This window comes from Henckelia pumila, chromosome 4 (genome assembly GCF_033568475.1).
Source record: "Henckelia pumila isolate YLH828 chromosome 4, ASM3356847v2, whole genome shotgun sequence".
Taxonomy (NCBI): domain Eukaryota; kingdom Viridiplantae; phylum Streptophyta; class Magnoliopsida; order Lamiales; family Gesneriaceae; genus Henckelia; species Henckelia pumila.
The window spans coordinates 223719712-223791800 of record NC_133123.1 but is presented as its reverse complement, the minus strand read 5'-3'; the positions used below and the strand labels follow the sequence as shown (position 1 = coordinate 223791800).

The window sequence follows — 72089 nt, the reverse complement described above, 5'->3', positions numbered from 1 at the left end:
GCCTTTGTTGTTATCTTTCAAAGCATTCGCTAGCTGCCCAATATTTGTCTCCATAGATTGCAGCACATCGCTCATATTGGCCACATGCGTCTCCAAGCTGTCAAGATGAGACTCAGTCCTTGCCATCCTCTTACTTGATTCCTGCACTAAAGTACTATAAACATTCTCCAAAGAAGGCTTACCTTCACCCTTATTTGTATTGAACCCCGGAGGATTCAACACATTTTTATTGTTAGCATATGAAAAATTTTCATGATTTCACAAACCTGGGTGATAAGTGTTGGGAACAGGATTACCTCTATAGCCTCCATATTCTCGGTAGCGATTAGGATTGATATAACTAAATTCCTCTGGGGGATGAGATCCTTCAATAGCAACTAAAACACTCGTTGAATCTGCGATGTTCACCTTTTTCAATGCAGCTACTTGCGTCGTCAGTACAGATAATTGGGCAGTGATAGATGTAAGAGGATCAACACTATACAGTGCTTTCTTGACTCCCATACTTTCCAATGGCCATTGAAAACTGTTGATGGTCATCTGTTCTAGCATATCGTAGGTCTATATAGGGTCCTTAGCAAAGATGGTACCTCTAGCAGCAGAGTCCACAGACATCCTCGTAGGCGCATTAAATCCATTGTAATACCACTCAATTTGCTCCCAATCTGCAAAATTATGGTTAGGAAAATGTCTAAGTAAATCTTTGTACCTTTCCCATGCCTCGTAGAGCTGTTCAGAGTCCATCTGCCTGAAGGTGCTGATTTCGATCTTCAACTGGGAAGATTTGACAGGTGGAAAATATTTTGCAAGAAATTTCACTGCCATCTCCTCCCATGTATTAATACTTCCCAACGGCAGCAAACTCCTTGCCTGGTCCCTGAGATAGAAAGGAAACAAATATAAGTGAATAATATCCTCAGGAACACCATTCATCTTTACCGTGTCAGTAATCTCCAAGAAGGTCCGCAGGTGTAGATTAGGATCAGCAGTTGCACTCCCATTAAAATGGTTCTGTTGAACCATATTGATCAAAGTGGGCTTCAATTTGAAGTTGTTGGCATTTATAGTTCCTCGAGCGATTCCAGAATAGTGAGCCTAGATCGTCGAAGTGATCTCTGATTGGCACCAAAGGAGGTTGTTGTATGTTCTCTTTAGCCGTTATGTTTCATTCTTCTTCTCTTCTCAGTCGCCTCAGTTCTTTTGCAGTACGTTCGATCTCCGGATCAAAGAGTAGAGAATTAGTGCTTTGAGATCGTCGCATGAACTGGAACTAAGAAGAATTAAAATTAATTAGTAATTAAAAATAAAATAAAGAAAAACTCAAAATTAAAATCTAGACTAATTGGTAACAAGACTAAAATAAAATCAAAATTTACTCCTCGGCAACGACGCCAAAAACGTGTTGCGAAATTTACGCTCGCAAGAGCACGATTGTCAAGTTTTAATATAGTGATAAATAGAGTGTCGAACCCACGAGGAGTAACGTGAAAATATTCATTACTTGTAATTAAAATAGTCCTAATTTTATTTAGAAAATCAATAATATAGAGATTTGCTGAAAAATAAAAATAAGCAATGGATTTTTATAGCACGCACACAATTTTAAAAGAAATATCAATCAGATGAAAAATGGTCTATAGGTTTAGATTTCACCTGGTTTCGACAACAATCACTCCTAATTAATTTATTTTCATGAATTTCTTTCAATTAATAACCAAAAACACTTGGATTATTCTAATTCCCTCTCTCGAGCGCTAAATATAGTGTATCAACTACAGTTCAATTACAATATCCCTATTAAGAATCTAATTGAAGTGATCTATGTAAAACAATGTTCTTCCTAAGGCTCTATTAAAGTTATATATTCTCCCGAGTTATATAAACAATTAATAGTGTTAATTCTATCGGTCCTATTCAAAATCTCCTCTCCCGAGTGCCGGATTCCAAATAAATCTTACAATTAAATTATTGATCAAGTAATTGAAAAGACAATCAAATATAGAAAAACAATTAATCTAAGGGAATTTAATCCAATAAAATTAAGAATTCATAAAAGTTTCAACACCAGGTTCCATCCGACCTCTAGACTCTAAAAAATTAGTTCATAATAAAATTCTGATAAAACCAAAACATATTCAGAAAAATAAACATCAATTCAGAATTTAATAAATATAAAAGAAATAAAACAAAGCCGATTATGCAATGCCGTGTCCGGAAAACGCAATCTTCAAACTCTGTTCTCGAGCACTTGAGTTATACTTGCCCAGATTTCTCACGATCAAATTCTCTCTAATTGTGTCTGATGGATTGCGGCCGCTTCCTTTTCAATTCTGAAGTTTTAGCCTCTTTTATACCTTGCATGAAAAGCCCATTAAGCAGCCCAATAAAATCTAAACTTTCCTTCCGAGAATTTAAAAATTCCATTGTGCGGGCGCTCAATATCTCAGAAGCGGTCGCGCATATGTTTCGGACTCTTAATTTCCAAAGATTGCAAGAACAAACGCTATTGCGCTACAATCTCTTCTTTAGCGCTCCACAATAGCGCTATAGCTTATTTCCTTTTCTTTCTTTCTTTTCTTTTTATTTTCTCCTTTTATTTCTCACCATTTTAAGAATTCCATGCATGCACACAAATAAAAAAACAACGCATAAATCTGCTCGAAACAAAGCAATTAACAATTAAAATCATAAACATATTAAGTGCATAAAATGCACTTATCAACTAGAAACAAGGTGAGACCGTTTAAATTATTTAATATGTGTACTCTTTGTGATGTCTATGTGATATTGGTAAGAGAAGTAGAGATTTACTATAGGTGTACGGCTCAATTTGTATGGAATCAAAAACTTAACGAGCTTAAGATGCATCTCAAGGAAATTAATAGAACGGATTTTGGACACATTTCTTACTGAGCGGCCAAGGCTAAGGAGATGTTGATTCATATACAAAACAAGATGCTTAATAGCTATATGTTGGATGTACCAACCTATTAGTAGGAAAGCTGGGATGCTTTCAGAGGTTGAGAGATTGTTCCTAGTACAAAAATCTAAGTGCGCATATATCAAACAAGGTGGTCGATGCACAAAATATTTTTTTATAATAGGATTAAACACAACAAAAAGCAAAATGCGGTGTATGCAATTCACACTTTGGATGGGCATATTACGCATGACACAAAGAAGATTGTTAATGAGTTTGTTGAGTATTTTAAGAGAATGTTGGGCACGACATCAAATAGAGAGGAGATATATTGAAAGCTATATTTTCAGAGCCAAGGGTGTCGGTGGATAAAAATGGTTGCATTATTGCTCCGGTTACACTTTTGGAAGTTAAGGGTGTGCTTTTTAATATTGACAATGACAAAGCACCAAGATAAGATAAACATGGTTCTTTATTTTTCAAATATTCATAGGATGTGGTTGGTGATGATGTATTTAAAGCCGGGAATGAGTTCTTCTTGGAGGGCAAACTGTTGAAACAATGGAATCATTCTTTGATTGTTTTGGTTCTCAAGTTAGTTATGTAATATCAGTGAGTCATTTCATCCACATTTTGTGATGTACCGTGGAGTATAAAATTATTACCAAGGTCATGGTAAACCGATTGAAAGGGGGTGACCAGAGGCCTATTATATGACGCACAAGCGGGTTTCTTGACGGGCAGATGATAGGATGAATCACCTGAGCTCAAGATAAACTTAAGGAAAAAAACACAAGAAAGGTACGTATATATGGAATTTTATAGATAAATCTCAAAGTTTCCTCTGTAAAAAGTGTTTACACACTCCCCCTAGCACCGCTAGCAAAGACTTCCAAGGTAACAGAATGCCCTACATCACGTTTTCCACATATCCTATAACTAATTCTCCCGCCCTTCTCGTTTCATCCTTCTAGAATATACAAATTGTATGTTGGGCTTCTTAGATTTATTTTGGCCCAATACATCTATACCCGTATCAATACCCCTAATAAAAGTAGCCTTGTCCTCAAGGATAAGCTCGGGAAATTGAGATTTCAGCACCGCGGCGTCTTCCCAAGTCGCCTCTTCCACTATCTACCCTTTCCACTTCATCAACCATTGTTGCACCGGTTCCAGCCCCTGTTCTTGAAGCGGGTGGCCAGCACCACCTCTGGAGTGTACTTGAAGAATAGGCTGACTCCAAGTCCTTTAGAAGATGTGATTTTCTGTCTGGCAGATGTCCCACAGCCTTTTTTAAGCATGATACATGAAAAACAGGGTGAACTCTCGAATCTTTTTGTAAAGCTAACTCATATGCCACTGCCCCAACCCTGCGAACAATTTGAAATGGGCCATAATAGCGAGCTTCCAATTTTTGATACACTCGTTTGCAAATGGATTGTTTTTTATGCGAACGTAATTTGAGAAATACCCAATCATCCACTGCGAATTTCATATCCCGAATGTGTTTATTAGCTATCATTACCATCCGCTGTTGTGCGAGATGTAAATTATATTTCAGTTGGCGCAATAGTTCATCTCTGTCTTCTAAATCCTGGGACACTGCCGCCACCTAAGACTCTCCTGGTACGTATTGTATTAAGGATGGTGGCTTATGACCATACACCGCCTCGAATGGAGTCATGTCGGTTGAAGAATGAAAAGTAGTATTGTACCAATACTCAGCCCAAGAAATCCAGTCGGCCCATGATTTAGGTTGCTCACAAGCAAAGCAACGTAGATAAGTCTCCAAACAGCGGTCAAGCACCTCTGATTGTCCATCCGTTTTTGGATGGTATGAAGAGCTCATCTTTAACTTTGTGCCTTGCCTTTGAAATAGTTCCTTCAAAAAATTACTTAAAAAAATTGGATCCCGATCACTCACCACTGACCTCGAAACCCCATGAAGCCGGATAACCTCTTTAGCAAATGCCTCAGCCACAGATTTGGCAGTAATAGGATGTCGAAGGAGAATAAAGTGGGAACCGATCTATCACCACCATGATTATGTCAAACCCTTTAGACTTAGGTAAACCAGTAATGAAATCAAGAGCTATATCTTCCAAAATAGCTGTAGGCAAGAGTAAAGCTTGCAACAAACCTGCTGGTGAAGTGGCCGAGTATTTCTATCTTTGACAGATGAGATAGACTGCTACAAAGAGATACACATCTTCACGCATCCCGTTCCAATAAAAAAAACTCCGGCAATTTTATTAAGGGTGCGAAAAGCACCTGAGTCCCCTCCCATAGGGGAAGCATGAAATTCGTCTAAGAGTTTGGGAACCCACTGAGATTCTTTTCGAATGACCACTCGACCATCATAGAACAGTCTGTCGTTGATCAGTGCATAATGTGACACCTCAGTAGGGGTATATTTTAATTTGTGAATAACCCCTTGGAGATATGGATCTGCCATCACTACTGACCCCAGTGCCTCCCACTCAATCCATACCGGCATGGAGAGACTCAATAACTCACCACTGTCATTTCTGCGAGATAGTGCATCAGCTGCGCCATTTGAATTGCCAGCCCTATATTGAATTTCAAAATCGTACCCCAACATTTTGACCAAAAAATGTTGTTGGTCAAGGGTATTAATCCGCTGTTGAAGCAAACATTTTAGAGATTTGTGATCAGTAAGAACCACAAATCATCGGCCTTGCAAATAAGGCCTCCAAAATGGTATAGCCATAACCAAAGACATAAGTTCTTTTTCATAAGTCGATTTTGATAGAGCCCTTGTTGATAGCGCCTTACTATAGAAAGCAATTGGTCGCCCCTCTTGAGATAGCACTACTCCAATCCCCCTTCCTGATGCATCACACTCTACCACAAACGGTTTGGCAAAATCTATAAAGCTCAAACCAGGGGCAGTACTGAAAGAGTGGGTGCCCGGATAGCCAACTTGTGGCTAAGGGCTTTTATGACTCTTTGTGTAAACAATCTTTGTTTAATATAATTTACATTTTATTAATGGCAATGACTTTATCTTTCTTCATATTGTTATATTGTGATATACTATTGTTGTTTTGATAAAGACCTTGAATATACTATAGTGTATGTAAGATGTGGTAGTACATGGGGATGACTATCATGAAACACATCTTATAGTCACTGTATATTCTAAACAGTTCCTAGTCGATTGAGCCATCTGAAAATAAGGATAAGGATCGCTCAAGTTTGAGACTAGCATTTGCGATGCAGAGTACCACGTTTCATTGGTAGGGAACATAGAGATGTTCGAAGCATGCAAATGGATATTCATATGATGAATGATCGAACTACCCTATTCGGACTTTCCAAGTGGTTATCACTTATCGAGTGGATAAAGTCTGCGTTTTTGGTTGTACACCATTAGTCCTTATTACTTGAAACATCATTGAGACTCTATATGCTAGTACTGTGCTTTGACTCGTTTACCGACTCTATGGGGGTCATCAGGTGTCGGGATTGGGTACAGTTACGACGCATATAGGAGTCGATGCTTTGTTGTCAAGGATTCACCACATACTTGCGAGTGTGGATATCCTATGCGATCTGAGGAGATATTAGTGTGACGAATCTCTGGCCAGAGTGCATGATGTGTTTTAGGTTAATGGTTATCCTAGTAACACATGCGATGTCACTAATTGATCTTCAAGACGTAATGCATAGTTATTGAATCTCGAACGACTCTTGATGTACCAATGGTTGTTGATTCGATCGGGATATTTGGTTGAAGGGATCGTACTGTACGCTAACCAAAATCTACTGGTTCTTGCAGGCACTATCAGTAATACCTAGGGAATCATGGGGCGATGTTGCTAGACGCTCTTACCATGATTCGTTGGGTAAGTCGGAAATTGTTGTTCCGAGTCACAAGAAGTTGTGAGCCCACGGCTAGCTGTATTCCTGAACCATTGAGGGTTACACAAGTAATGGATTACTAAAACCCCGTAGAGATAGTTAAATTTAAAGAGTTAAATTTAATGAAAGAGAAATTGGATTTCTCAACTAAAGGGAGTGGAATTTCCTAAAATGACATAGTGATGGACATTTTTGAAAATCATTGAATTCGGATTCAAAAAAATAATCTTGACTCTAAAAGATGCAGAAATGGTTTCTGTGCACATTGGTGAAATCAGTTTATCAATCGGAGTCACGATGAATTTTATATTAATTTCTATAACAACGGGCTTGGCTTGTTGGGCTTAAGTTATGGATTGTGGGCTTTAAGGAGTTAGAGTCCTGATACAATTATAACTAGAAATTATCTATAAATAGAGGTGTTGGGTTCGAAAATCAAACTTTGTGTCTTATAATTTTCGAAATTACACTCTAAATATTCTAAGGGTTTTTCGAAATCCTTGTCCCTCCCGGAGAAAATTCAGACTTGTGATTTTTGTGAAAAATTACAATTCTGAATTAACAGATCATATCTGTTTATTCTCTACGCAAAACTTCTGATTGATTTCTAGTGCAGTCAATCAGAGGGTTTCTGTTTTCTGTTCGTGGACCTTATTCCGATGATTGATCGTGATGCCATCGGTTCCCAGGATATACAAGAAGAGCAGATTAAATTCTGTTGGTGTCCATAATCTCGTTTCGAGATTTAAGGTAAAACATTAATTGTGATTATTTGTTTTACTTGTATGAATTTAATCGTAAAAGTTTTGATACCCAGATATGGAATCGTTCCATATTAATAAAAATAAATTTTTAAACTTTCGCTGCACCGGGTATCAATTCTAATTGATCTGAACACCGATTTTCCAACAAGTACACACAGCCGTTTGTAGTTGTTCAAAGGCCCCTTGGGCTACTACATCCCACTTGAAGTTATTCTTCTTCAAGAGCTCCGTTAAAATTTTAGCAATCATGCTATATCCATTAATGAATTTCCAGTAATATCCAATGAGATCAAGAAATCCATGTATGCCCCACATGGATTTAGGAGTAGGCCATGCCCGTACTGCCGCTATTTTTGTGTTATCCATAGCCACCCCTTGCCCTGAGATAATATGGCCCAAATACTCGATAGGTGTGGAGCCAAAATGACATTTATTTTCATTAAGCAGCAGCTTGTGTTGTCTCAACACCCCAAATACAATCTTTAAGTTCCCCAAATGCTCCTCCCATGATCTACTGTATATAAGTATATCATCAAAAAAAACTAACACAAACTTTCGGAGGTATGGACGCATCACATCATTCATTGTAGCTTGAAAAGTGGCTGGGGCGTTTTTTATCCCAAAGGGAATGACCAGGAACTCGTAATGACCCAAATGCGTGCAGAATGCAGTTTTGGGAACATCTTCGGGTGTCATCCTGGTTTGATGATACTCGAACGTAATGTGCCCCATGTAATTCATCCAAGAGTTCATCCACCACTAGAATAGGATATATTTTTGCAATTGTGATCTCATTTAAAGATCTGTAGTCAACACAAAAATGCCAGCTACCGTCCTTCATCTTAATGAGAACCACGGGGCTGGAATACGGGATATAACTTGGTTGAATCACCCTAGCCCCCAACATTTCTTTGACCAGTATTTCCATCTTGTTTTTCTGATAGTGCACATACCTGTAAGGTCGTACAACCACTGGACCGCATCCATCTTGAATACATATTGAATGAGACTGATTACGCATAGGAGGAAGCCCTGTTGGAAGGGTAAACAGATCTGCAAATTGAGACATTAACTCCGCAATCTCCCATTGTGTATGTGGTTCCATTCCGGCGTCTAGTGCTATTGTTGTGGCTTCGGTGACCCACACGGCTCCACAAAAAAAAACATCACCTATTTTGGTCAGAGAACGTAGTGACACTAGTGATCTGTGTAAAGTTGGGTCACCCTTTAAGATCAACTCCTGCCTGTCATTTACAAATTTCATGATCATCTGGATCCAATCTACCTTGACTTCCCCCAATGTTCTAAGCCAATCGACCTCGAAATCAAATCCACCCTTCCTAATTCAAATAAATAGCCATTGATAGTCGTTTGACAGACCCCGAGATCAACCGATATTTTCTTACAAACCCCTTGGAAATCAACGCAACAACCATGTAGTGACCCTTACCGAGATCACCTACTAATCAGAAACTTAGGCATGCAATAAACTTAATCAAACAGTAAACCAAAAAATAAACTGCGGAAGCAATAAACGTTATACAATCCCAAGAAAAGAAATCTGCAAATACCCAAATAGTAATACAACCAAATCGAATACTGTATCAACCAAATACAATAAAAAAACCCTAGGCAAAGCTCTAGCTGGCCAAACACTGCCTAGCCCCTCTTGGATCCACTCGCCTCATCCAATCGCAAACCTGTCCTATGGAATAGGGTGTCCAGAAACACAGAGTACAAGACGTGAGCGTAAAACGCTCAGTACGAGAGTATGAGTATACATGAATGCAAGTGTACTGCCTACTGACTAGAGGTCAAGAATCAGATAGAAAAGACAGACCGGGCCCTGATATGTAGCATGTTGTGCCGTCGCTTCAGGAGGTGGCTCACATACTGAAATACCAGTGGATATGCCGGACCCAAATCGATGAAAGTTCATACACCAACAGAATAGTGTAAAACCCAACTAACAGACATCTTAGAAGAGATAGCTCAAGATGCAAATGTATGCAGCATAAAATCATGTCATATAAATCATGCAATCATATAATACATGCATACTCAGTCAGGATATCTCGAACAGTACTTTCGTACCTCAAATACTAGGAAAGCTCTACCCGCTCTAAGTCCACGCCTATAGTCCACACTACACTGCAAAATGATACTAATATCATTAAATTGATCTAAAAGCCTTAACGAAGCTATTGAATACTCCTAAATATTTTTAGAAAGCAAAGGCTATACCTTCGTTCGTCGTCAGCCCTTTGCTATCACTTTCCTCAAAACTAGGCAGAGCTCCGCTACGACGCCTGGATCGCTATGCCACTTTCGGATTCCCAATGGGACTCCTAGAAAGCCCTAGATCTAAGCTGGAAGACCAAGGAATCGAGAGAAGAGAGGTGAGTGGTGCATCTGAAAATGAGGCTCGGCACCCCTATTTATAGCCGGAGTTCGGGCCGTCCGAACCCCACTTCGGAGCCTACGAACATGTTCGGGCCATCCGAACTGGACTTTGTAGCGTCCGAAGTCCCAACAATACGTCAGCCGTGATGTCATCTTGCTGACGTAAGCAATGACGTAATACTGGACTCCGATCGGACCGTCCGAACCTGCCGACGGAGCGTCCGAACACGTTCGGAGCCTCCGACCCTTGCTTCGGATCGTCCGATCACGTTCGGAGCCTCCGATCTTCCTTTCGGAGCGTTCGAACTCAAGTTTAGTAAATGTGATTAGTTCCTTAATCTCTTTAATTGGTTATGGGCTACTACATTCTCCCCCACTTAAGATATTTCGTTCTTGAAATCAAATCTTAAGTACTGAAAACGAACATGCAGAAACATCTTTTATTCATATGAAAAATTTACATAGTTCATAACTGAATACAACTCGAAAATGAAATCAAAATAACTCAGGATGTTCTGTACGCATCCTGCTTTCGAGCTCCCAAGTGGCTTCTTCAGTGCCTCGACGCTGCCACTGAACTAAAACAAGAAGAATGACTTTATTCCGCAAGACCTTATCCTTATGATCTAGGATACGAATAGGTCTCTCAACATAGGTCAAATCCATATCCACCTGAACTTCATACGGCTGCAGAATATGAGACTAATCTGCCACATACCATCGCAACAGAGATACGTGGAACACGTCGTGAATATTGGACAGATACGGTGGCAAGTCTAACCGATAAGCCAAATCGCCAATGCTCTCCAAGATCTCAAACAGACCGATAAATCTGGGAGACAATTTGCTCTTGAGGCCAAATCTGACAATCCTGCGGAAAGGTGAAACTCTCAGAAATACCTTCTCCCCAACATCAAACTGCAAAGACCTACGCTTGGTATTAGCATAGCTGGTCTGACAATCTTGTGCAGTCTTAATCCGTTTCTTGATCTGATCAACAATATCTACTGCCTGCTGGACTAACTCTGGTCCCTCAGCCTGTCTCTCCCCCACTTATTCCCAGAAAAGTGGAGTACGACAACGTCGTCCGTACAACGCCTCAAAAGGTGCCATCCCAATGCTACGATAATAGTTGTTATTGTACGCGAACTCAATCAATGGCAAATGATCTTGCTAGGCTGAACCAAAATCCATAACACACGCTCGAAGCATATCCTCCAAAGTACGGATAGTGCGTTCTATCTGACCATCTGTCTCCGGATGATAGGAAGTACTCAAACTGAGAGTAGTGCCCATCGCACACTGAACACTCCCCCAGAATCTAGAAGTAAACCTGGGTTTTCGATCGCTGACAATGCTCACAGGTACCTGGCATCAAGTCTATGCCAAACTCGACTTCCCTAACAGGAGGAAAACTTGGAATCTCATCTGGAAATACATCTGGGAATTCATCCACAACCAGAATACTCTCTATCCCAACGCTCTCAGCGTACAAATCAACTGCATAGATGAGGTAACCTTCCCCGTCAGACTCTAGAGCTCGACAGGCTCTCAAAGCTGATACCAATGGCATCGGGGGTCGCGCTCCCTCACCATAGAAAAACCAGCTATCCCTCCCATCTGGATGAAAGCGTACTAATCTCTGATAGCAGTCCACTAAAGCTCGATAGGTAGTCAGCATGTCTATCCCCAGAATACAATCGAAGTCATCCATTGCCAGAACCATGAGATTAGCTATCAGAATGTTCCCTTCGAACTCTAAAGGGCAACCCATCACTAGACGCTTAGCCAAAGCAGATTGGCCCGTTGGAGTAGAAACATAAACTACTACGTCTAGTGCAATGCATGGTAACTTATGCCTCTTAACAAAACGTGCAGAAATGAAGGAATGAGATGCACCAGTGTCAATAAGTACAAGAACTGGTATACCATATAACAGAAATGGGAATTCTTGGATTTTCAGATTTACTGCAAGTAGAACTAGAGATTTGAGATAAGTCTATAGGCGATAGGTAAGAATTGTTTGGTACTTAGAGACCATCTAATCCAATAAGTGGATAATAGCTCGTGGTATTTTGACTTGTAGTGTAATTAGGGATTTCTTAGTCGTTGCGTAAGGGATTGAACATAAGCCCAGGATCATTAAGTGTAGCACTACTAATAAGTGGCGTAGACTTTTAGAATTTCAAATTGGATGTTAGGTTGTTCTTGAAGATGTCACTGTTCCGTGGTATTAACGATTTGGGAATATAAGGGAAAATAACTCGTTTTGTCTATCTGTGCGCGATTGTTGAGGAGATAGGTAATTTATTTTATTTTTTGGGCATGTCGTAGAGTTTAGATGTGGAAGTATGGGTCAGATCTATCTCATATCTTGAGGTTTATCGAGGTAGAATTGTATAGTCCCTTGGCTATCCTATTTAGAAAGGATTGGTGTTAGTTGCTAAGCATTTTCTGAACTGGTGAATTTCTTAAGAGTTCGAGTTCTAGATCATATGTGTTAAGCTTAATCGGTAAATAGACATTAAGCATAGTTTCGTTGTTAGGAAGCTTTCAAGTTAGAAGTAAGGTCGACATAAATTATTTATTGGTTTTGCGGGCATTTATTGAATGTAGTTGCGATCCAGTATTTAAGGTTATCAAGCTAAGTCAGGCATTAGATATTTTAGGAGTTTTTGGTGACGAATTAAAAAACTCTTACAATTACATGAAAACAGTGATTAGAAAATTCTCTTAGACTACAATCATGCGGGGATAAATAGGAGTTTGCAAATTTATTTTGCAGTAGGTGTTAGTCTGGTCCTTGATGATATAGATATCAGTAAGCATCAGAGTGCGCAGCGAAAGTTGATTTGGGCCAACTCAAGTGAGTGCAAAGTTGGAATTTAGTGTTGATCTGGTCTAAGGTATTCGAACCTAGTTCGTAAGTCTTGAATTTCGAGGACGAAATTCCATTTAAGGGGGAAGGTATTGTGACGCCTAAAATCCAATCTACTAAATCGCATGCATTAATTAAATAAATATTATGGTTATTATTTTTAAGTTTAATTGATTTAAATTCTTTATTTGAATTATGTGCTAATAAAATATTTTATTATTTATTCAAATGATTTTATTTTACTGACTATTTAATTAATGTTTTTAATTGTTTAAGTTTATCTGTCTAAATGATTTTATTGTGCAATTTAAATTGTGTTAATATTTTAAAGATGTAGGTTTTTGCTTATTAAAATTATTTTGATTTTTAATTGTTTAGTATATTCTTTTAAATGATTTTAACTATTTAGCTTATTTATTTAAATATTTTCGAGTGTCCAACTTATTTATTTTAATAGGCCTAAGTTTAGCGGTTAGTTATTTTAAAGTATTTTAAGTTATTTTAAATGTCTAGCTTATTTATTTAAATCCTTTTTAATTGTATAAATCATTTTAAATGTTTTAGACTTGTTTATTCAAACCTTTCTTTTTATTTGTCCAAATTATTTTAAAGGTTTTTATTTTCTCTCATGTATTTATTTAAATTGTTTTTAAAGTCTCGGCTATAGAAAATGAAATAAGCCGACTTGGTGAGTCGGTTCACCACAACCCGGATAGCATCACAGTTCCTCGAGGATACCGGCAAATGGGTCATAAAATCCATCGTGATAAACTCCCATTTCCACTCAGGAATAGGCAGACTATGAAGCAAACCTCCAGGTCGTCGGTGCTCTGCCTTGACCTGCCGACAGACCAAGCATTTCGAAACATACTGATACACACTGCATTTCATTACCTTCCACAAAAACCGAGTACGTAGATCTTTGTACATCTTGTTGCTCCCCGGATGAATACTCAACTTAGTGTGATGTGCCTGAGACGAAATCTCCTCTCGCAACTCCTCATCCTCCGGGATCACAAGCCTACCAGGCAAACACAGAAAACCATCTTACTGATAGTGAAATCCAGACGTGCTACCCTCGTTGGCTAGACGAGCCAAATGCTGGGTCTTCGAATCAGACATCTGAGCATCCCGAATCCGCGAATACAAAGCTGGCTCAGATAATACCGCAAACATCTGGATACTCTGCATACCTTTCTTGTGCTTGAAGGTATACCCTGAAGAACAACAATCTCCAATCGCACTAGACATCGAACAAGTCTGAAGTGCGGGTAATCGCACCTTACAACTTAAGGCATCAGCAGTGAGATTAGCAGCTCCCGGATGGTACTTAATCTTGCAATCATAGTCTTTCAGCAAGTCCATCCAATGCCTTTGCCTCATGTTCAACTCCGCCTGAGTGAACAAATACTTGAAACTCTTGTGGTCGGTGAAGATCTCAAATTTCTCGCCATATAGATACTGACGCCAGATCTTCAAAGCGAACACAATGGCTGCCAACTCCAAATCATGAACTGGATAATTGTCTTCATGCAACTTCAACTGTCTAGAAACGTATGCGATCACATGCCCATTCTGAGTCAGGACACAACCTAACCCCTGAAGAGAAGCATCTATGTAAACCACATACCCTCTAGATCCTGATGGTAATGCCAACACCGGTGCAGAAGTCAACCGTCGTTTAAGTTCACAAAAATTCTCCTCACACACTGAGGACCACTCGAAATCAAAACCCTTGCGGGTAAGCTTCGTCAACGGTCGGGCTAGCTGAGAGAAGTTCAAAATGAAGCGACGATAATATCCTGCTAGACCCAGAAAACTACGAATCTCAGCAACCGTCGTCGGACGCGACCAATTAATCATAGTCTCAATCTTGCTTGGATCAACAGAAATCCCCTCCCTGGATATGATATGGCCAAGAAAAACCACTCGATCCATCCAGAACTCACACTTACTCAGTTTGGCATACAACTGCTCATCCCGAAGAGTCTGCAGTACCAACTCAAGTGAGAAACATGCTCGTTTGCATTACGCGAATACACCAGAATATCGTCAATGAAAACCACGACAAACTTGTCCAAATACTCCTTGAAGACACGGTTCATCAGATCCATAAATATAGCCGGTGCATTTGTCAATCCAAATGGCATCACTAGAAACTCGTAATGTCATAGCGAGTACGGAATGCAGTCTTGACTATGTCCTGATCTCGGACTCTCATCTGATGATACCCAGATCTCAAGTCAATCTTGGAATAAACCGAAGTACCCTGAAGGTGATCAAACAAGTGATCAATACGAGGCAAAGGATACTTGTTCTTTACAGTAACTCAGTTCAGCTGCTGATAGTCAATACACAACCGCATAGACCCATCCTTCTTCTTCACAAAATGTGTTAATTGCCTAAATATTACATTTCTCCCGCGCATTAGAATTTATTATTTTTAACTTTTTGCGAAAAGTATCATTTTAATTCCCGGACTAGTAAAATCAAATTTAATATTTTAAATTAGGATTTTAAGCTTGTATTTTTATTTAGTGTGATTTAAATTGTAGTCCTAATTTTTTTATTGGTTTGGCATTTATTTTAGTGTATAGCACTTTTTCCTAAATTTCCTAGCACTTCCATTTTTCTAGGGTTACCTAATCTAGCACAAGATTTAATACTAGCAACAAAACACACACAACACGCCTAAACGCACACACCCCTTTCACGACATGTTCTCCCCTGTTTCTCCTCCAACGCGCCATCCATCGGTGTTTCTTTTCTTCAAGCTTAATCACCGCCGCCAGCTCCCCATCTTCTTTCATTTTCGGCGTAGCTTCTCCACGGCGAGCTAAAGGAGTTGGTGCATCCATTTTTCCAGCTCGATTTTGGCTCCTTCCAGCTTTCTCCTCGATCGACCCTAAGCTTTTGAGCTTATTATTTCTTTCGATTTTTGGTGGATTAGTCAAGATTATGGATTCATTCGTGTACTTTATAGATTATATATGTTGTGTTGTTTGGCATTTGATGTTGCATATTAAATATTCATTTTCCTCACGAGCGTGCCCTGGTTCCTGGTTTCTCACGGCTAAGAAGTTTTTTTTATCCTTTGAAATTTCGATTGTAGCTGGTTATTAATGCACTTATGAGATAAATTCTTGAGTTTAAAGCTTGGAATGTCATTGTCTTTATGCTTGTGCTTTTTCGAAAAATATTCAGAAATTTTGGCTGCCTTGTTTGATTTCTATCATGTGTTTGATGGTGTCGATTGGTGTGGTGAATTAGGAGCTACCACGGGTGATATGTAATTCACGTGGTAGCAATAGAATGATTCGGATGCGTTTTGAGATTGGGTTAGGGTATGTTCGAGTTTTTGGCAGCAATTAAGGGTTGTTTTGGGTTGTCCAGGAATGAGCTTTAGCAAGGGGTGTTGGCGACTGTTAAGGGGTTTTTGGATGAGTTGAGATGTTGGCTTTGATGATAGGATCGTGGTTTTAGGATTGAGGGACGATTCGTTAGGCTTTGGGTTGAACTTAAGAAAGGGTTGTTGAGCAGATTTCTGAGGGAGCCCTTGCTGCCCAGAAATGTGGGTTCGTAACAGGGTTAGAGGCTGAACTCGGAGAAGGGCTTGGGGCTGATCGACGCTTTAGGGAGTTAGGGAAATGAAAATTTGAGCGAAATTCAATTTGGATGAGTTTTCACTAATTTCTAAGCCTTGAGACTATAGAGGGGCAGAATTTTAGGCAAACAGATTTCTGTTTGGGTTTGAGCTTTTAAGTCAAGTATAGAAATAGACTCGGGTTAAGGGTACGGGGTTGGAATTAACTTAAGAGGTTAGGAAAGTGTTGTTTCATGCCGAATCTCTTGTGAGCAAGTATCGAGTGAGTTATTAATGTGTCGGGTGTAATGCTCTTTTCACCTAAGTGTTTTAACCATGGTTTAGACTCCCACCCTTGGTACTTCCCTAAATCACCATTCCAGTCATTCACCATCGAGTCCTTTGCATGTTCATTGAGTCAATATTTTCGTAAACATTACATCTACATGTGCATGCTAAGTCTCAAATCCAATAAAGGAAAGAAATATTTGTGAACGAAGTGAGATGGTTGTGACTACATATTCATGTGTTCGTGTGGAGCTGAAAGACGTTTTGGCCTCCCTTACCAAATCATTATGGGTTTCCTTACCTTAGCATGTGTTTGTGTGGGGCCGAAGCTATTCTGGTCTCCCTTACCAATAGGGCAAGATTGGGTTGGGTTCCATCTCGACCTCTTTGCGGCATTGTGCACTATAGCCATGATCATGATCGCAATCACAGAGTCACAATTCATGGATTGGAGTTCACTCAAAATTCATATGACCATGTTCAGTACATTTTTATGCTATTAATTGAATTATTTGACTTAGACTTGCACATGTCATATTCATGCATTTATTCTTTATACATGTTCATTACTTTTAAGTTCAGGGGCACTAACGATTATTTTGTTACGCACTATTTTAAATTCTGTGTGTGCTTGTACCTATGTAGTACTCGTTATTTCCCCCCCCCCCCCCCCCATATTCTTGCTGAGTCTTTTAGACTCACTACACTTATTATTTTCAGGTGATGTGTATTTCATTGAGATCGAGGGGCAAGACTATCGAGTGGACTGCGATGCGGGCATGGCACATCCCTCCGACCTTTGCTCGTCTTCCGCATAGTTAATAGAATTTTATATGTTATGAAGCATTCATTTTGTTTATCTGTCAATTGTATATAAGAAGTTTAGTTAGTATTGTTTTGGGCTTGTAAACACTAGATTTCTTAAACCTTTTGGATATTTGTTATGTCGAACCTCTTTCTTGGGTTTTGTTCTTGTCTCGGCCTAGTTACTTGTGTCGTCAGTCATCTATTTTTTTTATTTTATTTTGGTTGCTGTCTGAGACAGGTTGGTTGTAATATAAACAGAGAGATTATGCCGAAATTTTTAATAAAATTTTTAATATTTTTATTTTTTTTGAAAAATCCGTATTTTATTTAGTTTAATTTAAAGTAGTAGTAGGGACGTTTCACTTTCAGTGTTAGCCAAGATGTGTTTCCCTGTGCTTAAATTTTAGACTTGAAATTTGTTATCGCTATTATTGCAACCGTGCGGGGTTGCCTTTCCTTTCGTAGTTTATGATTATCGCAGTTTGGATTTTTTTTATCACGTTTATTTCTTTATGTGAGAATTGTTGTGTGGGACAGGGTGGCTTTGTTTACTTTCAAACAAGTCATGGAAAAATTTTTATAAATCCGTATTTTTCTTTATTATTTAATTAAGTTTAGAGGTTAGGGTCGTTTTATAATCCTTGAGAAGTTTCATCCAACGACGTTGCCTCATGTTCAACTCAGCCTAAGTGAAAAAATACTCCAAAATCTTTTGGTCAGAGATGATCTCAAAACTCTCACCGTACAGGTAATGTCGCCAAATATTCAGTGAAAACACGATCGCAGCAAACTTTAAATCATGCACTGGATAGTTCCCTCCATGATCAAGGCATGCAGTTCTGAAAATCCCGGAATCAACTCCAAATACCATCCTTAACATGCATTAAAACTTCAATTAACCAAAATACAATACATTAAGGTCTAGAGTTGTACAAAATACTCGGAAGTGTAGAACATGCATCGGTTCTAAGTTATACAATACAAAATACATAACAAGTTCGAAATATAATTCGACTTCTAAACCAAGTCTTCACTTACAATCCCAACTTGATCTAGTCATGCTGCCTCTGACTGGAACCTGCCCCACCTATTGCCAAGCACACATACAAAACAAGAAAATAATCGGATAAATTCGGTGAGAATAATATTCCCATTAAAAGCAACAAACATGCAATATCAAACAAGTATATCAATGCCATGATATAACAAGAATATTATTTCAAAAATAAATAAATATGAAATGCATGTCTTTAAAACAAGATTATCGAATCGGAGAATCAAAGAATCTGGTTTTTTCTTTTGGGATCTCGAGAACAAGATATCGTGACAACTCACCTACACCGGGGTGGTGTCACGTATCTCCATTCTCTAGACTATGATGCAACTATAATCAGTATTTAGACACTAGGTGTGACTCAACATCCCAGGCCTCTCAATTACAGTCCTCAAACGTCTAATTAAGACTGAGCGACTCGGCCCCTTTTAAATCAATCGTTCAGGCTCAATATGAATGCAAATTCAAATCGAATACATTCAAACATAATCCAAGTAATTCAAGTAAACATGCAAGTATGTGATTTCAGGGAAACTCGAAAATCAACTCGAATTCGAGTATTCGTCCCATTTAATTCGATGTCGACTTATACCTTTTCTTGGATTCGATGTTGCTCCCAATCTCTATACTTTGATGCAACTATAATGAGTATTTAGACACTAGGTGTGACTCAACATCCCAGGCCTCTAAATTACAGTCCTCAAACGTCTAATTAAGACTGAGCGACTTGGCCCCTTTTAAATCAATCGTTCAGGCTCAGTATGAATGCAAATTCAAATCGAATACATTCAAACATAATCCAATTAATTCAAGTAAACATGCAAGTATGTGATTTCAGAGAAACTCGAAAATCAACTCGGATTCGAGTATTCGTCCCATTTAATTCGATTTCGACTTATACCTTTTCTTCGATTCGATGTTGCTCCCAATCTGGACAAGCTACAACAACAAGAGTTCCAATCAAAAACCATTCAAACACCGATCAAATAATTCAAGGTAAAACCGTTACCAAACTCGATAAACTCTTTGAAGATTCGAATTCTGCTAACTCCGAGTTCCAACCGTCTTCAAACAAATCTGAAAAAAGTAATATATGATCGAAATCAACATTCAAACTCAAATGAAATACGGCTCAATCAATTCAGACCCAACTATATCCCAAATGAATGCAAATGCAAATCGAATACATTCAAACATAATCCAAGTAATTCAAACTCGAAAATCAACTCAGATTCGAGTATTCGTCCCATTTAATTTGATGTCGACTTATACCTTTTCTTCAATTCGATGTTGCTCCCAATCTAGACAAGCTACAACAACAAGAGTTCCAATCAAAAACCATTTAAACACCGATCAAATAATTCAAGGTAAAATCGTTACCAAACTTGATCAACTCTTCGACGATTTGAATTATGTTAACTCCGAGTTCCAACCGTCTTCAAACAAATCTGAAAAGAAGTAATATAGGATCGAAATAAACATTCAAACTCAAATGAAATACGGCTCAATCAATACAAACCCAACGATATCCCAAAACTCAAATCGGCGGCATAACGGCTAATAAACGGACTACCGAAAAATCACAAACTCAGCATATCAATCCAATCTACCTCATATCTCCATCAATCTATCAAAAAAAATCAAATACCAACAAAATCCCTAAACCCCTATTTTGAATTCATCTATAAAATCATAACAATTCCAAACGTCGTTCTTTTTCCGATCCGTCTTGAAAAATATGATCTATGCTAGCTCAAGATCCACCTATCCGAAAATAATCAAATTCCAACGACGCCCAAAAATTGAAGTATAGTTGATCGAAGAAAAACTTACGGTACAACGAAGCTCTTGCAGCCGTGAACGCGAATATACCTTCAAATTGAATTTCTATCGGATGGATCGTGCAAACCGAAGAATTTAAAATCTTGGAGAAACTTCAATGGAGGGGATCGGCTAGGAGGAAGAATAAGAAGGAAGGGAAATTCCACCTACATGCCTCACCCTCCTCTAAATATCCAAAACTTGGTCAAAATAGGGAAATTTGCACTTTGGTCCCTGAATTCTTCAAAAATTGCAATTCAGTCCCTGCTCAACTATCAATTCAACCCTCAAAATCTCATAAACTCTGATTATAAATAATAATCTCCTATAATCTTGATTAGGATAATTTTGGGACGTTACACTGCAAGAATAAACCAAAATGTCGTCAATGAATACCACAACAAACCTATCCCAATAATCCTGAAAAATTCTATTCATCAGATCCATGAACATTGATGGTGCATTTGTCAAGCCGAACGGCATCACAAGAAACTCATAGTGACCATACCTTGTGCGAAATGTCGTCTTCGCAATATCCTCATCACGAACTCGCAACTGGTGATATCTTGATCTCAGGTCAATCTTAGAATACACTGAAGTACCCTGCAGCTGATCAAACAGATCATCAATGCGTGGTAGAGGATACTTGTTCTTGATTGTCGCTCGGTTCAACTGCCTTTAATCAATACAGAGACACATGGAACCATCCTTGTTCTTGACGAACAACACTGGTGCTCCCCAAGGTGAAACACTCGAACGGATATACCCTTTGTCCAAAAGATCTTGCAGCTGCTGTTGTAACTCTCTCATATCTGATGGAGCTAGACGATAAGGCACGTGAGAAATCGATGTTGTCCCCGGCATGAGCTCAATCCCGAACTCAACCTCGCGAACTGGAGGAAACCCTGGAATATCATCGGGGAAAACATCTGGGTAATCGCAAACCACTGGTAGCTTCTCAAGAGCTCTAACCCCTGTTGATGCATCGATAGCATAAATAAGGTAGCCTTCCCCACCATCCTCCAAATCCCCGCGAGCTCTCAAGGCTGACAACAAAGGCATAGGGGGTCGCTCTCCCTCACTATAAAAAGACTAGCTATCGCCCTCCATCGGACGGAACTGTACTATCTTCTGATAGCAATCCTCAGTAGCTCTATACGCAGTCAAAATATCTATACCCAAGATACAATCGTTCATCGCTAAGATCATAAGATTCGCTGCTAACTCAGAGCCTCGAATATCAAAGGACAGCCTAAGACTAATCGCTTAGCCAAAGCAGAATGACCAGTCAGGGTAGAAACAGAAACCACTACGTCAAGATACACATACGATAATCTATTACGCTTAAAAAACCGTGAATAAATGAAAGAATGCGATGCACCGGTATCAATGAGAACTAATGCAAAAATATCATACAAAAGAAATGTACTTGCAATAACCTCCTCATTATCCTGCTGGATCTAATCCTGACTGAGCGCAAAAACCTATCCGAAAACACGTGGCCTCTGATTGGTGCTCCTTACTGACTGTCCCTGAGACCTATGTCGAACGGAAGACTGAGAACCAAATCCCGACACTGATCCTCTGGAAACCTGTGGACAATCTCTCTTCATATGGCCAACCTCGCCACAAAACATGCTCCCGGTGCTCTACGAAACTTCTCAGTCGGATGGCAACCTCCACAAGTCGAGCACTGACCCTGGATTTTCTTCTTCCCAAAGTGGTGAACTCCACCTGAACCGAAACCAGAAGAAGAAGAAGAAGACACACCATGTTTCTTGAAAGATTGAGTCCTCAGACCCAAGGAACTAGCTGGTCTGGAAGAAGGGAGAAAGGACTTGTTACGTCAAAGGTTGTCCTCCACCTGACGACAGCGGCTCACTAAACCCTCGTAAGTCATGTCGTCACCCACAACAACACGATCATGGATTTTCGAACTAAGACCCTGGAGAAACATATTGTAGTTCATCTCGGTACTGGAGGAGATCTCTGGGCAATATGGAAATAGCTCGAAAAAATTCTGCTGATATTCGTCAATAGTCATTGTGCCCTGACGCAAACTCAGCAACTCACTAGCCTTCGCCTGACGGAGTGCAGGAGGAAAATACAGCTTCTAGAAAGCTGTCCGAAACTCTGCCCAAGTAGCGGTGCCTCGCGTGGCAACAAAAGGTGCAGATGTGGACTTCCACCACTTCTGCTCACGCCAATCTACAAGAAAGTCAAGAGTCTCCATCTTCTGCTCCAGTACACCAAAATTCTCGGAAGCAGTTCACCATGCGTTCTACTCAATTCTCTATTTCCTCCGGAGATTATCCTCCAACTAATGGCTTAGGACTCATCTGCAAAAAACGGTGCATATTAAAACGCCTACGATCATCACGACGATGATAGTGGCCCCAACGGTGATCCCAATCGTCCTCGTCACCCCAGCGTCCACCTCCGCTCCCAAAACTCTCATCGTAATCGGTCATCTGGTCAAAGGTAACAAAGGTTATCCCAAAACTTCTTTACTAAATCCCAAAATTAATGCATGCTCTGATATCAATAAATGTAATGACCCAACCCGGAATCACTAACTAATCAGATATTAATCCTGTAATTAAGTTTTAAATCAAAATTAGTAAATCCAGCGGAAACTTAAAACCATAAATACATAATACCCAGACAGAAAAACCGGTTAAATAAAATATTATGCATCCCCATCGAACGGTAGGTACTAAAGTCCAATATAACAACCTGAACAGAAATAGGATCACCGCGCAATCACTGCAGCTCAACGATCGCTGCCACCGGGTCCGTCCAACCTAAGTCCTCCCCATTGAATAGGGTGTCTAATACAAAAAAACTATGGACGTGGGCATAAAACGCTCAGTACAGAAGTATGAATATGCATATATCATGCAGAAACATGCAATATAAAGGGTACCGGATAATCCTATCCAAAACTGCTCAGTCAAGGTGTCATAGTATGTAGCACGCTTGGTCGTCGCATCAGGAGGTGGCTCTCATACCATAATAATGTGGATATAATTGGATCCAAGTCCATGGAAATCCATCCACTAAATACGGGGCTGAGCGACCCCTATTACAGTCTATGCAAATCAAGGCATAAAGCTAAACGTGTATATGCACCGAATGGAAATGCTTGATTGAACAATTCCTTGAATACAATGCATGTCATACCGTTAGGGTAAGTTAGATTCTACCTATATGCTACAACTTAAATTGTAATTCACCCAAGTATAGGTTGTCTGCAAGTAATATACTCGTGAGTACGAGATCGATCCATGGAGAGGATGTTGTAAGTTTAATTTTAGCAATGATATATTATAGATGAAAATATTATTATAAAACTTTAAATACACAAATTATAAAATTGTCAAGGTTTCAAAGGTTCATTGTTGGTTTATTTAAGATTGCTTAATAAAAATAAATAAAAGAAACTAAAATAAGAATAAACATAAAAGAACAATGAAATATTTAAACAAGTATATCATATAATATAGTTCTCACTATATTAATATCAGATTAACCGATATTTAATACATGGTACCCATAATATATATATCGATGAATAAATATAAACATAAAAAGAACAATTAAATATTTAAACAAGTATATCATATAATATAGTTCCCACTATATTAATATCAGCCGATATTTAATACATGGTACCCATAATATATATATAAATGCATAAATATAAATTGACATAAAAGTAAATGTTAGATCAAATCACAATATTTCATTTAGAACAACCGGCAGAGCCACGCTATCGTCTAAATAAAATATATGACTTTATGTTAGATGCGATAAAGTAAATGTTAGTTGCGGAAAATAAATGTTATATGCGAGAAAGTAAATGTTAGTTGCGGAAAAGTAAATGTTAGTTGCGATAAAGTAAAAGTTAGATGCGAGAAAGTAAATGTTAGTTCAAATCACAATATATTATTTAGAACAACCGACAGTGTCACGCTATCGTCTAAATAATATATATGACTTTATTATAAATAGATACATATATTTATAGTATATAATTATTGTAGTATTTATTGTATCATATTTGACAACAAATCAAGGTAACCACATTTAAGGTACCAAGCATTTGATGTAAATAGATAACAACAAATCATCCAAAATTATACCTACAAATAAAGATCAATTAGTAAAAATAAAAATAAAAAAGAAAAGAATATACAAAATATAAACAATCTTACTTGACCAACAATGAAACCTTTTCACCTTGACATAAAAATATTTAGCTTTCCATGAACATGAAACTCAAGAATAAAGATAAAAGAAATTTCATACTTGAACTTGAGAAACTTGCACACTCAAACTTTTATTCTCACACACACAATATTTATTTTACAAATGAGGAATTCTCTACACTCTTGCACACTACAAAGCTTATACAACATATCTATTTATAGGCCAAATGAGAGCAAGAGTCCAAGGCTCATTAAATGTGAAATAGTAAAGTTGGTGGGTGCTTGTCTTCTTGAATGTCAATACCATGACCCAACTTTAATTGGCATGTTTGATGCTTTAGACCACCGATTCAGCCTTTCTTTTCAACATAGAACACGTAGGATATTTTGTGTAGATGTGTTTTGACAACTCATTCACCCCTTTTGGATAAAATATGAAATACTTATGATATTTTTACTCCAAGCTAGTCATAGTAAAAGTAAATCTGTCTCCATTTTGATGTTTGATTATTTTGATCATCTTAATAAAGTTTTTGGAATTTCTTGTCTTCTATAAAGTTGAAGATGTCTCTTTTGTGATTCTACAGGTTTTGAGATTACTCCATTATGACCTCTGTAGCTTGAGTAATTTTATTTTTACCAAACCTGCGCAAACCGTAAAATACAACATTTTAGTAAAATATTTAAATATAAACACATAACACTAAAATAATACAACTTCATAATTTTAATTGAACTTAAATTTTAAAACACACTTTTTAACATATAAATAATTACAAATTTTAAGTTTCATCACACCCCCAAACCGGCTAATTACTAGTCCCTTAGTAATAAAATATCATAAAATATCATAAAATATCATAAAATCACAAGTTAGATTTTTATTCCTTAATATATATATTCAAATTTGCAAACTTTGAAATTTTAAAAACACACTTGTGAGGAGATCATATGTTTATTTATAAATCTCATTATCAACCAATATATTAATATGTAATTGGATGGGCTATACATATATATTTCACACAATATCAAAATATTAAATATATATAATTTTTTTTACATAAATATTTTCTAAAAACTTTGAGAATAATATAATTAAAAGGATAATAGAAATCATTTTCATAACATGTATATCATCAGGAATATTAATGTAAAAGTCTCAACTCCATATTCTCTCGGGTTAAAATATTTCATATATAGCTGTTTTTCACTCATGGAGTTGGAAGAAAATTATACACTCTTTGAAAATGGCTAGTAAAGCAGACAATCAAATAACCTAATATTGAAAATAAGATAGGATGATTTACAAAGAATAAACCCATTTTTTTTTTGTTTTTTTTTTTTTGTTTTTGTTTTTTTTTTGTTTTTGTTTTGTTTTTTTTTTTTTGTTTGGCTGCAAAATTGTTTTTACATAATCAAATACCTCCAATAAACTTTGAAAATGTAACATTTTTTTTTTCAAAGTTTATTTATTTTTTTATTTTTTATGAGGTAAATCTATTACATTAATAATTATAGTAGAGATATTAATACTCTACATCTTTACAATCAAACTTCAAACAACTTTGCAGCCAATTTTCATTTTTTTTTTCTTTTTTTTTTCAAAATGGGTTTAATCTAGTAATCAACCATTTCTTAATAATCAATAAAAACTTATAAGTTGTTTTCTCAATTCTTACCCCTCACTCACAAAATTTATGTGAGTAACTATTGCACTTTTACAAATTAATTCCCTCAATTATACATGTTATTATTTATTCAATCAATATCACTTTAATTATATACTCATAAAAGTTTTAGAAAATATGTTATTTGAAAACACACAATTATATATTATTTATAACTTATATCCCATCAATTATATATTTTCTATTAAATTGATAAAAAGAAGAATAAATAAACATCTATACGAAAAGACTTCATTTTCTTAGTAGTTTGCAATTTAAATATATATGGAATATTAAAATCTAATCTATTGTGATAAGATGATAAATAAAAACTAATGCGTGTCAGGAGTTTTTGACTCCTTACTCTGCCATTGAAAAAGAAAAATAAATATTATAATAGAAATATATATTTTTTTTTAATTTTAAATTTTTTTTTTTTAAATAAACCCTCCCCCAAACCTGAATATGACATTTTTTTTAAAGAAAAATAAAGAGTACATGATGAAAGAGATATCACCTGGAATTTATTGAAGATGAGGAACAAACACAAACCATTTCGTGACATGTTGAATCAATGATCCAGTTTTCTTTTCTTACTAGTTGGTTGAGACCAATTGATCTTTGTTATAGCCGAATCAGGTTGATGAACAAAAGCTTGGAGATCATCAATTAATTGGTCTTCATTCGAAGCAGAGATGAGCATCCTTCGTGAATTTTCTGAAATAAAATTTTGTTCCACGGCTACATCAAGAAAAGTCAACAAACCATCATAATAGTTATTGATATTCAACAAGCCAACAGGTTTATTATGGATATTAAGTTGTGCCCAAGAAACAACATGAAAAATTTCTTCTAAAGTACCAAAACCACCAGGTAAGGCAATAAAAGCATCAGAATTTTCTATCATTTTAGTTATTCTCTCGTACATTGATGAAACTTTCAACTCTTCCCCAACCGTAACACCTGTAATATTTCCTTCAGCTAAAGCTATAGGAATAATACCCAAAACCTGACTACCTCCAAGATGAGCTGCTGTTGAAATAGATCCCATTAACCCAATATTGCCTCCTCCGTAAACCAAGTGAATTTTTCTCTCTGCTAACTTTTTTTCCAAGATTAATTGCTGCATCAACAAATATTTCATTCTTTCCAGTATTAGAACCACAAAAGACACAAATATTTTTCAATTTTTGTGAAGAAAATCCTGTCATTTTTTTTTTCTTTTCAAAAATATAGAGAGAGTTGAGTGATTTTATAAGGAAAACAAGGAATAAGACAGAAATAGGAATACATATGTGAACAAAATGATGAAAATATTAAAAAACAATAATATATAATAATAACATGCATGCGTATAAACAGTGATGTGATTGTGGCTCACAGTGTTCCTTCAATATTTATAAGTCGAGGGTTGGCTTACCATTCAATTTTCTTATAAATTGGCAAATAGGATCTTTTTTAGTCAGATTCCCAAGACCATTACCATGACGCTGCGCTTGGAATAGTTTCCATAAACGGAGAAGTTGACCTTGAACATCTCCACTAGAATGCGTCTCAAGAGTCAATGAGATATCATCTAATGACTCTTTACTCAGCCCATTCTTAATGAAATCAATTTTATCTTCTCTATTTGTGGAAACATATCCCAAAGATCTGCATTGTCTATTACAAGTCCATCTGGCACAATTATGACAAACATCTAACCTTTTAGCCCTTCTTTTCTTCGCATAGGTACTTTTACCTAGTCCAGACATATTTCGAACAAGTAAGAATTTTGGAACTTCACCACCTAATCGAACCTTGGCTTCAATTATAAGACGAATATCCTCCGGGATTCCTTTTTGCATAAGCATTCTCAATCTTTCACATCTGCCTTCATAAATCATTCTCAGAACTTTTTTAGAAACAGATGGAAAATATTTACCAAGTTTTTTGATAGCTTCATCCATAATATATATTAATATATATATATATTCAATTATTTTGGGAAATTGAAATAAAACCGACTGAAAGTAGTCACGGAGTACCGTTATCCGCCACTTAACCGGGAAGTGAACTCAATTCTGCAAAAAAATATATATATATATATAAGTAACAATTAAGTTGGATCATATAAAGGCATAAACTCTTCATTAAAAACTTCATTTTCTATAAACGGTTTAAGTCTTTGCCCATTAACTTTAAATACATTATTATTTTTAGGATTTTCAACATCAACAGCACCATGAGGATAGACAAATTTAACAATAAATGGTCCGACCATCGCGATCTAAGTTTTCCTGGAAACAAATGCAAGCGAGAATTATAAAGTAAAACTTTTTGTCCGATTTCAAAAGATTTTCTCATAATATTTTTATCATGAAATGCTTTTGTTTTATCTTTATAAATCTTTGCATTTTCATATGCATCATTTCTTAATTCTTCTAGTTCATTTAATTGCAATTTTCTTAATTTAGATGCATCATCTAAATTAGTATTAAACGCTTTAATTGCCCAATAAGCTTTATGTTCAATTTCAACAGGTAGATGACAATGCTTTCCAAAAACTAATCTATATGGTGACATCCCCAATGATGTTTTAAATGCAGTTCTATATGCCCATAATGCATCACTTAATCTTAAAGACCAATCTTTTTGATTTGGATTGACTGTTTTTTCCAAAATTTGTTTTATTTCTTTATTTGCAAGTTCAACCTGACCATTCGTTTGAGGGTGATATGGAGTAGAAACTTTATGTGTAATACCATATTTTCTTAACAACAAAAAAAATGATTTATTTATAAAATGACTTCCCCCATCACTTATTATAGCTCTAGGTATTCCAAATCGACTAAAAATATTTTCTTTCAAAAATTTTATCACAATTTTATGATCATTAGTTCTACATGCAATTGCTTCAACCCATTTTGAAACATAATCGACAGCCACTAAAATATAAGTGAATCCAAAAGATAATGAAAATGGACCCATAAAATCTATTCCCCAACTGTCAAATATTTCAATAATCATGATTGGATTTAAAGGCATCATGTTTCGTTTTGAAATTGAACCCATTTTCTGACAATTTTCACAAGATTTTCAAAATGAATGTGTATCTTTGAATAAAGAAGGCCAATAAAATCCACATTGAAAGATTTTTGCAGCTGTTTTCTTTGACGAAAAATGACCTCCACATGCCTCAGAATGACAAAATTTAATGACACTACTTACCTCATTGTCGGGTATGCATCGTCGAAAAATTTGATCAGGACAATACTTAAACAAATAAGGATCATCCCAATAAAAATTTTTGACCTCTTTCAAGAATTTATTTTTATCTTGTGAACTCCAATGAGAAGGCATTTTATTTGTCACAAGAAAATTTACAATATTAGCAAACCAAGGCATAGTAGTAGCATAAAATAGTTGATCATCCGGAAAATTTTCATTTATTGGTATTTCATTTTGAGATGATTCAGAAATTATTCTTGATAAATGATCGGCTACTACATTTTCTTTTCCTTTTTTATCTTTTATTACAAGATCAAATTCTTGTAACAACAAAATCCATCTTATTAATCTCGGCTTAGCATCTTGTTTATTTGATAAATATTTTATGGCAGAATGATCAGTATAAACAATAGTAGTAGAACCGATTAAATATGATCGAAATTTATCTAATGCAAACACTACTGAAAGTAATTCTTTTTCAGTTGTTGAATAATTGATTTGAGCACTATTTAAGGTTCTACTTGCATAATAGATCACATAAGGTTTACCTTCTTTTCTTTGCCCTAACACGGCTCCTACAGCATAATCACTTGCATCACACATTAATTCAAATGGTAAAGACCAATCAGGAGGTTGTAAAATAGGTGATGTAGTTAAAAGATTAATTATCTTTTTAAAAGCAGTTTCACATTCTTGAGTCCATTCAAATTGTGCATCTTTTGTTAAAAGATTTGAAATTGGTTTCGATATTATGCTAAAATTTTTTATAAATCTTCTATAAAATCCCGCATGACCCAAAAATGATCGAATTTCTTTGATCGTGTTTGGTGATGGTAAATTAGCAATAACATCAACCTTAGCTTTATCAACTTCAATTCCTTTTTCAGATATGACATGTCCTAACACAATTCCGGATTTAACCATGTAGTGACATTTTTCCCAATTTAAAACAAGATTTTTTTCTTCACATCTTTTTAAAACTTCTTCCAAATTTTTAAGACAGTTTTCAAATGATTTTCCAAAAACAGTTATATCATCCATAAAAACTTCCACAAATTCTTCAATCATGTCACTAAAAATACTTAGCATGCATTTTTGAAAAGTAGCCTGGGCATTACATAAACCAAATGGCATTCTTTTAAAAGCAAAAGTTCCGAACGGACAAGTGAAAGTAGTTTTTTCTTGATCTTCTAATGATATTGGTATTTGATAATACCCCGAATACCCATCAAGAAAACAATAATAAGGATTACCTGCCACTTTCTCTAAAATTTGATCTAAAAATGGTAACGAAAAGTGATCTTTTCTAGTTGCATCATTTAATTTTCTATAATCAATGCACATACGCCAACTAGATGGAATCCTAGCTTGTAATAATTCTCCCTTTTCATTTTTTATAACAGTGATGCCTGATTTTTTTGGTACTACTTGTGTTGGACTTACCCATTTACTATCCGAGATTGGATAAATAATTCCGGCATCTAATAGTTTTAAAACTTCATTTTTAACAACTTCTTTCATGTGTGGATTTAATCTTCTTTGTGGTTGTTGATATGTTTTAGCATTTTCTTCCAAGTGAATTCTATGTGTGCAGATTAAAGGATTTATACCTTTTATATCTTGCAAAGTCCATCAAATTGCATTTTTGTGTTTTTTAAGTAGTGTTATTAAATCTTCTTCTTGTTTTGGTAAGAGGGTAGAAGATATTACAATAGGATATGTTTGATTTTCACCAAGAAAAGCATATTTTAGTTCTATTGGTAAGGGTTTTAATTCAAGTTTTGGATGATCATTTTCTTTTACTTCTTCAAGTTCATTAATTTCTTCAAATAACTTTGATTTAAAAACATTTTTTGAATCAAAACTTTCCACTAAACAAACTTCAGATTGTTGATTTAAGTTTTCTTGGTGTATATTTTCTTCCACGATTGTTTCTATTGCATTATCATCTTCATCTTCATTAATACTTGATTGTTTACATAAATTGAACACATTAAGTTCTAAAGTCATATTTCCAAAAGACAATTTCATTATTCCATTTCGACAATTAATTAAAGCATTTGAAGTTGCTAGAAATGGACGTCCCAATATTACTGGAATTTCGTTATGTACTTCTATTGGTTGTGTATCCAAGACAATAAAATCCACGGGATATATGAATTTATCAACTTGAACTAATACATCTTCTACAATACCTCTAGGTATTTTGATTGACCTATCGGCTAGTAAAAGAGTAACAGATGTAGGTTTTAAATCTCCCAACTTAAGCTTTTCATAAACTGAATAAGGAATTAAATTCACACTTGCTCCCAAATCTAACAAAGCTTTTTTAATTTTATTTTTTCCAATAATACATGAAATTGTTGGACAACCGGGATCTTTATATTTCAAGGTAGAATTGTTTTGAATAATAGAGCTTACTTGCTCCGTTAAGAATGCTTTCTTCTTTACATGCAATTGTCTTTTCACAGTACATAAATCTTTTAAAAACTTTGCATAAGAAGGCACTTGTTTAATAGCATCTAATAATGGAATATTTATTTTTACTTGTTTAAAAACTTCATAAATATCAGAATCATTTTTTTGTTTTTTATTATTAACTAATGCATGAGGGAAAGGAACATGTTTATTTGACTCACATATTATTTCAGATAATTTATCATCAACTTTCTTAATCTTAGGACTCAAAGTATCATCTTTCTCGAAAGTATCAAGATTTTCATCCTTACTCTTTGAGTTTGACTGATCTTTGTTTTCATCACTATATGGATCATTAACTATTTTACCACTTCTAAGAGTAATAACAGATTTTACTTGATCAATTTTTTCTTGATTTTGATTTTTAGGATTAGGTTGTGGTTGAGATGGAAATTTTTCTTTTTCATGAATATTAAGTGCAGATGCAAATTTTGCAAGAGTTTCTTTCAAATCATTCATAGATTGAATGTTTTGAATATTGATAAACTCTTGCTTTTGAATGTATGCATGAATTTCATCTTCAAAATGTCTTCTTGGAGGTGGGATATAAGGAGCATAACCTTGATGACTTTGGTTATTGTGAAAAGGTTGTTGTGAAGGTTGTGCATTATTATCGTTCCTCCAACTAAAATTAGGATGATTTCTCCAACCAGGATTATATGTTTGTGAAAAAAGATCTAATGTTGGTTTTTTAAAATTGTTAACATAATTGGCTTGTTCATGGAGACATTCTTTAAATGAAGGCAAAGTAGGACAATTTTTTGTAAGATGATCATGTGTGTCACATATATGACAAATAATTTCTTGAACACTTTTTAATTGATCACTCTTTTTCATTTTTAATGACTCGATTTTTCTTGCTAAAGATGCAAGTTTAGCTTGAACATCTACATCATCTTTAAGATGATAAATACCACCCCCATTTGTTGAATTATTGGTTTTACTTGGTGTTTCAATTGAGCCTATATTATCCCAATTTTGAGCATTTTCTGCTAATGACTCCAAATATTCTATAGCTTCATTTGGGTTTTTATCTTCAAAAGTTTCATTACACATGAATTCTATCATTTGCCTATCTTTAGGTATTAAACCTTCATAAAAGTGAGAAACTATCCTCCATATTTCAAAACCATGATGTGGGCATGTATTAAGTAACTCTTTATATCTATCCCAACATTGATAAAATGTTTCCCCTTGTTTTTGAGAAAAAGTTGTAATTTGTCTTTTAAAAGAGTTTGTTCTATGGGAAGGAAAAAAGTTTTTAGAAATTGTTGTTGCATTTCTTCCCATGATCTTATTGAACTTGATCTCAAATTTTGCAACCATGTTTTAGCTTTATCTTTTAAGGAAAAAGGGAAAAGCTTTAATCGAACAGTATCCATGCTACAATTTTGATCATTATAAGTGTTGCAAACCTCCTCAAATTCTCTTAAATGCAAATATGGATTTTCAGAATCTAAGCCATGAAAATTTGGTAAAAGTTGAATGACTTGTGGCTTAAAATTGAAATTAGATGCATCAGGAGGAAAAACTAAACAAGATGGTGTACTAGTTCCTATTGGATTCATATGGTGCCTAAGTGTTCTTGGTTGTTCATGTTCTTGATGATGATGATTATTATTATTATTATTATTATTATTATTATTATTATTATTATTATTATTATTATTATTATTATTATCTTGATTATTAGAATTATCGTCCATGTTTAAAATATTTTCAGTTACTCGAACAAGTCTACCACTTTGTTTACGACTCCAAACAATCATACAATTAAAAACAACATACTATTTACATAATAACAAAATTAAACTTAATTTATACCTCCCCGGCAACGGCGCCAAAAACTTGCTACAACTTAAATTGTAATTCACCCAAGTATAGGTTGTCTGCAAGTAATATACTCGTGAGTACGAGATCGATCCACGGAGAGGATGTTGTAAGTTTAATTTTAGCAATGATATATTATAGATGAAAATATTATTATAAAACTTTAAATACACAAATTATAAAATTTTCAAGGTTTCAAAGGTTCATTGTTGGTTTATTTAAGATTGCTTAATAAAAATAAATAAAAAAAACTAAAATAAGAATAAACATAAAAGAACAATGAAATATTTAAACAAGTATATCATATAATATAGTTCCCACTATATTAATATCAGATTAACCGATATTTAATACATGGTACCCATAATATATATATAGATGAATAAATATAAACATAAAAAGAACAATTAAATATTTAAACAAGTATATCATATAATATAGTTCCCACTATATTAATATCAGCCGATATTTAATACATGGTACCCATAATATATATATAAATGCATAAATATAAATTGACATAAAAGTAAATGTTAGATCAAATCATAATATTTCATTTAGAACAACCGGCAGAGCCACGCTATCGTCTAAATAAAATATATGACTTTATGTTAGATGCGATAAAGTAAATGTTAGTTGCGGAAAAATAAATGTTATATGCGAGAAAGTAAATGTTAGTTGCGGAAAAGTAAATGTTAGTTGCGATAAAGTAAAAGTTAGATGCGAGAAAGTAAATGTTAGTTCAAATCACAATATATTATTTAGAACAACCGACAGTGTCACGCTATCGTCTAAATAATATATATGACTTTATTATAAATAGATACATATATTTATAGTATATAATTATTGTATTATTTATTGTATCATATTTGACAACAAATCAAGGTAACCACATTTAAGGTACCAAGCATTTGATGTAAATAGATAACAACAAATCATCCAAAATTATACCTACAAATAAAGATCAATTAGTAAAAATAAAAATAAAAAAGAAAAGAATATACAAAATATAAACAATCTTACTTGACCAACAATGAAACCTTTTCACCTTGACATAAAAATATTTAGCTTTCCATGAACATGAAACTCAAGAATAAAGATAAAAGAAATTTCATACTTGAACTTGAGAAACTTGCACACTCAAACTTTTATTCTCACACACACAATATTTATTTTACAAATGAGGAATTCTCTACACTCTTGCATACTACAAAGCTTATACAACACATCTATTTATAGGCCAAATGAGAGCAAGAGTCCAAGGCTCATTAAATGTGAAATAGTAAAGTTGGTGGGTGCTTGTCTCCTTGAATGTCAATACCATGACCCAACTTTAATTGGCATGTTTGATGCCTTAGACCACCGATTCAGCCTTTCTTTTCAACATAGAACACGTAGGATATTTTGTGTAGATGTGTTTTGACAACTCATTCACCCCTTTTGGATAAAATATGAAATACTTATGATATTTTTACTCCAAGCTGGTCATAGTAAAAGTAAATCTGTCTCCATTTTGATGTTTGATTATTTTGATCATCTTAATAAAGTTTTTGGAATTTCTTGTCTTCTATAAAGTTGAAAATGCCTCTTTTGTGATTCTACAGGTTTTGAGATTACTCCATTATGACCTCTGTAGCTTGAGTAATTTTATTTTTACCAAACCTGCGCAAACCGTAAAATACAATATTTTAGTAAAATATTTAAATATAAACACATAACACTAAAATAATACAACTTCATAATTTTAATTGAACTTAAATTTTAAAACACACTTTTTAACATATAAATAATTATAAATTTTAAGTTTCATCACTATACAGGCACTGTCTTGACATATATCTAACGGTCTTCATTTATATGAGGACCTTTAGATTTATCATGAGGGTAGTGCCTGTAAAGGTAGGTTGAAATGAACCTATCATTAGATGCAGACCGATCGAATACTTGTATTGATGAGAAAATTAAGAAAGTGGAGCTGTTAATTGACGAAAAGATCATAATTGGAGTAGAATGTGCAATGGATTGAAGATCCAACTAAGGGCTTGCATTGTCTCTATTGTTTCTTCAAGCACACTCTTCATGTCACTTCAATTTCAAAACTGAATCATTTTAAAATGAAAAATACCTTCTTCTTTTTTTCTATTAACCATAGTATTACGTGAGTCACAACCTACTAATATAACATTACAAACAACTATATTCTACATTAGTATTTTTAAATATTTCATCATTATTAAGCCACAAATTTGCGGATAAGTTTTCTTCCTCCTAAAATCGACCCAAATCTCAAATGTAAGAAAGCGACTCTCTTTTGTAAATTGTAATACATCTCATTATATTTCCATTGATCAGTTATTCCTTTTAAAAAAAAAAAAAAAAAAAAAACACATTAAATTGAGGTTTGGACCTTTTGGTGAAAATTAACATAGCTAACATCATATGTGTGTGGGGTATATAAACATTAGCATCCTTTCAAAGGTTACCATGACTTTTGAAATGGATGTTTGGTTTTTCTGTATCGTGTGTGTTGTTTATCAAAAAAAAAATAATTCAAAAATAAATCTGATATAATTTACTCGAATAATTAATGGTATTCTGATAATTGCATATATATATATATATATATAATAGAGTTATTTGCACAAAATACTCCTGTGAAATATTGAAAATACACACTTCTCCCTTGTGAAATTTTAATAGGCATCTTCAACCCTGACTTTTCTTAAAATTAGCACACTTGCCCCTTCAGATGAGTGATTGTTGCGCACGCGCCACTCATGCGACTGGACAAATATTTTGATGTTTTTTGCACCAAATACTCTTGTGAAATAATGAAAATACATATTTGACCTCTTGAGAGTATAATTTTTAAATATATTTAACTCATAATATACAATTTTTATTAAGATCCAATTATAAAATATTTAGCAAACATTTTTTGTTTTATTAATTTTTATTTGTATTTTAAATTTATTATCATTAATTAATTCTTTTATAAAAAAATATTATTACTTTATCTTGTTTTCATTATTTTATTAAATTCACTTTGAGTTTCCAACTTCTCCATTAAACATGCATTCATAAACAAGATTTAAATACCTAAAATTACCAAAATATTAAACCAAAATGATAAGTTCATGCATATTACTTTTCAATTTAGGATTATATAGTTTTGAACCAAAATCTAATTTTTTTAAGATGCATTGCACAATTTTCATTAAATAATAATACACAATTTTTATTAAGATCCAATTATAAAATATTTTTCAAACATTTTTCATTTTATTTATTTTTTATTTTAAATTTATTACTATTAATTAAATTTTTTCTAAAAAAATATTATTAATTTATCTCGTTTTGATTATTTTATTAAAGAGTTATTTGCACCAAACACTCTTGTGAAATATTAAAAATGCACACTTCATCCCTGTGAAATTTTAATAGGCATTTTCAACCCTCTTAACCTTTTAAAAAATTAGCACACTCGCCCCTTCAGATGAGTGATTGTTGCGCACGCGCCCCTCATGCGACTGGACAAAGATTTTGATTTTTTTTGTACCAAATACCCCTGTGAAATATAAAAAATGCATATTTGATCCCTGTGAAAATAATTTTTAAATCTATTCAACCCATAATACACAATTTTTATTAAAATCTAATTATAAAATATTTAGCAAAACACTTTTCATTTTATTAATTTTATTTTAAATTTTAAATTTAAATTTATTATGATTATATAATTTTTCAAAAAAATATTATTATTTTATCTTTTTATCAATATTTTATTAAACTTTCTTCTTGTTTCCAACTTTTCAATTAAAAATGTATTCATAAACGAGATTTAAATATCTAAAAGTACCAAAATATTAAATCAACTCATCTATTGTACCGATCAACTCATCTATTGTATATGGTGGACATGAAGTGGACATATAGTGTTGGACACCATAAAAGAACTATATATATATATAGTCTTGTTTCCTCGCCCAGGGGAACTTTGGGCGCCAGCTGACGTGGCGCCCAAGTCACTTTACTTTTTTTTTTTTTTTAATTAGGACTCTTCACGCCTTGCACCTTTTCACCATCCATCACCCCTTCCTTCTTCACCATCCGAGCACCACAACCCTTTCACTGTCCATCACCCCTCTTCCTTTTTCACGATCCGGGTAGCAAAGGAGCGAGAGCAGGCGGTTCCACCCCACGACCACGGCGCTTCTTCTATCACTGCCACTCCACGGCCGACCACCTTACGAGCAGTGGCCGCCGAGTCTTTTTCACGATCCGGGCAGCTCAGGAGCGATTGCGGAGCTGCGACCCCACGACTGCGGAGCTTCTATCACTGCCACCCCATGGCCGACCACCATCATCGACCCATGACCAAGACTGCCCAGATCTGCAACCGTTACCATAGTTTGAAACTCGATCGTCTGCCCATGTCTTGATCAAAGGGTTGCCAGTGAGTGAGAGTGAAGTGGGGGGTCGGATACCGAAAGGTGATGGGAGGAGATTTACAGGAATAAGCATGAATAATTTGGGTGAGGAAATTGTAGAGGATTTGGTGGTGGAAACGGTGTGCAACGGAAAGGACAAATTCAGTAATGGGCTTTTAAAAATTTGGGCCTAAAAATTTGTGTTAAAAAAATTAAAAAGAAAAAAGAAAAAAGTGACTTGGGCGCCATGTCAGCTGGCGCCCAAAGTTTCCTTGCATCCTCGGGTGCACAGGGGAACAAGATTATATATGAGTATATATATATATATATATATATATATATATATATATATATATATATATATTTATTGAAGTGGATGTACCTTAGACATATTCTACCAAGTACTTAAAAGTTTGATCAATTATGCCACGTTTTTCAAGACAAATTTGGGGAAATAAATTTAATTAAACTTTGTTTTAGAATATAAATTTCCCCTTATATTGAACAGACTTGCTTTTCTTTTTTTCATTTTTTTTAAGTTTGAGTAAGAATAATTTTTTAACTGTCCCAATTTTCATCTGGTATTTTTTTAGCTTGTGAGAGGCTTGATATAATTAGGTTAATAACCAAAAATCTCGTCTCAAAGTTGAAACTTTGATGCGATATGTCCCTCACTTTTCATTTGTATTCAGCTTTTCACTTCATCTTTTATTCAATGTAAAAAGATTAAAAGATTTTACAAATAGAAAAGATTTTTTTGACAAACAAATAGAAAAGATTTAAAGACTAGCAATAAGTAACATTCAAAATATCAGTCATGTAAAATACATGGACATCAATTGAACTCACGATAATAAGGCTGAATGAACTCGAAATTCTCAAAGAATTCAAATATTATTTCGAAATTAATATCCTCAAATCATCTTATTTCTAATACATTATTGATCCTGCAAGTTCTCATTCTTGCAAAATTTGACCCATCGAAATCTCAGTTATAATACAACATGATCATTATATTCTTCTAGTCAAAACATCAAACTGCCATTTCATCACATCCAAACCGAGCGATTTCCGGGGATAATTAACGAAACGGAGGGTCGGAGACCATTTCTTAATGCTGAAGCTTGCTTGGCCTCAAGATTTCAGGCTCAAGTCTTTGTGAGTGTACACAATGTCTTTATCACCATTCACCACTTGGCCATTTCCTCTGGCAATCCTGTTATCCAAACAAGAGCGTACGAGTTCAATGGCCTCAAGATTAGTCGTTGAATGATAAGTAGAATCGTTCGAGTTAAAGTAATAAAGAAACCCATAGTTAAGTGGTATTTTTACAAAGCACCAAAAGGCTTTGAACCTCTGGTCGATCGTACAGTGAGATGGACTTTGTTACCGTTTTCATCACTCACTCACTAGTCCGGTACTAATCAAGGTCAGTCATTTAAAAAAAATAAACCAGGAATCTAACTTGCAAAGCCTCAGGCATTCTCAAGACCCACTTGATTCTTCTCTATTGTAAAAGCATAGGTGTCAAAATTCGGACGTAAACGGAGCAAGTGAAGTAGAAATATCAGTGAACAAATTCCAAATGTAAGAAATCCAGAGACTGATATTTTATCAACAGGAAGGACGACAAAACTGCAATCAGAACAGCTATATAAATGCAAGTCTTTTGAGTACTGTGATCTAGCTGCTAAAGCAATCAATAGAAACTTCCAAGTCAAATTATAGATGGATATATTGACAGTGGAATTATTTGAAAGAACTTTTAGTTCATATGCAATAGAGGTAAGCAGTGTTCTAAAAGGCGGCGCCTAGGCACTAGGCGGTTGTCCACCGCCCGATTTTTAAACAGTTGAAGTTTTTGGGAGTTATTACATTAATTGGCCGTTTAGGCCGCCTAATCGCAGTCTAGACGCCTCAAAATCCACCTGGGCGGCCGCTTAGATTAACATATAATATTTTATATTTTTTTAATTTTTATTTTTTTAAAACAAATTATTTGACATATTTGTCCATCAATTTGTATCTGATGAAAACGAGAAATATGTCATATATTTCGAGTTGAATTCGATAACGAGGAATTATTGGAGAAATATTAAGATGAACAAGAATAATTAGATATTTAGACTTGAAAAAACACCACTTAGGCTAGTAAATTAGATAAAGAAGAATTATTGGAGAAATATTAAGATAAATCGGACTAAAAGAATTATATATTTAGTCTAAAAATAAAAAACCGCCTAGGTATTAATATTTAGGCTAAAATAAAAAACCGTCTAGGTCCTGCCTAGGCGGCCGCCTAAGCGTCTAGACGCTAGGTGGTGGGTGACCGTCCGCCTAACGCTTTTTAGAACGTTGGAGGTAAGTAGCTAGTCAAGACATATTTCTTAAATAATGTTATCTATTATTCAATCAAGATTAGGACAAAGTAATTGTTCCGTCGATTAGGCCAGACTGTTGGTGACAATGAACATCATCAGGGAAAATATACATTCAATTTTTGTCACAACAAAAAGGTTTTTTAGACATACCATCTTGTTGTAAGCAATCCTTCAACACCCACAGGACCTCGAGCATGGATGCGACTAGTACTAATGCCAACCTGTCAAGGACAACAAATACATGTAAATAACACATATCTATAACTGATTCAACAGAAATTCTAATAGCATACCTCTGCCCCTAGTCCAAATCGGAAGCCGTCAGAAAATCTTGTACTTGCATTGTGAAATATTGCAGCACTGAAAAAAGTTAACACTTAATGCTGAGTTCATTGAAGTGTGAAAAATGCAATCACACTTATACCCTCATCTTTTAGAATTTGCTTCAATTGCATGGTTCATTACCTGTCAACTTGACGTAAAAAGATTTCTGCAACTTCAGTATCTTCAGTTATAATGCTGTCAGTGTGCGCACTGCCATTAAGAGAGCCTGATTAGTTGATCTGCATCCTCTTACCATAATAGAAGCAACAACCATACAGAGCACAAGAAGTCAAACTCAAAATAACTAAAGGATTTCATGACTCTGACATGCCTTCCATAGAGATGAATATGATCAATGGCAGCATACACATCATCCACAATTTCAACAGTGCATGCGAGTGAACTGTATTCGTGGTGCAATGAACGAGCTTGCGGAATATTTAGTATAGAGCTTGCTCGAGGTCCACCAAATATTGCGACACCTGAGATGCATGCACATCATTGCAGCATTATGACCAAATCAAGGATTGTTTGAAGGGTACATGGCTCCCGGATCAAATTTTAGTATACTCGCAAAATATTTATTTAAATCAATGTCCAATGTGTTTTAAGACACTTCTTTTAAGCTTACAGTAAGAGAATGGTTCAACTTTTATTATTATTAATTTCCAATCACCCAGCTCAAAAAGATGCACAATTTTAAAATAGTCGGGTGATAATCATAATACTGGAATTCATGTTCATACAGATAAATAATGAAGTTCTTGCCATCAATTTCTCAAACCAACAAACTCCGATTAATTTAATCACCCACACAAAAAGGATTTTGGGGAGCGAGCGGGGATTTGGGAAAGCCCAACCTTTGATTTGAAGTTCCACAATAAGTTCATTTAGACCCCGAGTCTCTACCAAGTCCTTATGAACAAGCAGTGTTTCCTTCAAAATATAGGAAGCACTGTGGTGAGGGGTCTATTAAAATTTTCAACAATTTTGTAATAATGAAGAGTTGAACACACCATTGCATTACATGCAGCAGGATAATCTGTTTTTGCGTCTAAAACGATCTGCCTCGCCATATCCATATTAGCTGATTTATCTACAAAAACATGACAGATTCCATCTGCGAAGAAAATAACACAGCTATTAAATTTCCCAGTGAAACGAATGCATGATTATTTGATCAAGAGTTATTAGCATTAACGTGCAAATGTATTAACTTAGAGTTAGAAATAAATTCCATCCTACCAGCATGACCGAGAACAGGGATCTTGGTTGAAGCCTTAATTTGAGAAACAAGTTTATTGCTGCCTCTCGGGATAACCAGATCAATTACATCATCCAGCTTTGCCATGAACAAAAAAATTTTAGTTCCAAACTCATGTTCTGTGAACTCATGCAGGGTTTAGTACGATAAAACAAAAAATTAACGCAATCCACCTTAAGTAATTCAGGGATCTCTTCCCTGGAAGTTACAAGTCCAATAAGCCGTTCTCCAACACTTTTTGGGATGGCAGAAGTAATAATCTAACCACGAAAAGGGACATGACAAATTGTAGAAAATGAAAAAAATAAAAACTGTCAAGACAAGTATAAAAACATTAGGTTAAAAAAAATCTACTATTAACAAGACTAAAACCTTATGCAGGATTGCATTTGTTCGTCTAGCTTCTTTTCCACCTTTTAACAGCAGACCATTCCCACTCCGAATTGCTAATGAAGCTATCTGTTAGAAGTTAAAGAATGGCATGATTTATTATACATTCTTCAAGTCCATCGTTTAGACGCTGATGATAGTTTAACAAGTTTTCGCATGCCACAACAATGATTAAAAAAGTAGTGGGAAGAACCATGTGAATCGTAAAACTGGATAGGACGTGGATACAAGACAAACAATTCTTGCGAAATTCGAAACGAACTTGGCATTTTTGTAATGAAACTTTTTCTTGTCAGAAAAGCTTCAAAATTTTGCGAAAGGATAAAAGTGAGAGCGAGGAGAAACTTGAACTTGTTGAACATGGGTGAACCAAGGTAATGAGGAAAATGAATGGCGAAGGTTTTAAAGTCATTCAAATGAATAGATCAAAAAAAAAAAAAATCAAAATCATAATACGATAGCAAGGTTCAAACTAATAAAAGGACGTATGTCGAACTTCAACTTTTTTCTTTTTTGGTTGAGAACATATCACATTAGTTGAAAATATTCGAATTTACATGTAGAAGGCATACACAGAAAAGTTAAATCTCACCTGAACTAGTGCATCAGGTCGAGACTCGAAAATGATCAAAAGAACACCCAAGGGAGATGACATCTTGTCCAATATAAATCCTTCTGAAATCTGCAGTAATAATTGCCAGAAATTCGCAAAATGTGCCATAGTAAGTCAAGGTTATGAGATTTCCAAGAACATGTTCAGCACAAAGAGTCATTAACAACTTAAACTCTCAATCGCTAGAAGAAAACCCAGCCAACTCAGGAACTCTTTGCTCTCGGGTCAAGATTTTCATCAAGGACAAGTTGGCCAATTAGTTCATGACGAAGTATAATAAAACAGAGGATTAATAATTCAAACTTTTGATAATGATGTGTAAATGGAGTGTAATGTTAGAGACCACATGCAGACAATGCCTTAAGTTTGAGTTTTCGTAATGTCTAAATTACATTTAGATAAGCTTAACATAAAGATAGCCTTTTCAAGTTTTTTACCCATGCATTTTGACATGTTTGTCATTCATTCTCGTTATAACACAATTTGGTTTTAGTTTGAGATTCCGTTCAAGGCCAGCTTATAAAGATTACACTTCTTCCTGTTCCAGAAGCTGGAGTGGCTAATTGCATTTTGGACAAGGTTGACAGATCATAAACCCAATCAGCACATATTTGCTCTCATGCTATAACCACAAAGATCTTCAACAGCCCATATCCTTACCTCTGTTTTCTTCAAAACTCGTCCAATAGGCTCCTCCATGTTTGCAAGCACGCGAATAGCATTTGAAAGACTTGAAACCTACAAATGATATAACCTTTTATAACGGGATAAATGAGATATGAAGTCCTATAGAAATTTGAATTCACAAGCAGTGTCTTACCTTACCAGGCTTCAAAGCTAGCCTAGAGACCAAAGCCTTTTCATATCCAGCTTGCTGTGCCTCAGAAACATCAGCTTCATTTTCAGCAAGTATCAACTTTTCACTGGCTTCCAGAGCATCAGCTACATCCAGCAAAATTTTACTCCTTTCTTGTGAAGGCACAGCCTACATGTTAGAAATAAACATGTTTATTAATAGCACTTGCATTTTTTTTAGTAAAAACTACAAAAACTGTGCCACTTCAAATGATTACTTGCAGTCGTCTTGAACTTTCCCTAGCTGAAACTGCCATTTCACGGGCTCCAACTTCTCCTTGAGGGGCCCACTTATGCGCGTCTCGGTGAAACAACGTGCCGATACGCTTTCCATTTAGAACTTTTATAATATTGTCAGCCGCAAAACCACTATAACCACAAAGATAGGGAAGAATGGGAGCAGGCGAATTTAAAATCTTGTAAACGGTAATTTTTTTCTTTTAATCATAAGAGCAATCCAAATGTAAACTCATTTGACAGCTTGTTGCAGTTGAAGAAGTGATAAACTTCTAACTTTTACTGCATGACACAGTATGGTTACTAGAAGTGGGTCATTTCCAATTTAAGAACAAACCAAATGTAGATTCCTTTTATTGCAATTGATGAAGAAACAAAACCGAGATTTTACTCCTTTAACAAGGCAGAGTAGCAAGAAATGAGCCATTTTCCCGCATTAAAAATTATTTTATTGATTGCTGTTGGATCTCAAATATATACAAGTTGGACCCAATGAACATGCTCATGCAACATCTGAATCTTTTATTTAAATAATTGAGGCGCAAAACTCACAAAAGCACTTGGATATTATAGACCCTACGCGCAAATGCTGGGGAAGGCACATTACTTGGGCACATAGAGGTATCATATCCTAAAATCTACATATTTCAAAACATCTTCATGACTAGTCATTACCTTGCATTTCACTTTGAATTCAATGTTAGTAAAGTTAGGATGTGGTTAAAGTTGCTCCGAATCTTTAAAAGCACACAAGGGAGTTTACCTGGTAATAACAACTGGAATGCCAGCATGAGAAGAATAAACTGCAGCTTTTACTTTGGCAGTCATACCCCCTCTTCCAACCCGAGACTTGTCTCCAAAAGTTATTACTCCCTCGTGCCTATCCTTAACGTATGTGTGAATTAATTCGGAATGTGGATCACTTGGAGGACCACTATAAAGACCATCCACATCACTCAACAATACAAGGAGGTCAGCTTTTAGCTCCATAGCTAACAATGCTGATAAACTGTCATTGTCCCAAAATATTCCCGAAGAGTCCTACAAAATGCCATGAGGCAGGAAAATTGTATGAGTTCGAAATTGCGCAATAAGAGCTGTGTAAATACATTTGTATCTTAGTAGGAATTTTATGAAGAAAAAAAATAAATTAATCCCCTTAAGACTGTCAACAATCTCATGAATGTGAAAATGCTGTAAATATAAATGCATACTTCATAAGGAGCCTTCCGGGTACTGACTGCATCATTTTCATTAAATATAGGAATGACCTTCAGAGAGAGCAGTGATTTCACAGTCTCATTCAGCTGCTTCCTAAAATCTGGATCTCTAAAGTCGCTATCAGTAACTAAAAGTTGTGCTGATGTCACATCCAACTGCATGAGAAAAGTGAAATCATCAAGAATAATGGACATGTGTGCAACGTAGTAGCACAACCATCGGGAGAAGACAGGGCATCCTTAAGTGAAGACTAAAAATATAACAAAATTTTGCATTAAGGCAATGAAATTGTGATTTCACCTGACTGAACAAAGTATCATAGAGAGCCATAAGACCATTTTGTCCAACACCTGCACAAGCTTTCCCATCAAGCTCTACTTGTGGTTTTTGCAGATCAGCAAAACTGGAAAAAAATTTCAAAGTTCACGACAGTTGCGGAGAATGCATGGAAAATTGATTAAACATTGCCAAGTGAGGAACTAGGAAGTCAAGACTTTTTAGAATAATGCCATCCAAGGAATTTGCAAATTTGTTGGGCCAATGAAGTTCAGAAACAAGATCCTTCAAAATTTTTAGCAGTATAATATGTTCTATAGAACAGTTCCGTGACATGTCCACACAAACGCTACATTGAGCACAAAGATTACTGAAAAAGCACACAGCTACAAAGTCCTAAATATAATTTAGAAGGCAAAGCTTTTTTCCCAAGTGCTTAACACTGTAATCCGAATTCTAAGTAACAAGAAAAGATTAGGTAAAAAACCTGCTGTTGACTAATTTCCTGTATCTAAGCCGCTGGCGACCAACACCAACGGCACCGGATGTCACCAAAATAACCTCATATCCCTGATAATTCAGCTCATGTATCTGTATTCACAACTCGAACATATAAGATCAAGAAAATAATTGACAACTCATAAAACAAACATTAAAAGTTTAAGCCAGTTATAATCCTCTTATTCACCTGCTCGCAGAGTGCCCCTAATCTTCCAAGAGCTATCCTTCCATCAGCTCGAGTGACAACAGCAGTTCCAACCTGAGGCATATTAGATGAAACATCAGTGAGAACTTCACATACATGGATTTCAAAGTACATATTAGAGATAACAAGGCAAGAAATAATATTAAGATCAATGAAAACTACGATGTAAAATATTCAATTAAAAAGAATGAAAGCGATAATCACACAATCAACTGTTAATTTGCACCCTTTTCTCTAACAAAATACTGTTTAGAGCCCTTAAGCAAGAAACCACAGGGATTGTTGGTGAAAGATAAAAGAATTGATGCTCAACGATTCTGAATATTTTATTAGGACACAAGAACAGCATATATATATACAACAATAGGAATCAATAATAATTCCCTGAGATTCTAAGATCCTCTAAAAAAAGGAAACTTACCTATTGACTATGACTAGAATATATGAATAATTATATCATAATTATATACATAAATAACTTCTTACACTCCCCCTCAAGCTGGAGAGTAAATGTTCAACACTCCTAGCTTGCTGACCATTTCTCGAAACATAGGCTGATGAAGACTCTTAGTTAGAATGTCTGCCACCTGGTCTTTTGAAGGGACATAAGGCATGCAAATCTCATTATTCTCCAACTTCTCTTTAATGAAGTGTCGATCAATCTCTACATGTTTTGTTCAATCATGTTGGACAGGATTATGGGCTATACTAATGGCTGCTTTGTTGTCGCATAAGAGCCTCATTGGTGAGTCCATAGGAAGTTTCAACTCCTGAATGATCCGTCGAAGCCAAAGAAGTTCACAAACCCCATGTGCCATAGATCGAAATTCTGCCTCTGCACTACTTCGTGCAACAACTCCTTTTTTTTTGCTTCTCCAAGTCACCAAATTACCCCACACATAAGTACAATAGCCGGAGGTTGATCTTCGATCAATTGATGATCCTGCCCAATCCGCATCGGTATAGGCAGTGAGAGATCGAGTGCTTTGCTTCCTGAAAATCATGCCATTTCCTGGACATCCTTTGAGATATCGGAGAATCCTAATTACTGCTTCATGATGTTCTCGGTTTGGTGAGTGCATAAATTGACTAACGACTCCAACAGCATGTCCAATGTCGGGTCTAGTATGAGCCAAATATATCAATCGTCCAACCAACCGTTGATATTTCTCTTTATCCACAGTAGCTTCTTCTTTCTTTTGGCAGAATTTTATATAAGGATCCATGGGAGTTGGAGCAGGCTTACGTCCAAGATATCCAGTGTCTCTAAGAAGATCAAGGATATATTTTTGTTGAGAAATTACAATTCCTTTTTCAGACCGAGCCACTTCCATGCCAAGAAAAAACTTCAAATTTCCAAGGTCCTTCATTTCAAATTCTCTTGCCAATTTATTCTTTAAATCTCTCATCTCATCAAGGTCATCTCCGGTTAAGATGATATCATCAACATAGACAATAAGAATTGTGACTTTGTGAGTTGTTGAGTGTTTGAAGAATAAGGTATGATCAGATTGAGATTGAGTGTACCCGAACCCCGTAACACACTTTGCAAATCTTCCAAACCATGCTCGAGGTGATTGCTTGAGACCGTATAATGCTTTCTTCAACCGACAGACTTTGCCATTTTCATTTTGTTCCTTAAATCCCGGAGGAACCTCCATGAAAACTTCTTCTTCTAAGTCTCCGTTGACGAAACCGTTCTTCACATCTAACTGGTGCAACGGCCAGTCCAAATTGGCAGCCAACGAAACAAGAACTCTCACGGTATTTAACTTAGCGACGGGTGCGAAGGTCTCTTGATAATCAATTCCAAAAGTCTGTGTGTATCCTTTAGCTACAAGACGAGCTTTATACCTCTCTATTGTACCATCGGAGTTGTATTTGATGTTGAATATCCATCTACAACCAACAATGGTTTTTCCTTTGGGAAGATTAGTAATTTCCCAAGTACCATTTTTCTTGAGAGCTGTCATTTTTGCCATTACTGCCTCTCTCCACTTTGGGATACCTAGAGCTTCCTGTATTGTTTCTGGAATCTGTTCATCAGTGAGTTGAGATATGAAGGCTTTGAATTTTCCAGATAGGTTGGATGAGGACACAAACTTGGCAAGGGGATATAAAGGAACTTTTGTGCAAGTCCTAGTGCCTTTTCTTTGAGCAATGGGCAGTTCAGGGGCTGGATGTACAGAAATAGGAGTATTAGGACTGTCACAACGAGAAAGAGATGAAGGGTTACCTTGTTGAAGACCCGGATCGGATGATAGCAGCTCTGAGATTATAGGAGGTTCCCTTCGAGTACCTGTTCTCCTAGAATAAACACGAAGTTCCGGCGATTTAGTAGTAGGAGGATCAACCAATTCAAGTGTATTAGGAATGTTGTCCTGGACAAAATCTATGGTTGGCAGACATGGACTCCTAGGATTAGACACACTCGAGTTTATCTCCCCGTATTCCCAAAAATTACCTTCATAGGATTTTATCTCCCCCTGAAGGGAAGATTTGGGATAATACGGTAGATTCTCAAAGAAAGTGACATCGGCACTAACATAGATTCTTTTTGTGATGGGGTCTAGGCATTTGTAACCCTTTTGTGTGGCTGAATACCCAATAAAAACACAACGAACAGCTCGTGGATCAAGTTTGCTCCGACCTGGTTGATGTACATGAACAAAGGCAGTACACCCGAATATTTTTTAGGGTAGATGACTGAAGGACCGATTGTCAGGGAAAGATTGGGTGAGAGTTTGATGAGGGGTTGCATATTTAAGGACTTTTTAGGGCATCCGATTGATCAAATATGCTGCTGTAAGAACAGCATCGCCCCATAGGTATTTAGGAACGTGACAATTAAACATTAAGGCTCGAGCAATCTCGAGTAAATGTCTATTTTTCCGTTCGGCAACACCATTTTGCTGAGGACTATGTGTACAAGAGCTATGATGTATGATCTCGTGTTCTAAAAGATAGTCACCCAATACTAGGCTAAAAAATTCACCCCCATTATCCGTTCGTAAGGTCTGGATATTGGTGTTGAATTGAGTTTTCACCATGGTATGAAAATATTTGAACACTTGTATGGACTCGGATTTGTCTTTTAATAAATAAACCCAACAACATCGTGAATGATCATCGATAAAGGTAATAAACCACCTAGTTCCAGTGAGATTAGTAGCCTTAGATGGTCCCCACACATCACTGTGTATGAGTGAGAAAGGCTTAGAAGCTTGGTACACGTGAAGTGGAAAAGAAGATCGGTGATGTTTAGCCATTTGACACACGTCGCATTGAAACATAGATGGATTTCTATTAATAAATAGAGAGGGAAACATGTGTTTTAAATAACCAAAACTCGGGTGACCTAATCTTTGATGCCACAACATTATTTCAGAGTCACAAGAGAAAGAAAAAGGACTACTACTACTTTGCAGAGCTTGTCCATCTACAAGATTAGGTCTCTTGAAGTAATAAAGCCCCCGTTGTCTTTCAGCACTGCCAATCGTCCTCCCCGAGCCCTGTTCCTGAATTTCACAGAGATTAGGAAGAAATTTAGCTACACAATTGTGATCAGTTGTTAGCTTGGTTACAGAAATGAGATTGCAGGATAATTTTGGAACATGGAGTACAGATTGTAGGGTTAAACATGGAGATATAACTATGGAACATTTACCTGCAATAGTGGATGGTGTACCATCGGCTAAGGTGACCCTAAGATTACCCGAACTAGGAACATAGGTTGAAAACATATGGGAGTCATAGGTCATATGATCGGAAGCTCCAGAGTCAATAATCCAAGGACTGAAATTTCCTTGATTGGCATTTAGAGCAACCGGGTGATTACCTTGTTGTACGCAGGACGTGGATGAGGAGTGATTAATGGGCTGAGAGGCAGATAGGAGTTTGTACACTTGCTCCAGAGGTTCTCTGTTGGAGAGAGGAGATTCATTTGACAATGATTCGTTACTTTGACTGGAGGCAGCAACGGTGTGGAGAGCTTTGTTGTCTCTCGGAGGACGAGATGATTTGTAATCAAGAGGACGACCATGCAATTTCCAGCAGGTGTCTTTGGTATGACCCGGACGCTTGCAATTTTCACACCAGGGCCTACCAGCGCGACGAGGCTGATCTTCAAACCGGGATACCAACGCAGATGTTTCTGAAATGTGAGGGGCAGCAACATTGTTTAACATGATCTTTCTCCGGCTGTCCTCTCGACGGACTTCAGCAAACACCTCTCGGATGTTTGGAAAGGGAGATCGGCCGAGGACACGACCTTTAACATCATCGAGGTCCTTAGAGAGGCCTGAAAGGAAGTCGAAGACCTGCTCAATATTCTGAAGTTTCTGGAAGTGGAGTCTGTCAGTAGCACAGTGTCATTCGAAGTCAACGTAGAGATCACTCTCGTGCCACAATCCCACCAACTGATTGTAAAACTCTGTGACAGATCGGGATCCCTGCTTCGTCTGGCGGATCTGGGTTTTTAGTTCGAACATCTGTGACGCATTCCCGACATCGGAGTATGTCGCCTTGACTGAGTCCCACAAATCTTGAGCAGATGGAAGAAACAAATAGGATTTCCCAATGGCTGGATCCATGGAGTTAATAAGCCAAGCCATGACCATTGAATTTTCGGCTTCCCATGTCTTAAACGTAGCAGCAGTGGGTTCGGGCATCGGGTTGTCACCTGTAAGATAGCCGAACTTTCCTTTGCCTTGGAGAAACAGTTTCACAGATTGAGACCATTGCAGAAAATTCAATCCGTTCAACTTGTGAGTAGTAATGACTAGAGATGGAGTCATATCTCCTAGAGCTTGTCCTGAGGCTACAGTGGAATGGCTGTTTTTCTCAGAAGACTCGACCTTTGGTGTTTCAGACGCCATTTTTTTTTTTTTTTCTAAAGAATGGATCGGAATGGCTTTGATACCATAAAAGAATTGATGCTCAACGATTCTGAATATTTTATTAGGACACAAGAACAGCATATATATATACAACAATAGGAATCATTACATAGTTGTCAAAAGCGTGAGGCGCAAAAAAGCGCTCAAGTGTGTTTGGGTTTAAAGCGCAAAGCGCAAAGCGAAGCGCACGCTTTACGGACAAAAAGCGCAATAAACAAAATATTATCAAAATAATAAAAATAAGGTAAAGAATCTTTGCAAATTTGACAGATAAACATCAAATATCAAAATAGTCATCATTTTCATTATCCAAAGTTGCATAATTCCAGGCAATATCCTTTGGATTCGATGATGGAATTGTTGTGTTTGATTGTGACATGATTCTAAGAACTAAAAAAATAAATAACAATCACAAATTATTGATTTAAAAAAACACACACTTGAATACAATTTACAGAAATTCATAAAATTAGGGTTTATCTATTTGGGCAGCAAAGAGAAGGGGTGTGGTAAGTAAACACCGGTAGGGGCCGCGAGCGCCGTGGCGAGTCAGAGCCGCAGGGTGAGGCAGTGAAGCAGAGCCCAGGGGGAGTGAGAGGCAGTGAGTGTCGTGAGTTTTGAGAAGAGTTTATTGGGATTTTAAACGTTTGGGCCTTGCAAACTTAAAATTGCACCTTCAAGATGCGATTTTAAGCCTGCAAATAAAAAAAAATTAAAAATCTGTGTTGCTTCCATGAAGCGCACAAGCGAGCGCTTTTCACCTCAAAGCGAGGCGCACTGAAGCGCTCGCTTCACGGACCTGCTGCGTCTCGGAGTACCCTGAAGCGCTAGCCTTGCGCCTAGAGTCGCTTTGCGCTTAAGCGAGCGCTTCGGTCGCTTTTGACAACTACGAATCAATAGTAATTCCCAGAGATTCTAAGATCCTCTAAAAAAAGGAAACTTACCTATTGACTATAACTAGAATATATGAATAATTATATCATAATTATATACATAAATAACTTCTTACAAAAGATCATATACTAACAGGATCTGGAGTCTACACCAAAGAATTTCTCACAGCTAGGACTCTATTTCAACTACATGCAACCAAGTTAGTTCCACAATAGGAAATTCCCTCGCTGCACCCCTACAGTTCACATGGTTAGATTATCGATTTGCGCAAGATATTCATTTGGCAATAAAAAAACATAGGCCGCCAACTTGAGTTGTGATAGTAAAGAAACCAGAATGAGTGGTCAATCTATGCATGACTAAGAGAATCTATGCAAACCAAAAACTAAAATTTTGCTGCCTAAAATCCAGAAGTTACACGCTCCTGCAATATTTATCCACATGCATGGTTTTCTTCTGAATGAGCTAAATAGAAATCTTGTTTACGTACATTATTCACAAAATTCGAGTTTATGTAGAAATCTCTAACTTCTGATGACGAAATATTAAAAATTCTTCACACTTTCTATCAAAAAATCATGATTTTATGCTACACAACGAAACTTTTGCGACTAAGTAAAGTCAAACCTTGTTCAAAGCAAAGGTACCATAAATGACATTCATTCCCTGAATTCTCATTTTCTAACATCTCTTTTTCCTATAACTAACAAAGACTAATTCCAAAAATCAAACAAGCTTGAATGTCCAATGATGAAATAATATCATTGTGATACATATATTCGTAACTACCCCAAAAATCATAGCATCGCCACAATTTTAAACAAAACAAAACAAAAAAAAAAGAAAACACTCAACCTTTCAATCCATTCCCCACCACATTCACATTACAGGAACTGCTAAATTTCCAGAATAGCTCAAATACATAGCATCTTGTTCTCTGCTTGGACCACAATTAGAATCGCCTCTAATAGCCTGATCACACAAGATTCCACCAAAAAACTAAAGTAAACCGAACATTCACATCACGACAAACAAACTAAAAATTCTATATTTGAGCATTGACAACTACTGAACAACCATTCAACTTTCTTTACAAACCAAAAAAAAAGAAAAAGAAAGGCCAAAAATCTTTCCCGCCAATTACAAATCTAAATTCATGAATCCTTCATCAAAATAAACCAACATCTGAAAACAAAACCAATCAAATGAAGCCCACCAAAATCAATCAAATTCCCAGCAAGAAAATGCAAGAACAAGGAACAAAATGTGACCTTTACGATGACACACTTAACATCCCTTACAAACGAACGAGTCGAATCCACAGCCTCCATTGCTTGGCTGCAAAAGGAACTGGGTTTTTGGTTGTCAAAGGACAGCGGACAAAAAAAAATTCAAAAAAAATAATAAAAAGCTGAAAATATTTAGGAGTACACAGAAAATGAGGTGAGCCGTGAGTAACCTTGTATTTTATGTAGGGTTTGCACGTTGTGTATGGTTTACATGTATCCGTGTAGGCCCTGTTTGGTAAGGTTGATAGAGGCAAGATTAACTATTATTTCAGGCTGTGTTTGACTCGTAGGATAAAAGTGTGATTGGGTTTTTAATCACCAATCATCCAACGTTTCTTTCGTTTTTTGTGTTTTTTATTTAGTCCATGGGCCCGACATTAAATTTTGAAAAGTAGGCAGTAGACATCCCAATCTGGCCGTGTGATGATTTCTATCCACATAAATAGTGTCAAAGCATTTTACAATTTTACCCTCGTTCATAATAAATGAAAATAGTAAACCTCACCATTTTAGATCTGATTCATTAGAAAACGCTGTGTTGGGCTTTATCTGCAAAAAATGTAGAGAACGAGATCGATTTCCACAAGGTAAAAATCATCGAACTCTTCTTCAAACCATGTATATTTTTTATAAGGGTTTTCACACACTGGAAAAATGTGGCAGGAAGGACGGTTTCAAGTGTTGAAACCAGTTGGGCGATTTTCTAATTCTCGAAGCTCTGGGAGGAACTTGAACCAGTGGAACACGGTTTACTGCTGTTCGAAAGAGATATCAAAAGTTTAGAATCCCGGTAAGATGTTAGGTTACCAAAATACTAGACTAATTTTGTTAAAAAACACACGTATTGCTCTTGTTCTTTTTTTATATATTTTTTCTTCAAGAAATAATTATTGATAAAGAAAATTTCTTGAGTTCATCCCCATTAGTGTTACACTTTACTGTCAATATTCAAGTAATGTACTGTCTTGATTTTTTTTGTTTATTTCTTTTGGTTCTGGAATGATATTTTTTATAGATTGGTTTTGAATAATTACAGATTTGAACAAATTCATACATAATAATTTACCTATGCGCAGACCTCTGTTATGGATCTGAATTGTATAAAATTATTTATAATCATAATATGGCATAGTTGGTTTTCCATGCCTGAAGAAGATGGATATGCCCAAGAGTTACTAGTACTGCAACAAAAATGTGCATATTCAACAATAAATGCTTACCCCGATTTTATTTTATGTAGCACTGACATTGTGGGTTTTTAGTTTTTGTTTAACCAGTTAATAATTGATATGGTTAATGTGTGGCTTCTTTGTGATGTGTTTGAGTGAATATTTTAGGGCATAATGAGGAATGTTGGACTAGTTTTATATAACATATCTATTTTCTTATGTGCCTGCTTATTTGTTAATTTCTGGAACATTGCTTCATGCATTTTGTGTAAATAAAAATTAAATTTGTACATTGGTCATGTCGTTTGAGGTACTGTCATTGATTCTTATGCCTGAAATCTATGCTTTACCTTTTATGATATGACAGTGTTATCTTTTTCATGGCTGAAGGAGATGGACATGTGCAAGAGTTGTTAGTGCTTCAACAAATTCTTATTTCTTCTTTTGTGTTTCTGACCATTGTAACACGTTTCTATATGAAGTTTATTTCTAAAAAAAATCGTAGGAAGTATAGAAGATGTGTACGACAAAGTGAGCCTGAAAAGATAAATGCTAGAATAAGCTATTTACAAAGGATAATTGACGTAGGAGATGTCGAGTGTCTTGTTAATTTAAGAATGACTCGTAATGCATTTGCACGTCTATGTTACCTACTAACCCATGTAGGCGGGATAATGGAGTCTAGGTATACACGAGTTAAGGAAAAAGTAGCCATGTTTTTGTCTATTCTAGCACACCATAAGAAAAATAGAGTTATTGGACACGACTTCATACGCAGTGGTCACTCTGTGAGTACTAATTTCCATGAGGTACTGAGAGGTGTTTTGAAACTACATCCACTACTTGTTGTAAAGCCAACTCCTGTTGCTGAGGACTGCTCGAGCGAGACTTGGAAATGGTTCAAGGTAATTTCAGTTATGATTAAGAAAGTCCAATGATTCATTATTTCTTTAACGCATTTAACTTTTTAATAATATGCATACTTTGACTTTTAAACTTTGTGATACGACATTCATTACTACCAATTTTGTATAGGGTTGTCTTGGCGCATTGGATGGTACATATGTGACCGTTCAAGTGTCAAATAAGGATAAGCCAAGATACAGAACAAGGAAAGGAACAACGGTTATCAACGTATTGGCTTGTTGTGACATGAACATGAATTTTACATACTCGCTAGTAGGTTGGGAAGGTTCAGCTGCAGATGCTAGGGTCCTACGTGATGCAATTCACCGAGAAGATGGGTTAAAGATTCCTAGAGGTATGTTTATTTTTTCCAAAAGGTATGATTCATATGATACTGAAAATAATCTTCGAATCAGCAGCTGCAGAAACTGGACTATAGTACTTTACTCTATAATTGCAGGTTGTTACTATCTTTGTGATAATGGATACGCAAATGTGGAAGGATTTTTAACACCATTTAGGAGAACAAGATATCATATTGATGATTGGGCAACTGGAGGTCCCCAAAACTACAAGGAGTATTACAACTCAAAACATTGTCGTGCACGTAATGTCATTGAACGAGCATTTGGTTTGTTAAAGAGACGATGGGCAGTACTTAGGAGTCCAACATTTTACCCATTGGATGTCCAGAATCACATCATATTGGCGTGTATGCTTTTACATAATTTCATTCGCTCTGAAATGCAGGAAGACCCACTAGAGGGAGTTGATGAAACAATTAATGGTGTCGTACATGATGTTGAGGATAACTTTATTGATAATATCGAGTCGTCCTCAACTTGGGATTTGTGGAGAGAAAACCTTGCCTTGTCGATGTATAATAATTAGTTAAATAATTTAAATATCATTGTGTCGATGACGTATTGTAACTTATTAGAACTACATGTTTTGTGTGAGTAAACTGCATTCACATGGAAACATATGCTGATGCAGTTGATTTTCTAGTATGAATCTTTCATTTATAAATTCCTTCTCACTTTATCATTAATTTATTTTGTTGATCATGTATGTTTTTACTTGTCACTAATTTTTTTAATGCATAATGTTTGCTGCAGTACACATTACCTTTTTGTTAAGCTTTTGCAGAAAAGAAACGCAGTACTTATGGAATTCGGAGCATCAAGCAATACAGTTGGAGACAAGGGTAAGAAATCTGATAAAGGTAGGCGAGTATGGAGTTCACGTGAGGAAGAAGTATTGATACAGTCATTGAAGGAAGCAATTACTGGAGGCTGGAAGAGTGAAAATGGATTCAAATGTGGTTACTTGAATTTCTTAGAGAAACGGTTAATGAGCATATTCCCAGGTACGGATTTACGTGGCTGCCCACACATCAACTCCAAGATTCATGTGTGGAAAAAAACTCACGGCACACTTGCAACAATGCTAAGTAGAAGTGGAATAGGGTGGAATGAAACACAAAAAATGATAGAGTCATCTGATGAAGCATGGGAAGGCTTTGTAAAGGTTGAGGAAAAATCATTGAATACATTATTGAGTCTCTGTTTTAAACGACTTGAAATTATAATATCTTCGTATTTTGAATTGTCTATTTCAATTCATTGTTTGTTCATATTTTTTCAGACTGATCCTAGCGTGCATACATGGCGATACAAGTCCTGGCCATATTTCGCAGATTGGTGTGAAATATTTGGCTTCGATCGAGCAAATGGGCAACGTCTATCAAGTTTTGTTGCTGCTGTGCAACAAGTTCTACACGTTCCTGATGAAGTTGTAGCTGAAATGAATGTTGGATTTGAGCACTTGTTAACTGAAGTTGAGGGGGGAAGTGAATCTCATTCGGTTGCTAATACACCATCATTCACTACATCGGCTAGTAAGAAATCCACTTCAAAGAAACGGAAGCAGCCTAGTGAAGTGGAAGAATTATTTGTTGATGCCATCAAGAAATTCACTATAAAAACAACAGAAGCTATTGCTGATCTAGGTAAGCGTCTCAGTCAAGACTATGAAATAGCTATGCTTGTTTCCAAGGATGTTTTAACTGTGCTACAAACTATTCCTGGCCTAACACGAGATGAGAAACAAATTGCTGCTGAGATTTTGGTTGAGAAACCAAAGAAGTTAGCGTTGTTTTTCAACCTTGAAGATGACGAAAAACTGTCATTTGTCAAGAGGATTACGAAGCTGTAAGGTTAATATTGTGGCTGCTTTGGTTTTTGTCATATTCTACTCCACTTTTTGTATGAAACAAGTATTAGCCTGGATTTTGTGTTATTACAGTGGAGATAATCCAAGCTGCAATTATGATGTAAGCATGTATTCGTTATCCGATATTAGCCCCTTGCACGGTGCATTTTTTGGTGGGAAAGAAACTTATTCAATGTTATCATGATATTTAATTTTGGTTTTGTAGTTTGCATTTTGTTTTTTATCGTAATTAGTTCATTTTGTATTTGGGTCCCAAGGCAAATTGCATCTCGTTCAAGGACTCTGTGTGCCGGTGCTTTGGGTACATGGTTTCCAAGAAGAAGTACATCTTTACGATCGATGATGATTGCTTTGTAAGATTTGGTAGCCCATTTTTGTTTGTATTTTTGTTGGGCTCTGGTTTTTGAACGCTTTTTGTGTCTGGGGATTTTGCATCTTGATTCGGGTTTCTTAACTGTTTTGTTTCAGAAAATTTTTGGGTTGTGTTGACTGATCTGGTGATTTTTTTTCTTCTAACTTTGGTGATGTGAGTTGAACGATGATTACAAGGCTTTTCTTTTCTAGTTCTACAGAAAAGGTTTCTCTTTTCCTTTTTTTGAAGCATTGTTTTCTTGACAAAAGGTTTTCTTTTTGCTATGGTTTGCATAGTAAAACTAGCTTGTAGTTTGGTTTTGCACTACGGTGATTTTATTTCTATTTTTGTATGATTTTGAGTTAGTATTATGGTACTTGATGCTTTAATGATCTTTCAGCTCTAAATCTTTTTCTTTTTTCCCAGAAAATAAAAAGTTTCGTTTGTTATTCTAAATTTTCTTTCCATAAAGATAATATAATCTTTATTGGTTGTTGATTGACTGAAGCTAATATGCACTTGATTGTACATGATTGGAAATTATTTAAGAAATGTATTTAGGGGTGATATCAGATGTCCAGTATGCTGACATACCTGATGGCTGCTTGCTTGTTTTGCACCACAAAATTAATTTGTAACACTTCATTTGCGTTCAATCATTTCACAGCACATTTTTTAACTTCAAACCCTTTTTTTTTTGTTGTGGATATATGAAGATCATTAAATTAAATTTTACAGTGTCAAAATAGATGTGATACTTTGAAAGCAGATATATATTGGATCACTTATTATGATATAAAATTATGAGTAAAAAATCCATTTTCATGTACCTAAATTTCAATCACTTAATTATTTTTATTTTGAGAGTAACACGATCAGTTAGTTTTTTTTAAAGTGACTGTATCACTTATTATTATTATTATTATTATTATTATTATTATTATTATTATTATTATTATTATTATTAGTAAATATATATCAATAATATATGAGCTATTATTATTCACAAATATGGTGGTTGTTAATTGTTATTATATATATTATTGTGCATCATGTTACGAAAATGAACCTAAGATTAGATAGCAATACATATATAAACATTATCATTGATATGGTGTAGCGGGACACTCTTAATATGGCTTTACAAATACTTGATGATGAAGATTTTAACTAAACCTTCACATAAGCCTATTTTACACATTCGACCAACCTAATGCATAGAAATTACCAAAAACCAACAAAAGAGTTCATAGTTAGATTACATTCAACAAAAGTGAGGTCCCCTACACAATTACATACCACATCCAGCAACTTTAGCCACTTTTTGTCTTCGGTGAAGAGCTTGACTGTGAGCTCTCAATCTGGTATTCCTTGACAGCATATTCCTTAGTTCCACTTTCCATGGTTGAAGTATTTTCCATCGACCTCTTACCATCAACATGACAATGAAGTTTGCTCATAGCTTTCTTTCCTTCTGCTTCCTTTACTTCTGCCAGAAGTGCCCCAGCTGAGTGTAAGAGTGGGTGCCCAGTGAGCCAACTGTGTGGCTATGGGCTTTGATGACTCTTTGTATAAACAATCTTTTGTTTAATATTATTTACACTTTTATGGCAATGACTTTATATTACTTCATATTGTTATATTGTGATATACTATTGTTGTTTTGATAAAGACCTTGAATATACTATAGTGTATGTAAGATGTGGTAGAACATGGAGATGTCTATCATGAAATACATCTTATAGTCACTGTATATTCTAAAAACCGTTCCTAGTCGATTGAGCCGTCCGATAATAAGGATAAGGATCGCTCGAGTTTGAGACTAGCATTTGCGATGCGGAGTACCACGTTTCATTGGTAGGGAACATGGAGATGTTCGAAGCATGCAAATGGATATTCATAGGATGAATAATCGAACTACCCTATCCGGACTTTCCAAGTGGTTATCACTTATCGAGTGGATAAAGTCGCGGTTTTGGTTGTACACCATTAGTCCTTACGACTTGAAACATCATGGAGACTCTATATGCTAGTGCTGTGCTTTGACTCGTTTACCGACTCTATGGGGGTCATCAGGTGTCGAGATTGGGTACAGTTACGACACATATAGGAGTCAATGCATTGTTGTCAAGGATTCACCACATACTTGCGAGTGTGGATATCCTATGCGATCTGAGGAGATATAGTGGGACAAATCTCTGGCCAGAGTACTTGATGTGATTTAAGAAATGGTTTCTTAGTAGCACATGCGATGTCACTAATTTGATCTTCAAGATGCATTGCATAGTTATCGAATCTTGAGCGACTCTCGATATACCAATGGTTGTTGATTCGATCGGGATATATGGATGAAGGGACCGTACTGTACGCTAACCAAAATCTACTGGTTCTTGTAGGCACTATCAGTGATACTAGGGAATCATGGGGCGATGTTGCTAGGCGCTTTACCATGATTCGTTGGGCAAGTCGGAAAGTGTTGTTCCGAGTCACAAGGAGTTGTGAGCCCACGGCTAGCTGTATCCCTGAACCATTGAGGGTCACACAGTGTAATGGAGTTTTAATCCCCGTTGAGATAGTTAAATTTAAAGAGTTAAATTTAATGAACTAAGGAGTTGGACTTCTTAAATAAGAGTAAGGGAGTAGGATTTCCTAAAATGACATAGGGATGGACATTTTAGGAAACCACTGAATTCGGATTCAGGAAAATTTATTTTGACTTTAAAATGTGCAGAAATGGTTTCTGTGCACATTGGTAAAATCGGTTTATCAATTGGAGTCACGATGAATTTTATATTAATTTCTGAACGAGCGGGCTTTGCTTGTCGGGCCTCAACTTATGACTAATGGGCCCTAAGGTGTTAGTGGCCTGCATTATAAATAAGTTATTTCAGTACAGAAATTAAACACAACAGCTCATTATTTTTGAGAAGCAAAAATCGAAAACCCTAGCCTCTCAAAGAAATAATCGGCCGACCTCCCATACTCTGCCCGAGAAATTTCGGTCTGTGATTTTGAATCGCAGTCAGGAATAACGAATCAGATTCGTTTAATCTCTTCGCAGAAAACTTCTGATAGATTTTCTAGTGCAATCTATCAGAGGGATTTAAACCTATTCGTGGACCTGATTGAAGGAGTTCATCGGTTCCTGGGAGAGACAACAAGAGCAGATTAATTCTGTTGGTGTCCATTAATCTCGCTTCGAGATTGAAGGTAAAATTTAATTAATTGTTATTTGAATTTTACACACACAATAATTTAATCGTTGAATGGTTGATACCCACACCATGGAATTGTTCCATGATAAAAATTTTAAACTTCCGCTGCACCGGGTATCAATCGTGATTGATCTGACCGCCAGTTTTTTCCAACAGTGGTATCAAAGCCAGGTTGCTCAGATCAAACGATTGAATTAATCAATTGTACAAAATTTTTGAGTCTCGGTTTTTGAAACAAAATAAATATTTTCAAATAAATTTTTTTTTTTTTTCGGGGCAAAACCCGGGCAGCGATTGGATCGCTGCCCGGAGGGGGCGGCGATGGTCGCTGCCCCCGGGGGAGGCGCACGGCGCCGCCCAGGGCAGCGCACGGCGCCGCCCAGTGGCGGCACCAGGCGCCGCCAGGGCAGCGATAGTCGCTGCCCTAAGGGGGCAGCCGGGCTGCCCCCGGCCCGCGCCCCGGGTGCGGGCCGGCCCGGGAGTGTCCCGGGCGGCCCGCGGGAAAAATTATATTTTTATTAAAAATTAATTTTAATATGTTAAAATTTTATTTTTGGTCCGGTCAAAAATTGTTTTTGATTGGTTCACGAGATTTCGGATCGAATTGTTCGAGTCCGTAAATTTTAAAATTGATTTTGGATAAATTTGAATTTTTGGAAAATTTTAATGTTTTATCCGTAAATTGAATTTTGAAATCAATTATTTTGGTACAATTGATGATAAGATATGATCTTATGATATATTGAGTAAAATATGATTTTATTTGTAAAATTGGATTTTATAGATAAAATATGATTTTATTTGATATAGAGATAAAATATGATTTTATATGTGAAATGAGATTTTATATATAAAATATGATTTTATCTTGTTTAAATTTGAATTGCCACTGCATGTTATCCAATAAATTAATTTTGAATTAAATGTTATTGGATAAGGATGATCGATTGCCATGACCAATTTTGTAGGTGTATGTTAGGAATTTACATTTTGTTTTTATTGTTGTTGGTTTTATTAATGGGCTGGTTTATGGCCCGATATGAATGTCATATGTAATAAAAGTGGGCTTGGTTTATAGCCCGTTCCCACCCTAAAAATGTATCCCCTACTTGTCATTGTTATTTATTGTAAATACATTAGATTTAGTGGGAGATCAAGATTTGAAGACGGTGGGCCCAGCAGACAATAAAGACTGAAGAAATGTAAATTGGAAGCACATGTAATAGGATTGCATTGCATACTGCATATCACCTAGGATTGGACTAAGACCCGTGATTGGCAACCACGGGTCAATTAGAAATGGAATCGATCATCCTATATAATATTTGATATTATGATTGTATGCATGTTTAGACATAATTGCGTGAATCCGGCAAGCATGCAATAAATTAAATATGATGAGACAAATATTTTTATAATTAAAAATCCCTCATTTTAAATATGATTAAAATTTATATCAAGATAAATAAAGGAAATTTAAATTTGTTTAAATGTTCCCACCTTCCATCAACGGTCAATGTATGTGATGCTACCCGCGGATACGGTCCGGCTCATATTATTGGGGGGGCCCGTCCGTCGGAAAGCTGTACATTGGATCGACAAATGTTGTAAGTTGGGTGGAACTCCCATGGGATCGGCTCATATTATTGGGGGATCCACATGGCGACCGTCCATCACAACTTAATATTGATGGGTCATCTTGACATGTCACTTTAAACGGCGTCATATTATTGGGCCCTTATTGGACATGAGGTAAACACATGGGGGTTGCTTTGGAAGCAATTGGGCTCTACCTTTTGAGAATTATGGTTGGCTGATATTATTCGGGACCATAAGTTTGTCAATTGGACTCCATGTTCTCACTAAGGAAAAAGTTTCCCGTTTTCACTAGAGGGTGGTGAAATCGTTAAAATAGTGGGAGTGAGATTCATAAAATTAAATTCGCCTATTTTATGTCTTAGTAAATTGTTAAACAATCATTGATATATGTCTGTTTTTCTTTTCAGTATTTCATACAATGAATTCGCGAAATCCATTATTCTCGATCCTCGAACAAAACAAGTTGACTGGCGCCAACTATACGGAATGGTTCCGAAAGTTGAAGATTGTCTTAACTTCGGAGAAAATGCTCTACGTGTTAGAGAAAGCACCTCCGAAGGAAGCACCAGCTGACATAAGTCCGGAGGAATTGGCCAAACTTGATGCATGGTGTGACCATGACATCAAGACCAAATGCTATATGCAAGCCTCGATGTCTGATGAACTCCAGAGGCGATTTGAGGACACGGTGAATGCTGCTGACATTCATGCGCAACTCAAGGAACTTTTTGGGGCTCAGTCGAGGGCTGAAAGGTTCGCTACTGTTAAGGAGTTGATGACGTGCCGCATGCGTGAAGGGACTTCGGTCCGTGATCATGGGGTACGAGTGATTTGGCTCATACAGAAGTTGGCGACCCTAGATTTGGTGTTGGAGCATGAACTCAATGTGGATTTATTGCTTCTGTCTCTTCCTTCTTCATTTGATGGATTTGTGATAAATTTTAATATGAACAAGATAGAGGCCACCCTAGAAGAGATGGTCAATATGCTCGTTACATATGAATCCACACTTAAGAAGGATAAGCCAGCTTTCTTGGTGGGCTCCTCATCTTCTGCTAAGAAGGGGCCAAGTATGAAGGGCAAGAAACGTTCTACCCCACCCAAGAAAGTCGAGCCCGAGAAGAAGCAAAAGACAAAGGCTTCAAACAATGGAAAATCCAAGGATGTTTGCCATTACTGCAAGAAGCCGGGTCATTGGAAGCGCAACTGCAAGGAATATCTTGAGCAGTTGGGAACTGCAAAGGGTATGTTCTATATTGAAATAAACATGTCACTTAATACAACTTCTTGGGTATTGGATACCGGATGTGGATCTCACATTTGCAATGATTTGCAGGTGATGACAAGAAGTCGCAGGCTTAGAATGGGTGAGACCCAGCTGAGGCTCGGGAATGGTTCCAGAGTTGAAGCTACGGCCATTGGAGATGTTTGTTTGACTTTGCAGAACGGTTTTAAGTTACTTTTTAAGAGATGTTTTATTTGTTCCAGATTTAATTAAAAATATTATTTCTATTTCTATGCTTGATAGAGATGGTTATTCTTGCAATTTTGTGAATGGGATTTGCAATATTTACAAGAATGAATGTTTGATTGGAAATGGACAACTTGAAAACGATCTATACAACTTAAAACTAAAAGACGTTCCAATAAATTATGTTGATAAACCGGCGACAACAAACAAAAGGAAAATCGATAGTCAAAACCCGGCAAACCTTTGGCACGCTAGACTGGGTCATATTTCCTCAAGGAGAATGAACAAGCTAGTGGGAGAGGGCATGTTTGATATGTCTGATATTAACTCTCTACCTACTTGTGAATCCTGCCTAAAAGGAAAAATGACTAAATCTCCTTTTAAGGGGAAACCTGAGCGTAGTCAAAATCTGTTGGATTTGATCCATACAGATGTTTGTGGACCATTTAGAGTAGGGACTCAACATGGCCACACCTACTTCATTAGCTTTACTGATGATTATTCAAGGTATGGGTATTTATATTTAATGAAATATAAGTCTGAAGCATTTGAAAAGTTCAAAGAATTCAGGGCTGAAGTAGAAAACAAGCTAGGTAAAAGTATTAAAGCACTTTGATCGGATCGAGGTGGAGAATACTTGAGTACCGAGTTTTTGGACTATCTGAAAGAGAATGGGATTCTCTCTCAGTGGACTCCTCCTATGACACCACAGCTTAATGGTGTATCGGAGCGTCGTAATCGAACTTTGTTGGACATGGTTCGATCTATGATGAGCTTTACTGAGCTTCCACCTTCGTTTTGGGGCTATGCGCTTGAAACGGCGGTATTGTTGTTGAACAACGTCCACACTAAAGCAGTGGACAAAACACCATACGAGTTATGGAATGGCAAAGCTCCTAAGTATTCGTACTTGAGGATTTGGGGATGTCCTGCTTACGTGAAGCTGACAGTGGGAGATAAGTTGGATAGTCGATCCAGCTTATGTTATTTTGTAGGGTATCCGAAGAATTCAATCGGATATTATTTCTATTATCCTGCTGAAACAAAGGTGTTTGTTTCTAGGAATGCCACCTTCTTGGAGAAGGAGTTCTTATTGGATAAGAAAGGCGAGATGATGGAACTCGAAGAAGTTCGAGAAGAACCCGAAATACAAAATAACGATCCTACACCTCAGGAACCATTGCTGGACACGCCTGCACCTAGAAGATCCGAAAGGACTTCTAGACCTCCAGTTCGATATGGTCTTCTTCTTGAAGGGGATCAAGATGAACCCGACATTGGATGTGATCCAAGAAACTTCAAGGAAGCAATTTCTGATGCGGATTCGAATTTATGGCTTGAAGCTATGCAGTCAGAATTGGATTCGATGCATACAAACCAAGTTTGGTCTTTAGTAGATCCTCCCGATGGAATTGTTCCAATAGGGTGTAAATGGATCTACAAGAGAAAGCTTGGGCCTGATGGTAAGGTATTGACCTACAAGGCGCGATTGGTGGCGAAAGGTTATACTCAAAGGCAAGGAGTTGACTATGATGAAACCTTTTCACCAGTTGCAATGTTCAAGTCCATAAGAATCCTGATTGCCATAGCTGCATGGTATGACTATGAGATATGGCAAATGGATGTGAAGACTGCTTTTCTTAATGGAGACATTAAGGAAGAAATCTATATGAAGCAGCCTGAGGGGTACACATCCATGGGAAGCGAGCATAAGGTATGCAAGCTTCAGAGATCAATTTATGGTCTAAAACAAGCATCAAGAAGTTGGAACCAGAAATTTGATGAAACAATTAAAGATTTTGGTTTCATCAAGAACCCGGAGGAACCTTGCGTGTACAAGAAAGTAGTTAAGGATGCGGTGACATTCTTAGTACTTTATGTTGATGACATCCTACTCATTGGGAATGATGTAGGGATGTTGCAGTCAACAAAGATATGGTTATCAGGTAGATTTTCGATGAAGGATTTGGGAGAGGCATCCTACATTCTTGGGATACAGATCTATAGAGATAGTCTAAGAGAATGATAGGACTCACTCAATCAACCTACATCGATACCATATTGAAACGGTTTTCAATGGATGGGTCCAAAAGAGGACATCTACCCATGTGTCATGGAGTTTCTCTATCCAAGTCTATGTGTCCCAAGACTGATGAAGAGATAGAGAATATGACACATGTACCATATGCGTCAGCTATAGGTAGTATCATGTATGGGATGATATCTACCAGACCGGATGTAGCATTTGCTCTGAGTGTCACGAGCAGATATCAGTCTAATCCTGGTCAAATGCATTGGAAAGCCGTGAAGGACATTCTTAAGTACTTGCGAAGGACTAAGAATATGTTCATGGTTTATGGAGGACGAGAACTCAAATTGGAAGGCTATACCGACTCTAGCTTCCAAAGTGATGTGGATGACTCGAAGTCAACCTCTGGATTTGTGTTCATGCTCAATGCGGTGCTGTCTCTTGGAAGAGTTCCAAGCAGGACACCACAGCGGATTCCACCACTGAGGCTGAATACATTGCAGCATCAGCTGCTGCTAAAGAGGCCGTTTGGATGAGGAAGTTCGTCCAAGAGTTGGGCGTCATTCCTGAATTTGTTGGTCCAGTCCCGGTGTACTGTGACAACACGGGTGCCGTTGCTCAAGCAAAGGAACCAAGGTCTCATCAAAGATCCAAACACGTACTGAGGAAATACCACATAATCCGGGAGATTGTGGAAAGAGGAGACATCATTGTCGAACGAGTGGCCTCTGCAGACAATATCGTTGATCCGCTTACTAAGCCCTTGCCAGGACCATTGTTTGACAAACATCGCGAAGCAATGGGTCTACGTAGTATGACTAGTTGGCTATAGGGCAAGTGGGAGATTGTAAGAGTGGGTGCCCAGTGAGCCAACTGTGTGGCTATGGGCTTTGATGACTCTTTGTATAAACAATCTTTTGTTTAATATTATTTACACTTTTATGGCAATGACTTTATATTACTTCATATTGTTATATTGTGATATACTATTGTTGTTTTGATAAAGACCTTGAATATACTATAGTGTATGTAAGATGTGGTAGAACATGGAGATGTCTATCATGAAATACATCTTATAGTCACTGTATATTCTAAAAAACCGTTCCTAGTCGATTGAGCCGTCCGATAATAAGGATAAGGATCGCTCGAGTTTGAGACTAGCATTTGCGATGCGGAGTACCACGTTTCATTGGTAGGGAACATGGAGATGTTCGAAGCATGCAAATGGATATTCATAGGATGAATAATCGAACTACCCTATCCGGACTTTCCAAGTGGTTATCACTTATCGAGTGGATAAAGTCCGTGGTTTTGGTTGTACACCATTAGTCCTTACGACTTGAAACATCATGGAGACTCTATATGCTAGTGCTGTGCTTTGACTCGTTTACCGACTCTATGGGGGTCATCAGGTGTCGAGATTGGGTACAGTTACGACACATATAGGAGTCAATGCATTGTTGTCAAGGATTCACCACATACTTGCGAGTGTGGATATCCTATGCGATCTGAGGAGATATTAGTGTGACAAATCTCTGGCCAGAGTACTTGATGTGATTTAAGAAATGGTTTCTTAGTAGCACATGCGATGTCACTAATTTGATCTTCAAGATGCATTGCATAGTTATCGAATCTTGAGCGACTCTCGATATACCAATGGTTGTTGATTCGATCGGGATATATGGATGAAGGGACCGTACTGTACGCTAACCAAAATCTACTGGTTCTTGTAGGCACTATCAGTGATACCTAGGGAATCATGGGGCGATGTTGCTAGGCGCTTTACCATGATTCGTTGGGCAAGTCGGAAAGTGTTGTTCCGAGTCACAAGGAGTTGTGAGCCCACGGCTAGCTGTATCCCTGAACCATTGAGGGTCACACAGTGTAATGGAGTTTTAATCCCCGTTGAGATAGTTAAATTTAAAGAGTTAAATTTAATGAACTAAGGAGTTGGACTTCTTAAATAAGAGTAAGGGAGTAGGATTTCCTAAAATGACATAGGGATGGACATTTTAGGAAACCACTGAATTCGGATTCAGGAAAATTTATTTTGACTTTAAAATGTGCAGAAATGGTTTCTGTGCACATTGGTAAAATCGGTTTATCAATTGGAGTCACGATGAATTTTATATTAATTTCTGAACGAGCGGGCTTTGCTTGTCGGGCCTCAACTTATGACTAATGGGCCCTAAGGTGTTAGTGGCCTGCATTATAATAAGTTATTTCAGTACAGAAATTAAACACAACAGCTCATTATTTTTGAGAAGCAAAAATCGAAAACCCTAGCCTCTCAAAGAAATAATCGGCCGACCTCCCATACTCTGCCCGAGAAATTTCGGTCTGTGATTTTGAATCGCAGTCAGGAATAACGAATCAGATTCGTTTAATCTCTTCGCAGAAAACTTCTGATAGATTTTCTAGTGCAATCTATCAGAGGGATTTAAACCCTATTCGTGGACCTGATTGAAGGAGTTCATCGGTTCCTGGGAGAGACAACAAGAGCAGATTAATTCTGTTGGTGTCCATTAATCTCGCTTCGAGATTGAAGGTAAAATTTAATTAATTGTTATTTGAATTTTACACACACAATAATTTAATCGTTGAATGGTTGATACCCACACCATGGAATTGTTCCATGATAAAAATTTTAAACTTCCGCTGTACCGGGTATCAATCGTGATTGATCTGACCGCCAGTTTTTTCCAACACTGAGGCTGGGGTAATTGCCAGATTCCCTGTTGTTGTACATGTCCCTGCAGCTTTAAAATTGCTAATAGTCTTTCGTTTAGGAGGTGATTCCAGAACCTCTATTTCGTCATCCGAAGTCAAGTAAACATACTCCAAATTTCTCTTGGAGTCCATTGGAAGAACGAAACCCCAACTAGAGTTGACAGAATCATCATCAGATTGTTTCTTTGAGTCACTCATGCATGCAGCTTAAAATAATGCAAAAGATATATTTCTAAACACAAGAGAATGTTTTTAATACTCACTTGAGCAACGACAGGGATGCCAAGTTGCCTTATATAGAAGAATGTCTGAGATTGGAGATTAATAAATGTAGTATTTACAACCTCCATCACATTCTACAACTACCTTATTAATTTTATACTACAGTACATATCCCATCAACTTTTGAGTTAGACTGATGGGAAGCATGCACAGTGACAACACAAACAGTAATCTGAGTTTTGTATTCAATACATGAAATTATAAAGTTATATCAAGCAGGTGGTTGGAAAACATTAATGCAAACATATATTATTACCTTAATTCGTACATGGAAACACTTGTCCACTTACATATATAATACCAAAATAACAACCAGTGGACATCTAAAACAAAAATAGGGACATCTAACAATCACCCTGTTTAACATACAAACAAGGACCCGGCCGAAAGCAAACTTAGTTTATGACATTATAGGCAATCTTACACACAACTAATAATGCATACTAGCATTACACAAATCATTACCATTAGATGCTACCATTACTTGAACAAGATCACAATCAGTAAGATTAGTAGCAGCATAAGGCAAAAAATTAGGGAAATGCAAGCGAAGCAACAACATATTTCCACTCCGGTAAGTGTTGGAGTTGGACGGGTGGGTATGGGTATGTCCAAGGGCGGGACTGAGTTGTGCTCAGATGTGGCAGTGGATTTCTCGACATTGATTGATGATTCCTCGTACCGTGGTTCATTGTTTACTGTTTTTCTATTAACACAGTTGGTCGTCGGTCCACCGACCGATACACTTTCATTGTACATTGTTTGGAAATTTGATACCTCATTCAGTCGATGGTATTCATCGTGCCACAAAAACTTCTTTGGATGGTTAAGAGAGGCTGGACATATGTAGTAATATTTTCCAGGTTGAGTTGAATATTGTCCAGCTTGTCGTAAAACCATTAAACCATTTCCACATTCACAATTTGGTGGCTGTAGCGAGTTCATATCAACTGCAAAGTTAAAAGTAGGTTACTTAGCAATATTAAAATATAATAGAGGAACAATAAGTTTTATCCAATCAAGAAAATTATATTTTGCGTGAAAAATAATATGAAAAAAAAAACAACTAGACGGTGGGAATAAATTGCACACAACATATGTTATCATTAAGAACCATCCGATTATCTCCAAATTTTAACTACAAATCTTGGTTCTTGATGCAACTGGGCAACAAATAAAGCTTTCATTAACATGAGAATCAAAGATTCGTCAAAGTGTTAACAAAATATATACTTTACACTGTCACAAATTGTTTGTTTACTGAGAATGGTGTAACACAATATTCCTTAAGCAATATTATGCACTTCTAAATCTTGTAATTTTATGAAAATTTGCTATGAATTTCAAAAATATCAGCGACATTCAAAGAGGAATGCGATTTTCGATTAACCATATTGAACTTGATGAACGCACTGTCTTAACCCAAATCTCATAAAATATTATGTAAAAAAAGAAAAAATGAGAAATCAAACACATTACCTGCAGATTTGAGGAAGTTAATGATAAAGAACGCTGATTTCTTGAATTTGTTTCAGATGAGTCCGAATCTAAAACATTTAAACCTGAAAATGAGGATGAATAAAAAATATGAAGCAGGGGCGGACAAATCTAAATAATACAAACCCTAATTCAAGTTTGCAGATAGAAAAATTAAACTCACCGGCTGTTGTTCTAAAATAAACTTGAGTGATTTTCACGAGAGGAAGGTCATTGTCGATGGTGGTAGGTATGAGATGCAGATGGGGTTGTGGATATGCGTGAATGGTACTGTCAAACTTTTGTGTCCTTTTCTCCCAATTTCGAAGGGTACTTTAGGTAATAGACATTAATTTAATATTATATTATGATTTCAATCCCAACAAATCAAACACAATATAATTTATCTTATCATATAACACATCAATATATTCTCTCTTTTAATCACTAGGATTATACATCATTCTTTCATCTCATCACACGAACCAAGCGGACCAGTGTTTGACTGGTTTTTTAACACACAAAGGATATCTTTTCTCTTAGGCCCGGTAAAATTCCACTGTGCATGCGTGAAAACGGCAGATTCGAATCTTTCTTTCAAGAAGGTATTCTTAGTCCACATTTATACAGTAACAAAGACAACGCCTCTTCTTTCCAATATTAACCTTCACCCGAGAATTTTTTTGGGAATATAGTCAAAATGGTCTCGTAAGTTTGCTCATCTTGTGTTTTGGTTCTGTAAGTATTTAATTTTGGATTTTGGTCCTATAAGTTAATTTATAATTGGTTTTTAGTCCTTTCTTCATAAAGTGTTAACGTGACATCAGAAAATGCTGGCGTAACAGCTAAATATGCTTAAGTGGCATTGAGAAATGATGATCTGTTGTGGCATCAACAATTAAATGTTATGTTTTCAAAATCGGACTGTACCGACTGGTTCAAGCGGTTCCATCCGAAATCGGTCACTGATTTGATTTGAAACACTCCAAAAAATCGTTTTAATGGTTGAACAATCAAAACTGGTTATGAACCGAAAAATTGG

The 72089-nt window shown here is 36.3% G+C and overlaps 2 protein-coding genes, 2 long non-coding RNA genes and 1 other non-coding gene across 6 annotated transcripts; 3 read left to right on the top strand and 2 right to left on the bottom strand.

Moving 5' to 3' along the window:
• Window positions 1-18473: 18473 nt before the first annotated feature.
• Window positions 18474-19658, bottom strand: LOC140894295 (uncharacterized). Its single transcript, XR_012153774.1, has 3 exons — window positions 19592-19658; window positions 19484-19521; window positions 18474-18606 (listed from the first exon to the last, which is right to left on the bottom strand). It is a non-coding gene; the product is annotated as an uncharacterized lncRNA (long non-coding RNA).
• A 13440-nt stretch (window positions 19659-33098) lies between these two features.
• Window positions 33099-33209, top strand: LOC140870057 (small nucleolar RNA R71). The gene has a single exon (XR_012147040.1). It is a non-coding gene; the product is annotated as a small nucleolar RNA R71 (small nucleolar RNA).
• Window positions 33210-39088: 5879 nt separating this feature from the next.
• On the bottom strand, window positions 39089-53802 carry LOC140894506 (delta-1-pyrroline-5-carboxylate synthase-like). Of its 2 annotated transcripts, XM_073303012.1 has the most exons (21): window positions 53754-53802; window positions 53566-53632; window positions 46485-46556; window positions 46284-46387; window positions 45821-45923; window positions 45514-45675; window positions 45063-45340; window positions 44281-44431; window positions 44028-44192; window positions 43868-43945; window positions 43187-43276; window positions 42577-42663; window positions 42378-42464; window positions 42186-42282; window positions 41957-42060; window positions 41801-41876; window positions 41272-41422; window positions 41082-41150; window positions 40910-40976; window positions 40767-40837; window positions 39089-39451 (listed from the first exon to the last, which is right to left on the bottom strand). In XM_073303012.1, exons 2-21 carry the CDS (start codon window positions 53623-53625, stop codon window positions 39370-39372), a joined length of 2154 nt encoding a protein of 717 aa, XP_073159113.1. In that variant the 5' UTR covers window positions 53626-53632; window positions 53754-53802; the 3' UTR covers window positions 39089-39369. The 2 variants fall into 2 exon arrangements, with proteins under 2 accessions (XP_073159113.1, XP_073159112.1); XM_073303011.1 differs by lacking the exon at window positions 53754-53802 and having other exon boundaries at window positions 39090-39451; window positions 53566-53740.
• Window positions 53803-54107: 305 nt separating this feature from the next.
• On the top strand, window positions 54108-55253 carry LOC140860279 (uncharacterized). Its single transcript, XR_012143664.1, has 3 exons — window positions 54108-54170; window positions 54247-54373; window positions 55120-55253. It is a non-coding gene; the product is annotated as an uncharacterized lncRNA (long non-coding RNA).
• Window positions 55254-55426: 173 nt separating this feature from the next.
• On the top strand, window positions 55427-57875 carry LOC140862811 (uncharacterized). The gene is made up of 6 exons (XM_073265855.1): window positions 55427-55657; window positions 55788-56013; window positions 56119-56312; window positions 56409-56536; window positions 56777-57188; window positions 57306-57875. The coding sequence occupies exons 1-6, from the start codon at window positions 55427-55429 to the stop codon at window positions 57873-57875; spliced, it is 1761 nt and encodes a 586-aa protein (XP_073121956.1).
• The last annotated feature ends 14214 nt before the right edge of the window (window positions 57876-72089 follow it).

Excerpts from the sequence above, each read along its gene's own strand:
- LOC140894506 (XM_073303012.1), bottom strand. The coding sequence starts at position 53,625 with ATGGAGGCTGTGGATTCGACTCGTTCGTTTGTAAGGGATGTTAAGTGT. Across the intron at positions 46,557-53,565 it reads TTAAGTGTGTCATCGTAAAG|GTTGGAACTGCTGTTGTCAC; the intron begins GTCACATTTTGT and ends AATATGCCTCAG. Across the intron at positions 44,432-45,062 it reads ATTCCAGTTGTTATTACCAG|TGGTTTTGCGGCTGACAATA; the intron begins GTAAACTCCCTT and ends TTGTGGTTATAG.
- LOC140862811 (XM_073265855.1), top strand. The coding sequence starts at position 55,427 with ATGGAGTCTAGGTATACACGAGTTAAGGAAAAAGTAGCCATGTTTTTG. Across the intron at positions 56,313-56,408 it reads TGTTAAAGAGACGATGGGCA|GAAGACCCACTAGAGGGAGT; the intron begins GTACTTAGGAGT and ends TCTGAAATGCAG. Across the intron at positions 56,537-56,776 it reads GAAAACCTTGCCTTGTCGAT|TACACATTACCTTTTTGTTA; the intron begins GTATAATAATTA and ends TGTTTGCTGCAG.